The 72,089-nt window shown below is 41.9% G+C and overlaps 2 protein-coding genes across 5 annotated transcripts; both read left to right on the top strand.

Moving 5' to 3' along the window:
- The first annotated feature begins 30,155 nt into the window (after positions 1 to 30,155).
- LOC139389797 (beta-1 adrenergic receptor-like) lies at positions 30,156 to 47,984 on the top strand. Of its 4 annotated transcripts, none has more exons than XM_071136752.1 (3): positions 30,156 to 30,564; positions 30,689 to 32,034; positions 46,688 to 47,984. In XM_071136752.1, exons 1-3 carry the CDS (start codon positions 30,517 to 30,519, stop codon positions 46,713 to 46,715), a joined length of 1,422 nt encoding a protein of 473 aa, XP_070992853.1. In that variant the 5' UTR covers positions 30,156 to 30,516; the 3' UTR covers positions 46,716 to 47,984. The 4 variants fall into 4 exon arrangements, with proteins under 4 accessions (XP_070992853.1, XP_070992854.1, XP_070992851.1 ...); XM_071136753.1 differs by having other exon boundaries at positions 30,160 to 30,232; positions 46,701 to 47,984; XM_071136750.1 differs by having other exon boundaries at positions 30,176 to 30,564; positions 46,701 to 47,306.
- Positions 47,985 to 57,778: 9,794 nt separating this feature from the next.
- LOC139389963 (glutamic-oxaloacetic transaminase 1 like 1) lies at positions 57,779 to 70,866 on the top strand. The gene is given in 11 exon segments (XM_071137016.1): positions 57,779 to 57,959; positions 58,235 to 58,416; positions 58,776 to 58,899; positions 59,020 to 59,237; positions 59,601 to 59,751; positions 59,905 to 60,070; positions 60,218 to 60,357; positions 67,920 to 67,997; positions 68,000 to 68,022; positions 69,886 to 69,950; positions 70,271 to 70,866. Coding segments are annotated over 10 exon segments (1,326 nt in total). The 3' UTR covers positions 69,949 to 69,950; positions 70,271 to 70,866.
- The last annotated feature ends 1,223 nt before the right edge of the window (positions 70,867 to 72,089 follow it).

Consider the following 72,089-nt stretch of genomic DNA (forward strand, 5'->3'; position numbering starts at 1 on the left):
CTGTTTCTCTATATATGTATTTTGAAATAAATACTCTTCGCCAACGCGGGAACATTGCCGTTAAATTTCAGTTGGGCTTTAACGCTGAACTTCCGCGTTAAGGATTGAATAGAGCCCTAGCTGTTCTATTTCAGAATTCAGAGGAACAGGTCTGTGCTCGCCGCCAGCCTTCATATACCATTAGCAATGTGAGTAATGTTTCAAAGGAAAGGGAAGCGGGCTTCAGAAATGCTATCACAGGCCAGGATCTCATGTTTTCTCTCCCCTCTCTCTCACCCCCTCCTGTCTCAACCTACAGTAGGTTATAAACTTGGCTGTCTCTCCCTCCTCTGCCATGCCTGTCGACTCCCCACCCCCAGACAACCCAATCTTACGACACCCTCCTCTCTGTCTCCATTTTGCTCTCTCTGTCTCCTCAGATCAACTCAAGCATTAACTGGCCAGGCCAGATTCTTCAGTGCATGCAGGTGAAAAACAACAAGTTGTATCACAAAGGAGTGTTGAGGTATGTCTTTTGCTCCTTAGCAGTCTGACCCATGTTAAGGAGGTGAGTATGTTCAGGGACTTGCGTGCAGCGAAAGAATTCAACAACAAAAGAAGGCAGATGCCTCAAAGTCTTCCAGCCTCTCTCCTCTCGCGTTATCTCTAAGCCCCCTGGGATCATCAAGAGTACTGAGAAAGACCAAAACAATGCTTTCCCAGAGCCACAGGAGAGAAGGAAAACATATACTATCATAAAATGCATGTATAATGTAAGGTTGTAAAGGCTCACTACAGATTACAGGGTGTTGATTTAAAGTGAGAGATTTTTCACTGGTTCTTTTAATATAATTCAATCCCCTTTCCTATTTTCCTAGTGTAGCTTTATCTGCAATCAGCACAGCTAAGCCTTATTACAATATGTGCAGCCTGGCGCCAGGGGCAGAACCATCACATGCACTAACTCTTTAGACATGCTGCTCAGAGCCACAACTGCTGAAACCATCATTGTGGAATCCCTAAAGACATAGAAAGAGTAGATGCTCGGTAGACATACCTCTGTGATTAATGCCCAAAGAAGTTGGGGGCATTGATCTTTGATTAAAGAGCCACTGACCCCGCCGATTGGCGCTTGTTTTTCTGTTGCTAATTAGAAAAACTCGATTTCAGTCTTGGAGGTGTGTTTCCTGACTGATTCTGCAGTTGGTTAATGATGACACACTGTAGAAGCGGAAGCCGATTTCACATCCAAGTCCCCAGAATGAATCTAAAATAACCCAAGAAATATGTAATTATTTTTTATGTTTTTTGTTGAGGGTGTTTTAGTTCCCCAATTTTACATCTACAGTTGAAGTCGGAAGTTTACATACACTTAGGTTGGCGTCATTAAAACTTGTTTTTCAACCACTCCACAAATTTCTTGTTAACAAACTATAGTAAATAATTCACTGTATCACAATTCCAGTGGGTCAGAAGTTTACATACACTACGTTGACTGTGCCTTTTAACGGGCTTGGAAAATTCCAGAAAATTATGTCATGGCTTTAGAAGCTTCTGACAGGCTAATTGACCTCATTTGAGTCCTTTGGAGGTGTACCTGTGGATGTATTTCAAGGCCTATCTTCAAACTCTTTGCTTGACATCATGGGAAAATCAAAAGAAATCAGCCAAGAGCTCAGAAAAACATTTGTAGACCTCCACAAGTCTGGCTCATCCTTGGGAGCAATTTCACACCTGAAGGTACCACGTTCATCTGTACAAACAATAGTACACAAGTATAAACACCATGGGACCATGCAGCCGTCATACTGCTCAGGAAGGAGACGTGTTCTGTCTTCTAGACATGAACGTACTTTGGTGCAAAAAGTACAAATCAATCCCAGAACAACAGCAAAGGACCTTGTGAAGATGCTGGAGGAAACAGGTACAAAAGTATCTATATCCACAGTAAAACGAGTCCTATATCGACATAACCTGAAAGGCCGCTCAGCAAGGAAGATGCCACTGCTCAAAAACCACCATAAAAAAGGCAGACTGCGGTTTGCAACTGCACATGGGGACAAAGATCGTACTTTTTGGCGAAATGTCCTCAGGTCCGATGAAACAAAAATAGAACTGTTTGGCCATAATGACCATCGTTATGTTTGGAGGAAAACGGGGGAGGCTTGCAAGCTGAAGAACACAATCCCAACCGTGAAGCACTGGGTGGCAGCATCATGTTGTGGGGGTGCTTTGTTGCAGAAGGGACTGGTGCACTTCACAAAATAGATGGCATCATGAGGATGGAATATGATGTGGATATATTGAAGCAACATCTCAAGACATCGGTCAGGAAGTTAAAGCTTGGTAGCAAATGGGTCTTCCAAATGGACAATGACCCCAAGCATACTTCCAGTTGTCGCAAAATGGCTTAAGGACAACAAAGTCAAGGTATTGGAGTGGCCATCACAAAGCCCTGACCTCAATCCCAGAGAAAATTTGTTGGCAGAACTGAAAAAGCGTGTGCGAGCAAGGAGGCCTACAAACCTGATTCAGTTACACCAGCTCTGTAAGGAGGAATGGGCCAAAATTTACCCAACTTATTGTGGGAAGCTTGTGGAAGGATACCCGAAACGTTTGACCCAAGTGAAACAATTTAAAGGCAATGCTACCAAATACTAATTGAGTGTATGTAAACTTCTGACCCACTGGGAATATGATGAAAGAAATAAAAGCTGAAATAAATCATTCTCTCTACTATTATTCTGACATTTCACATATTTGGCTAAGGTGTATGTAAACTTCCGACTTCAACTGTAACTAAGTTGTTTAGTGCAGTATTTCTCAAGTAGAAAAATGCCAGAGCTGCCCACTTTCTATGCTTTGGATAGACAGCAAACACCGTAACTGTTCACCCCATGTCAGTGGGCAAATGGACATTTTCAAATCGAAACCCAACCTCCATTCACCCGTTGTGACGCACAGATGTTCCAAACTCTGTTTAAGACGAGACAGACTTTATAACCAAAATTATCCTGTAGTCAATTTTGACAATAGAATAAATGTTTCTGACTCGTATCAATGTCATAAAGGCCATTTTCTAAAAGGAATTTGTTGCTTTTTAAAGGCAGTCGCTCTTTAAAGCCCACAATGTTGCCATTGGAATACATGCTAGTCTCAACATCAGCTTTTGAGGAGCTTAGTTGACATAAATAGAGAGAGCAACATGACACAATCTGAAATTGCCCTCATTTCTTTTCAAATGTCTATCTCGGTGAAAATGCAATAGCATCACCCATTAATCATGCGTTTAAAAATTGTGAGAGAGCTAGTAAAGGAACTAAGAAGTTTAAGCAGTAGTTGCACCGGACTAGAAATCCTGTTTTTTCTGGATGTGCCCTCAGTGGATTTGGTAAATAGCCTGACATTTGAAAATGTAGTGAGAGCACCGGTAATAGACCTCAACCTCGGCGAATTAGGCAGTGCTGGTGATAATGGGGGCTTGCAATAGAATCAGAGTAGGGCTAATGTTTTTGATGGGGGATGATAGGGTATGGGTAGGGGCAATTAGAGCTGAATAAATGTAGGCTATAAAAGGGCATTCTCACGAGTAACAACAAATAAAGCAGAGAGAGGGTGAATGAAAAGGATTGCTAGAAAACAGTTTTTTCACTTCATCATGTTGGTGGTGTTGTATGCAGTAAATATGGAAACTATACATACAGTGCCTTCAGAAAGTATTCACACCCCTTGACTTTCTCCACATTTTGTTGTGTTACAAAGTGGTTTAATTGTCATTTTTTGTCAACGATCTACACGAAATACTCTGTAATGCCAAAGTGGAAGACTTTTTTAATTAATGGAAAATAAAACACTCATATTTTGATTAGATAAAAATTCAACCCCCTGAGTCAATACATGTTAGAATCACCTTTTGCAGTGATTACAGTTGGTAGTCTTTCTGAGTCTCTAAGAGCTTTGCAAATGTGGATTGTACAATATTTGCCCATTATTCTTTAAAAAAAAATCAAGCTCTGTTACGTTGGTTGTTGATCATTGCTAGAAAGCCGATTTAAGTCAAAACTGTAACTAGGCTGCTCAGGAACATTCAACGTCGTCTTGGTAAGTAACTCCAGTGTATATTTACATTTGCAACTCCCTAGTCCTTTCGATGACAAGCATACCCATAACATGATGCAGCCACCATCGTGCTTCAAAATATGAAGAGTGGTACTCAGTGATGTGTTGTGTTGGATTTGCCCCAAACATAACGCTTTCTATTCAGGACAAAAAGTTAATTTCTTTGCCACATGTTTTGCAGTTTTACTTTAGTGCTGTATTGCAAACAGGATGCATGTTTTGAAATATTTGTATTCTGTACAGGGTTCCTTCTTTTCACTCTGTCATTTAGGTTAGTATTGTAGAGTAATTAAAGTTGTTGAGCCATTCTAAGTTTTCTCCTATTACAGCCACTAAACTGTAACTGTTTTCAAGTCACCATTGGCCTCATGGTAAAATCCTTGAGCGGTTTCCTTCCTCTCCGGCAACAGAGTTAGGAAGGATGACTGAATCTTTGTAATAACTGAGTGTATTGATACATCATCCAAAGTGTAATTAATAACTTCACCATGCATAAAGGGATATTCAATGCCTGCTTTTTATTTTATTTTTATCCAACTATCAATAGGTGCACTTCTTTGCGAGGCATTGGAAAACCTCCCTGGTCTTTGTTGTTGAATCTGTGTTTGAAATTTATTGCTCGACTGAAGGACCTTAGAGATTAGATATTCAACACAGAGTCTTTGTATCTTTTTTATGTGACTTCTTAAGAACATTTTTACTCCGGAACTTATTTAGGTTTTCCATAACAAAGGGGTTGAATGCCATAACAAAGGGGTTGAACTGCTTTGGACAAATCTCCGTCCCAGTCTCAGGTCTTTTGCAGACTCCATCAGGTTTTCTTCCAGAATGGTCCTGTATTTGGCTCCATCCATCTTCCCATCAATTTTAACCATCTTCCCTGTCCCTGCTGAAGAAAAGCAGGCCCAAACCATGATGCTGCCACCACCATGTTTGACAGTGGGGATGGTGTGTTCAGGGTGATGAGCTGTGTTGCTTTTACGCCAAACATAACAAAAAGTTCAATTTTGGTTTCATCTGACCAGAGCACCTTCTTCCACATGTTTGGTGTGTCTCCCAGGTGGCTTGTGGCAAACTTTAAACAACACTTTTTTGTGGATATCTTTAAGAAATGGATTTGTTCTTGCCACTCTTCCATAAAGGCCAGATTTGTGCAATATACGACTGATTGTTGTCCTATGGACAGAGTCTCCCACCTCAGCTGTAGATCTCTGCAGTTCATCCAGAGTGATCATGGGCCTCTTGGCTGCATCTCTGATCAGTCTTCTCCTTGTATGAGCTGAAAGTTTAGAGGGACGGCCAGATTTGCAGTGGTCTGATACTCCTTCCATTTCAATATTATCGCTTGCACAGTGCTCCTTGGGATGTTTAAAGCTTGGGAAATCTTTTTGTATCCAAATCCGGCTTTAAACTTCTTCACAACAGTATCTCGGACCTGCCTGGTGTGTTCCTTGTTCTTCATGATGCTCTCTGCGCTTTTAACGGACCTCTGAGACTATCACAGTGCAGGTGCATTTATACGGAGACTTGATTACACACAGGTGGATTGCATTTATCATCATTAGTCATTTAGGTCAACATTGGATCATTCAGAGATCCTCACTGAACTTCTGGAGAGAGTTTGCTGCACTGAAAGTAAAGGGGCTGAATAATTTTGCACGCCCAATTTTTCAGTTTTTGATTTGTTAAAAAAGTTTGAAATATCCAATAAATGTCGTTCCACTTCATGATTGTGTCCCACTTGTTGTTGATTCTTCACAAAAAATACAGTTTTATATCTTTATGTTTGAAGCCTGAAATGTGGCAAAAGGTCGCAAAGTTCAAGGGGGCCGAATACTTTCGCATGGCACTGTAATTTGTAAAAATCCAAGTAACTTCACAGATCTTAATTTTACAGGGTTTAAACACTGTTTCCCATGCTTGTTCAATGAACCATAAACAATTAATGAACATGCACCTGTGGAACGGTCGTCAAGACACTAACAGCTTACAGACGATAGGCAATTAAGGTCACAATTGTGAAAACTTAGGACACTAAAGAGGCCTTTCTACTGACTCTGAAAAACACCAAAAGAAAGATGCCCAGGGTCCCTGCTCATCTGCGTGAACGTGCCTTAGGCATGCTGCAAGGAGGCATGAGGATTGAAGATGTGACCACGGCAATAAATTGCAATGTCCGTACTGAGACAGACCTACAGGGAGACAGGACGGACAGCTCATTGTCCTCGCAGTGGCAGACCACGTGTAACAACACCTGCACAGGATCGGTACATTCAAACATCACACCTGCGGGACAGGTACAGGATGGCAAAAACAACTGCCTGAGTTACACCAGGAACGCACAATCCCTCCATCAGTGCTCAGACTGTCCGCAATAGGCTCAGAAAGGCTGGACTGGGGGCTTGTAGGCCTGCTGTATGGCATGTCCTCACCAGACATCACTGGCAACAACGTTGCCTATGGGCACAAACCCACCGTCACTGGACCAGACAGGACTGGCAAAAAGTGCTCTTCACTGACGAGTCGTCGTTTTGTCTCACCAGGGGTGATGGTCGGATTCGTGTTTATTGTTGAAGGAATGAGCGTTACACAGATGCCTGTACTCTGGAGATGGATAAATTTGGAGGTGGAGGGTCCGTTATGGTCTGGGGTGGTGTGTCACAGCATCATCGGACTGAGCTTGTTGTCATTGCAGGCAATCTCAAAGCTGTGCATTACAGAGAAGACTTTCTCCTCCCTCATGTGGTACCCTTCCTGCAGGCTCATCCTGACATGACCCTGCAGCATGATCTGGGCTCTTCTCTGGCAATGACCCAGCCGTACTGCACGTTCTGTGATTTCCTGCAAGACAGGAATGTCAGTTATCTGCCATTGCCAGAGAAGAGCCCAGATCGCAATCCCATTGAGCACGTCTGGAATCTGTTGGATCTGAGGGCGAGGACTAGGGCCATTCCCCTCAGAAATGTCCGGGAACTTGCAGGTGCCTTGGTGGAAGAGTAGGGTAACATCTCACAGCAAGAACTGGCAAATATGGTGCAGTCCATGAGGAGGAGATGCACTGCAGTACTTAATGCAGCTGGTGGCCACACGAGATACTGACTGTTACTTTTGATTTTGACCCCCCCTTTGTTCCGGGACAAATTATTCCATTTCTGTTAGTCCCATGTCTGTGAAACTTGTTCAGTTTATGTCTCAGTTTTTGAATCTTGTTATGTTCATACCAATATTTACACATGTTAAGTTTGCTGAAAATAAACGCGGTTGACAGTGAGAGGATGTTTCTTTTTTTGCTGAGTTTACTTAGCATGCTAGCTAACCCTTCCCCCAACCCTAACCTTAACCTTTTTAGCTAACCCTTCCCCAACCTTAAATCTTTAACCTAACTCCTAACCTTAACCCAAGCCACCTAGCTAGCGTTAGCTACAACAAATTGGAATTTGTAACATATTTTACATTTGGCCAAATTCGTAACATATTGTACATTTTGCAAATTAAATACATATATGAATTGTAGTATGTAGCATATTACTCGAAATGGATGATGGACATCCAGAAATGAATACATACCATCAAAATGTAACATATCAAAGTTAACGGAGTGCCCTCGGATTTAAGTAAAGAATAATACGAAATGCTCTGAGACCTGGTTGGGTTAGCCCCTGTGACTCTCTCTCACACACACACACACACACACACACACACACACACACACACACACACACACACACACACACACACACACACACACACACACACACACACACACACACAGACCTTAACCTGCTGTAGCCTGTGCACTGTGCAGCAGACATATACACAAGATCCAGCCAAGTCAGTGGAAACATTCCTTTACAGCTATGGTGAGGATGATCAATCAGGACTCAGGCCAGTCAAAAAGGAGCTCTGTAAACCAGAATAAAGATACTTTTTATGTTGCTGTTGTACAAAATGTTTATATCTATGGGCTTCCCACATATTAACTGAGCTGAAAGTAAAGGGGGGTCATTGAAACAGTCAGAGAAAGGGGTGGTGATGGTTGTAAAGGTGGGGCCAGTCTCAGTAGGCAGCAGTGAATGATTGTGATGTCAGACTTTAAGGTAGGCTTCCACGATATTAAGGAATGACATTGGACTGGAAAATGTATTGTCTAAATCTCTCTCTCATTGCCTGTTATAGAGGAGAATGTCAAAGTGTTAGACTCAGTAACGTCTCGAGAGCAGTGCAGTGCTTAGGTCACTGAAACACTGAACTGGTCTAGAATGGCTGTTTTACAGAACAGCAAGATACAGTAAGATACACACTTGATAATGAACAAATGCAGTGGAACACAACATGAAAGCTATCTGGCAATCTGGAATACTGGATGAGTAAGAATAAAGTGTTTACAAGACAATTCCTAGACATTTTCACTTATCTGGATATCTTGGACATGTTTCATATTTTAGATTCTGTTGGAACCCGTCTAAGATTCATAAACTGTTATTTCACTGCTCGGGCGTATCTGATCACTTTGTGGCTAAATACAGTACCCAATGGCCTGATCATCTCAGTGCAATGGGTTTAGATGTGTTCTAAGAGGAAAAACATTTAAAATGGTACAGTATAGAGAAGTAGATATTTGTGAACTCAGTCTCTGTGTAGTGATGTTTTTGAGCAAACTGTCAGGCCTTTGAGAATGTGGACAAAATCCACTCCCCCCTTCTCATGCAAGAACCAAAGAAATCCTCTAGTCGGTCCACACCACCATGATTGTCACGCCCTGACCTTAGTTATCTTTGTTTTATTTATTATTCGGTTAGGTCAGGGTGTGACGAGGGTGGTTTGTTTAGTTTTTGTATTGTCTAGGGATTTTGTATGTCTAGGGGATTTTGTAAGTCTAGGTGTTTATATGTCTATGGTTCTCAATCAGAGGCAGCTGTTTATCGTTGTCTCTGATTGGGGACCATATTTAGGTAGCCATATGTCTTGGGTAGTTTTGGGGTTCTTATTCTATGTTTAGTTGCCTGTGCTGTGTGTCTCATATTAGCTTCGTAGTTTGTTCAGTATTCTTTCTTCATTAAAGTAAGTATGTACGCTTACCACACTGCGCCTTGGTTTCCTCCATATGACGACAATGATCCCCTGAGTGTCCTCTCAGTGACCACCGTGATAACTTTAAACCCAGTTGGATCTCATGTAGAAGAGAACACTGACCTTCCTCTGCTGAAATGCATTGAAGCAGGGAAGGGCAACTGGCGGCCCTCGAATCAATATCCACAAAAATGAAACAATACAAAATGTATTTATTATTATTTTGGGGGGGGGAACTCAGTCGGGGTCTCAACTTACTGTTGCAAGGTGGAATAGTAGAATGCACAAAGTTCAAATTTGGTTGTGCGTCAACAGTTTTTGATAGTCACTCAATTGGCCCATATCAGCTAATATATTTTAGTTTTTTAAGTTAGTCTAGCGGACAACTATCTGAACTTGTAGTAATCAAGGTCGAATTAGAGCCCAGGAGGTTTCCCATTGATTTTGTTAGTCAATCTCAGATATCATATTAGAAACCGCAAACATTTCTCTCCACCCTATGGCAAAATGTGTATAATTGCAAGGAATTATCTGTATAAAACTGGGTTGGGCAACTGCAACCCCTCATGAGTGCAGATGTGGCAACCCACCTCCATCAAAGTTGCCCATCCCTGCATTGGAGTCTCAATAACCTCCACTGAACTCAACAAACCTCTTCATTGTCTTGATCACAGCACCTGTCTATTACACCAGTGAGTTGTTAAATACTATTGAAAATAACATTGACATTGTAGAACACTGTCCTCCTACGTTAACTCCCACATACAACTATGCCAACATTACTTTACTGTCATTATTGTTGCCTCTATTCCCTTAAATATGTTTTTCTTCAGTTCATCCCCTCCTTGTTTCATGTTGACATTAGAATTATCATCATCTTGTGTCAATTAAACTTTATTTTTCTTGACCTTTTTACATGCTTTATGAAGTTGTCATGTTCCCCTGAAGCAAAGTTATTGCTCCTGGATCTCACCTTGACTCAGATTGCTTGCCATGATTCAGTTTATAAAGGCACAAGGCGAGACCCAAATGCAGACACAGGAGGCAGATGGTAGAGCTCCGAAATGTATTATAACAAAGGGAGTAGGCAAAGGCAGGTTGGGGACAGGCGAGAGTTCATAAACCAGGTCAGAGTTCAAACAGTACCAGACAATAGGCAGTCTCGAGGTCAGGCCATGCAGGGGTCAGAAACCAGATCTGAGTTCAAAACAGTACAAGGGGATAGGCAGGCTGGTAGTCAGAACAGGCAGAGTGGTCAGGCAGGTGGGTACAGAGTCATGACAAGCAAGGGTCGAAACCATGAGGACAAGAAACAAACAGAGACTGGGGAAAATACAAAACTGGCATAGAGAGACAGGAAACAGGGATATATACAGGCAGAGTGGTCAGGCAGGCGGGTATGGAGTTCCCGAGTGGCGCAGAGGTCTAAGGCATTGCATCTCATTGTAAGAGGTGTCACTGCAGTCCCTGGTTCAAATACAAACTGAATCACATCCGGCTGTGGTTGGGTCCCATAGGTCAGTGCACAATTGGCCCAGCGTTGTCCGGGTTAGGTCGGTGTAGGCAGTCATTGTAAATAAACATTTCTTCTTAACTGACTTGCCTAGTTAAATAAAGGTTACACACACACATACAGTTGAAGTTTACATACACTTAGGTTGGAGTCATTAAAACTTGTTTTTCAACCACTCCACAAATTGCTTGTTAACAAACTATAGTTTTGGCAATCGGTTAGGACATCTACTTTGTGCATGACACAAGTAATTTTTCCAACAATTGTTTACAGACATACTATTTCACTTATAATTCACTGTATCACAATTCCAGTGGGTCAGACGTTTACATACACTAAGTTGACTGTGCCTTTAAACAGCTTGGAGAATTCCAGAAAATTATGTCATACCAGAAGCTTCTGGTAGGCTAATTGACATAATTTGAGTCAATTGGAGGTGTATCTGTGGAAGTATTTCAAGGTCTACCCTCAAACTAAGTGCCTCTTTGCTTGACATCATGGGAAAATTTGTAAAAATCAGCCAAGACCTCAGAATTCTTTTTTAAGCCCTCCACAAGACCACGCACTCGTCATACCGCTCAGGAAGGAGACGCGTTCTGTCTCATAGAGATGAACGTACTTTGGTGTGAAAGTGCAAATCAATCTCAGAACAACAGCAAAGTACCTTGTGAAGATGCTGGAGGAAACTGGTGCACTTCACAAAATAGATGGCATCGTGAGGCTGGAAAATTATGTGGAGGTTAAAGCTTGGTCACAAATGGGTCTTCCAAATGGACAATGACCCCAAGCATACTTCCAAAGTTGTGGCAAACAACAACAAAGTCAAGGTATTGGAGTGGCCATCACAAAGCCCTGACTTCAATCCCAGAGAAAATTTGTGGGCAGAACTGAAAAAGCATGTGCAAGCAAGGAGGCCTACAAACCTGACTCAGTTACACCAGCTCTGTCAGGAGGAATGTGCCAAAATTCACCCAACTTATTGTGGGAAGCTTGTGGAAGGATACCCGAAACGTTGACCCAAGTTAAACAATTGAAAGGCAATGCTACCAAATACTAATTGAGTGTATGTAAACTTCTGACCCACTGGGAATGTGATGAAAGAAATAAAAGCTGAAATAAATCATTCTCTCCACTATTATTCTGACATTTCACATTCTTAAAATAAAGTGGTGATCCTATCTGACCTAAAACAGGGAATTTTTACTAGGATTAAATGTCAGGAATTGTGAAAAACTGAGTTTGAATATATTTGGCTAAGGTGTATTTAAACTTCCGACTTCAACTGTATACACCGGGGATAATAAGGGACACCTGAAGGGGGTGGAGGAAATCACAAGGACAGGTGAACCAGATCAGGGTGTGACACAGTTAGATCATGGATGTTAATAATACACAATGGCAAAGGTGCGACATGGTTCAACGCGCCTGTAAATCAGGACAATACACTTTTTCGTTTTTTTAAAATGGCCACAGTCTTGGAGCTAGAATTGGCTGTATACTATGCTAATGACGACACAAAAAAGAGTAAAGAAGAGCAATGTACAAAACAGCAAACTTAGCAAACAAGGCATTTGTTGAAAGTGCATTGGGGCCGCCATCTTTATGATTCTCTGCTATTACAATGAGGAATGTGTAATAAAGTACACTAAAACAGGCCAGCAGGGTACTGACACTCTCCCCACTGATCTATCCCAGAGGACACAATGATGAACTGAAGCGTCACTGCTGCAAACTGTCTCCTCTCCTCCTCCCCTCTCTGTCTCTGTCTGTGTCTTTCTCTCTCTCTCTCTCATCCCTTTTTGTCCTCTGTTGCCATTGTGCTGGCGCCAGACCAAGTGAACCATGGCCTCCTAGCCTTAACTCTGCTCTATGACCCATTCACTCATCCAGAGGAAGTGCAGAGGGACATGACTCTCTTAAAGAGATGGTGCCATATAGGGCTGTGGTGGTCATTCAATTTTATTGTCATGCAAAAGATGGCCGGTCTCACGGTAATTGACCAGATTATGAGTTGGCCTACTGTAGGCCTATGTTATCTGGCTATGCTCCATGCCATCGGCTGTAGGCTTGTTCATTTAGCTGACAAGATATGCTTATAAGTCCCGTGCCATTATTTTATTTTATCTGATTTTATAGTAAGAAGACTATAATTGAGCTTGGCTGAATAAAATAGAAAGGATATTTTGTCCATTACAGAGCGGGTTCTTCTGTATTTTGTCCATTACAGAGCGGGTTCTTCTGTATTTTGTCCATTACAGAGCGGGATCTTCTGTATTTTGTCCATTACAGGATCTTCGGTGCATAAAGTGGCAAAGTTGAGCGTAAAAGTGATAATTTGAAACAGATCCTATATATGCTGGATTTAGAGTTATTTGGCAACTTTAGTTGTGAATGATACAAACATTGGAATGTCTTAGAAATCAAACCATATATGGGCTGCATGGTGCGACTATAGGCTATTGATGATTTCAGAAAGTACAGTGTTCCTTGCCTCAGGCTGCACAGCTGTTCTCTCCTCAAGGGACCATATTTTCACCCATCAGACTCAATTCTCAATTTAATCTTGTCTTTACTAATATGTCAAATTAGTTTTGATTTAGAATGGCCCGTTATCAAATGGGAAGGAACAGGGGCAGGGGAAAAAATAGATCATCATCTGTATGCACTCAAATAGCAAATGGAGGCTGCACGCTTTCCCGCAGGTCCATTTTGTAGGCTACTTAGGTTTTATAGCAGAGCATGTGCTTAATATGAGCAGCTGAGAAATAAATATAAGAACACTTATATCACTCCAGTATCAACCACTGTTTGAGGAGCATGCTCTTGCTGCACGACAGGTGATATTCTGCCCAATCTCTATAATCTTAGATAAAAAGGTGCCATCTAGAACCTAAAAGGTTCCATGTAGAACCCTTTCCACAAAATAGTTCTACCTGAAAACGAAAAGCGTTCTCATATGGGGACAGTCAAATACCTTTTTTCTAAGAGTGTTAGCCATGGGCTCTCAAACCTTGTTCCTGCAGCTACCCATTGGGCTGGCGCCAGACCAAGTGAACCAGGACTTGAAAACGGGTGGAATATGCTCCAAAATTAGAAGTGGTTTGATGTGAACACTGACAGTGATAGGCTACTGGACAAAACCAAGATGCGCAGGACAGCAAGACGGATCAATCAATTCAAGCTACCACATGGAGAATTCAGTAAATCTTATTTTTAATACGAATATATTTGCTAAATTCAGCATTTTGACATGTCCCTCCGCACACCCTCTGTGACTTCTAGGAAGATTTGAACCACTTAACACCAACATTTATCTAAGTTTTCACCATCATTGTAAAGCCCTAGTTATTTTGTTGCTTTGACAGTCATTTTCTGAAGACTATTATTAATTTAATGTGATTAATCTGTCCCTCATGTTAAGGTCAACCCTGTTACGCGAACTGAACTATCTGTGAAACTATTCCTTTTTAAATATTGTTTTTCAAAATAAATATTGAACATCAATAGTCAAATCATAGTGTAAAAGCAGGTGAGCTTGTTCTACTCTTTTTGGCAATTTTCTGGTGTTTATATGGTGGTAAACTGAGTGGGTCGAGCATAACACGTTAACCCTGTTACCATGGAATGACAGGCTACAACTGTTTTACCGTTTTTGTGTGAAGCTTGCATTCAATTGCCACTCACTGTTGTACACAACAAGCTTCCATTCCCCCGTCACAAGGGGATTGATGGTTGATTCAAGATGAAATCGTCAACCCTGTTACGGTCAACCCTGTTACGGTCAACCCTACTTATTTGGCACTGGGCACTTACTATAGTATTTTTTTATAACCTTTTGAGATGGAAAAACTTGTTGAACATTTGCTCTTTATGACAGAATGTAAACATTTGGTGAAATTTCTTTTGACCAAGTAACACTTCTCGAAAGGCACCGAATTTGTGGAGCGACCCACATCAAGAAATGAACAAAGTATCACAATGTATTACAGGTCAATGTTGCATTGTTTGCCAAGTAATGCTACCCACATTGGGTGTTTTAAATGACATGTTGTGACAATGAGTTTTAATTTGAAACTAGTGTAGCAGCATTATCTTATTTTCTCCTGACGATGACTGTGTTTACTGACTTTATGTCTAATATGCGCTACCCATGGGCCTCTTTTGGACTTGGAAGCTGTGGAAGCCTGTCATACCTTGTTACTCCAAAACAAAAATACAAGCCCAGCTCCACACGTATTATAGCTCTAATGAGAAGGTAAGGGAGTCAAGCTGCGGAGAAGGGTTTTCCTGAGTTGATTACAACCTGATTGACAGCAACTTCCCAGCTCATTGGCAGGTCGTTAGCCCTTCTCCAAATACGAACTGTACACACACATAGTTCACACATGCACATAAATACATGCAAGTCCAACACAAGCATACGCTGTGGTCAACTTTTGTTTGTCTTATTCGATTCATCTTTAAGATAACAGGAAAACCCTACTTCGACATGTGCAAGGTGTTCAAAGGAAACCCCCACTGTAAATACACTATACCATACTCTATGATGCAGAGAGAAACCATATGTATGCATTTAGGTGGTTATCAGAACTCCATGGTCCGATGACCCCAATAATAACCATGCTGTTTGACCTGGAACTGCCTTTAGGGAGGACTGTGGAAGGATAGAGGGCATTGGTGAGCACACAATGTTCGCTGGAACACAGTCTTCTCTATGGAGGGCTCCAGAAACAGCAGCATGTGGTTACACTCACAGGGTAATGTGCGTGATTTCCCCACGACCTGATAGCTGTGGAAGGCTAAACAACGTTCTGTCAGAACTCCCCCTAAACCCCCTGATCTCATTCAGCATCTGCTCTCACTAGAGGGACCACTCTGCTCGTGGGCTTTAACCCCCTCAGGGTTCACACCCCGGGCCAAGGCAGAAGAAACCTGCCAGTTCTCTCTCACTTACATTGTCCAGAACCATTCACAAGCAGGGCCGAAACCAAGAGCTTAGCTAGTACAGCGACCAACCTAATGGAGGTCGACGTCTGTTGTTGTAACAGTAAATATGATGTGTGTCAGCCCTTTTAGACTTGACATCAGAGAAGATGGGTCCTCCGCTTCTTACAGAGGGCTTGGTATGCAAGATACAATAACAGTAAAGAACAGGTCATAGAAGGTAATACAGATTAAATAAATGAAATGCTAGTGTGACAATTCCCAAAGAGTACATGGATATTTTGTAAAACTACCTATTAAAAAAAAACAGTCAATGAGTCAATGGAGTGTTATGCGACATTTCTTGAGAAATTAGGAATGCACTGCAAAACACACTATGTTACATTCACTTTCTGGTCTGACATCTTATGCATCACAAATCACGGAGCTCATTGCATTGAGCAATTATTGGATTGGCTTGCTGGAGAGAACAATCATACTACATGCCATTGCTCCCAAGGGCCCAGAACTGACTTTGATGAGGAATCTTAAGTCAGCACTGATTAATATATGGAACCATAACAGAAATATGTCACTGAGAATAATTGTGCTTTCTCAGTTGGTGGTGCAAAGACCCTGGTATTATGCTCTGATCAATGGCAGATAAGTGGAGAGGCCTCTTGTGTGGTTGTCATATCAGGGTGGGAGGGTCAGACTGTTTTGCACTTGCAGTTTCCTCTTTTCCCCCTGTAGTCTTGATTAGCTTCTCATGCTAATGGAGAATTTCCTGTGTAAAAAAAATACCTCTAACAAACTTAGACTGGGCACTTGTAAACTTCAGATAAACAGCAGTCACAGCATTCGAGAACTGCGGAAGGAGTTAAGTGTAAAACATTTTTTTTTTTTAAATCTCTGTCCTGATAAGTCAAGCCTGTCTTTGAACCCATGGGAACCTGATCTTAATGAATCCCTATAGTTGGATTACTGATCAATTTTGGGTGAACTGCTGGAAATTGTTAAAATAAATTGGACAGAATAACAAACTTTCCCCCAATGGCCGATTTGTTTATACTGAATCCGTAATATGATGTGATTTCAATTACATTTTTGTTTGACTGACCTAAAGCCTCCCAGGAAATCTTTGGGGTGGTGGCTCCTTGAGAAATAAGCACTGCTGGAAATGTCAGTATAAAGCTACAAAAGTTTGGACACACCTACTTATTCAAGGGTTTTTATTTATTTGTACTATCTTTTACATTGTAGAATAACAGTGAATACATTAAAACTATGAAATAACACATATGGTATCATGTAGCAACAAAAAAGTGTTAAACATATCAAAATATATTTTAGATTTTAGATTCTTCAAAGTAGCCACCCTTTGCCTTGATGACAGCTTTGCACACTCTTGGCAATCTCTCCACCAGCTTCACCTGGAATGCTTTTCCAAAAGTTTTGAAGGAGTTCCCACATATGCTGAGCACTTGTTGGCTGATTTTCCTTCACTCTGCAGTCCAACTCAACCCAAACCATCTCAATTGGGTTCTTAAAGGCCAGGTCATCTAATGCAGCACTCCATCACTCCATCACTCTCCTTCTTGGTCAATTAGCCCTTACACCGCCTGGAGGTGTGTTGGGTCATTGTCCTGTTGAAAAACAAATGATAGTCTCACTAAGCACAGACCAGATGGGATGGCGTATCACTGCAGAATGCTGTGGTAGCCATGCTGGTTAAGTGGGCCTCGAATTCTAAATAAGTCACAGACAGTGTCACCAGCAAAGCACCCCAACACCATCTCACCTCCTCCATGCTACTCGATGGGACCGGAGATCATCCGTTCACCTTCTCTCAAATTTGGACTCATCAGACCAAAGACTCATCCAGCAGTTCACCCAGACTGTTAAACAGCCACCACTAACATTGAGTGGCTGCTGCCAACACACTGACTCAACTCCAACCACTTTAATAATGGGAATTGATGGGAATTGATGTAAAATATATCACTAGCCACTTTAAACAATGCTACTTAATATAATGTTTACATACCCTACATTACTCATCTCATATGTACATGTATATGTATATACTGTACCCTATATCATCTACTGCATCTTTATGTAATACATGTATCACTAGGCACTTTAAACTATGCCACTTTGTTTACATACCCTACATTACTCATCTCATATGTATATACTGTACTCGATACTATCTACTGCATCGTGCCTATGCCGTTCTGTACCATCACTCATTCATATATCTTTATGTACATATTATTTATCCCTTTACACTTGTGTGTATACGGTAGTAGTTTTGGAATTGTTAGGTTAGATTACTCGTTGGTTATTACTGCATTGTCGGAACTAGAAGCACAAGCATTTCGCTACACTCGCATTAACATCTGCTAACCATGTATATGTGACAAATAAATTTGATTTGGACAGATTTCAACCGGTCTAATGTCCATTGCTAGTGTTTCTTGGCCCAAGCAAGTCTTCTTCTTATTGGTGTCCTTTAGTAGTGGTTTCTTTGCAGCAATTCGACCATGTAGGTTTGATTCCTCTGAACAGTTGATGTTTAGATGTTTAGATGTGTCTGTTACTTGAACTCTGAAGCATTTATTTGGGCTGCAATTTCTGAGGCTGGTAACTCTAATGAACTTATCTTCGGCAGCAGAGGTACCTCTGGTTCTTCCTTTCCTGTGGTGGTCCTCATGAGAGCCAGTTTCATTATAGCGCTCGATGGTTTTTGCGACTGCACTTGAAGAAACTTTCAAAGTCAATGTTTCCCATTGACTGACATTGATGTTTTAAAGTAATGATGGACGGTCATTTCTCTTTGCTTATTTGAGCTGTTCTTGCCATAATATGGACTTGGTATTTTACCAAATAGGGCTATCTTCTGTATTCCACAACACAACTAATTGGGTCAAACGCATTACAAAGAAATTCCACAAATTCACTTTTAACAAGGCACACCTGTTAATAGAGGGGTGGCTACTTTGAACAATCTAAAATATACAATGTAGAAAATAGTAAAAAATTAATAAAAACCCTTGAATGAGTAGGTGCCCAAACTTTTGACTGGTACTGTACATCCCAGCATACCATAACAACATTTCCATCAAATTATTAAGGTATGAAAACAGCAGTTTTTGTTTGTTTGGATTCACCAACAGCATGCTGACATGCGAATGCTTCAAGTCCAATTGCAACACAGACTCACTCGAACTTGTGTCAAGCACATCACTCAAAATGGAAGACTAAAACAATTTCATATTCATAAATTCATGAAAATACACATCTCACTGGGCGCAGATGTCAGTTCAACGTCCAGTTTTGATTTGTCAACTCATGTGAATTAACTTTGAAATCAACAAAAAAATGTCACCATGTCGTTGGATTTAGGTTAAAATTTGAGTGAAAAAAGAACTAAATTATATTATGTTGCTGACTTTTTGCAAATCCAATAAGTTTTCAACATTGACTCAATGTCATCACATAGATTTTTTTGATAGAAATGAATCTAAAAAATGTTGATTCAACCTGTTTTTGCCCAGTGGGATAGCTCTTTTCTTCCCAGATTTCTAATCTGATTCACAAGGTTGTTGATCCATTGCCACTTTAGTAGGTCATCTAAGAACAGAGACAGCAACAGTTGTGTGAGAGCAGTACCTAATTGGATCACATCATCATAAAGGTTTCCATAGTAATGAAGGAAACTTTCACATGCCATGGGCAGGGTGTTTAATAAACAGGCTCTCTAACCCTGTTTAATGGATTGTTTTGATTTTTTTAACCAAATCTCAATTTTGTATCTAAATAGCATGTTATACACTGAGTGTACAAAACATTAAGGACACCTGCTCTTTCCATAATATAGACAACCAGGTGAATCCAAGTGAAAGTTATGATCCCTTATTAATGACACTTCAATCAGTGTCGATGAAGGTTAAAGAAGGATTTTTAAGCCTTGAGACAATTGAGACTTCGAATGGCAAGACAAAATATTTAAGTGCCTTTAAACGGGGTATGGTGGTAGGTGCTAGGCGCACCGGTTTGTGTTAGTCAAGAACTGCAATGCTGCTGGGTTTTTCAAGCTGTGGGGAAGCATTGGAGTCACCATGGGCCAGCATCCCCATTGAATGCTTTCGAGGGGTTGCACCTCAATATTGGGAAGATGTTCTTAATGTTTTGATCACTCAGTGTAGAAGGGTCCAGGCACTTTTTTTTTGTGATTTCAAGGTTTAGAGAAATTTACCTCAAATTTACCCGCAAATCTCTTTGAGTCGCACAACATGGAATATAACATTGTGGATAAAGTTTTGAATGACACAACTTCATGTGTACAACATCTAAAGACCTGCATCACAATACTGAGAGCTTGGCTTTTTTCTAAAAGGTCGCTTTGGAGTTAAAAAAATGTTTTGTTCATGTTTCTTTCAGGGCCAACTACACAGCTAGGAAGTAATTTTCTGTTTTGGGTAAGTTTCTCAAAAACAACTGAAATCACCCCAAAAAATGTCTTGACCCTTCTATAACATTCCATTTACATCACAAATAGAGATTTGGTTGTAAAACATAAAACTTCTCCTTTAATGGCGTGTGATAAACAAGGCACTACTTTCTCAGGTAGCAAAAGAAATTTGGCATGCCCCCCCCCCCCATGCCCCCCCACCAAATTGTGACGCAGCACCATCGAGAGCATCATGACCGGCTGGATCACGGCCTGTTACGGAAACTTCTTTGTTCACGACTGCAAGACCCTTCAGTGGGTAGTGAAGACGGCCCAGTACTTCACTGGAGCCGTGCTCCCAACCATACAGGACACTGACTCCAAGCGGTGCTTGAGGAAGGCCCGCAACATCATCAGAGACTCCAGCCATGGACTATTCACTCCGTTACCGTCTGGCAAACGGTACCGCAGCATCGGGTCCTGGACCTCCAGACTCAGAGATATTTTTTATCCAAAAGCCATGAGTTTACTGAACTCTTGAACTCTTGACTCCCTGCACCCTACCAGGCATGCATGCATTCACTCACTCATAGGCTCCAACACACATAGAAACACATACACAAACTACAAACACACTCCATGACTGCTGCTACTGGACTCCTATTCATATTACTGCACAATGTCTATTATTAGTGCCCAATCTATTGCATAATTCCCCAGAACATGTGTAAATATATTGTATTGAGTGCCTTGTATTATATTTTAGCAACATTTTTATCCCATTTTGTATTCATGTTTTTATTTTGTATACTCTTTAATCACTTAAAGAGGTCCACGAGCAATTTTTTTTAAACTTTTCCTGTTGAAAAGCGATATCCCAAGTATAAATACAGTAAAGTACACACACTGAAGGATATGTTTTGAGCAAAACAAGTTGTGTTTATAGACACAACTGCAAACTTCAAAGAGTAGGGCAACCCTGCGGCATTCCATGTTTTTCATTTAACCAATCTGGAAGACCAGGTGTGTTGAATTTAGGCAATCATTGAACTGATCAATTAACTCAGCTGGTCAGGTGTGGTGCCTAGTTGGACCAAAATCCTGCAGTACCTGCGACACTCCAGGAACAGGGTTGCCTACCCCTGGAGTAGGGCATTCAATAAGTTGGTCCGATGGTCAAATGTGATGTCATCTTCCTTCCCCTTGCTTGAGGAACAATAGAGGAGCACTTGTTGCAATGTTGAGATGTGCCTTTTGTTAAGTAAATCAGGTGTTAAATGATGTGAAAAGGAGAATGGATGACTTTAATTACTTTCCTATGGTTGTTGCATTGTCGAGAGGTAAACCTGCGAATAAGCATTTCATGGCACTGTGTACTCCACGTATATCATGTGTATGTGAAAAAAACTAACTTGAACTAACTATCTCTGACAGCTCTCATGATTTACTGGCTGACACTGCATTGAGCAGCTACTGTAGCACCTTTGCATTTTGCAAACTGGGTTTCCCTCCTATGAAGAATTGAGTTGCTGCTCTTTAACATCTCCAAGGACGCAGAGTTTGTTTGTCATGGGCAAAAATATAGTAGACGTTAAGAAAGACCTTGAACAGATACACACCTGTGTAACCTTTATTTAACTAGGCAAGTCAGTTAAGAACAAATTTGTATTTACAATGACAGCCTACACCAGCCAACGCTGGGCCAATTGTGCACCACCCTATGGGACTCCCAATCACTGCTGGTTGTGATACAGCCTGGATTTGAACCAGGGAGTCTGAAGTGACACTTCTAGCATTGAGATGCCATGCCTTGACCACTGCACCACTTGAACAGTATGTTGCTAGTTAGTTGGTTCAGAATAATGTCTCTAGAATTAACAAATTTTTAAAAAGTTCACTGCAAAGAGGTGGAAGGTCAACACAAAAAAAATGGATCCAAATTTAGGAGACCATGTGCAGTTACCCATCAATGGCTTTTTATTTTTGGCTTAGGCTACATGCCACAAGTTTCCCAATTGGCATTTGTGTGAAATAAATCACAGCCATGATAGGGGAATGCAGTCTCCAGAAATGATGTCAACAGTCTGTCCAGTGTGGAAGGGTAAAAAAAAGCTGTACTCCTATCGGGCCCATTCCTCCATCAACAGCTCAAACTGTGCCAGTCACCATGCCCAGCCGCTGGACTAGCACTAGCTCCGGATTCATCCATGGCATCTTCTCACGCAAAGACAAATGAGCAGCTGTCAAGCTGTCATCTCGTTCACACAGTCTCTCCCCTGATGCATTCAAAACCGGCCATCCGGGCCTCTCTGCCACCACCCCAGTTAAGCACAGTGTTACCTTACCTTACCTTTCCCCTCTGCCCTCCCCACTACCCTGCTTCCTCTCTGAGCCGTACAGCACCACAGAGCCTTGAACAAAGAATGACATACAGTAAGAGGATACAGGGGAAGAGGGAGGGACTCACTCTGGAGAGGACACAGGCAGTTAGTGGTAATGCATCTTGATGACAGAGAGAAGTACATGCTTTAAATACAATTCAATTAAGCATCTAAAAAGGTACCTATTAGTTTCTGTCTAATGGAACATTTACCTTAGAGAGAACATTTATTGCCCAGGTAACAAATGAGTACGGATGCAGACAGTCAGACTTCCACTATGACACAAGAACACTGAGTACATATTTAATTAACTTTTTAACTTTTTAAACTATGGTTAATAAAGACAACTTAATAAACATACTGTAATCAGTGGTGTGTCCTGAACATTTTAAATGGGGTGGCCAAGGTGGGGTACAGACCCAGTTTGGGGGAGGCAATAACATTTTGAACCATAATTGATGCAAGGTGGATTTTTGCAATATAATTATGATGGTTCAAAACATTAAATGCTTCAGCTTAGTTTTGATACATTTCCCTGTTCAAATACATCCATCTTGATACAATGTTTGCCTTCAAGGTCAGGATTTTATATAAGGGTATTAGCATATAGCAGTAAATTCCCTTGAAAGTGCCATCCAAAGTGCGAATTATACTGCAACATTCATAGTCAAAACATGTTTATAGTCAAGACATGTAATTCAACTGTAAACATGTATTACCTTTTAATGTGTCATGAACAGCGGTGGGAAAAGTACCCAATTGTCATACTTGAGTAAAAGTAAAGAGTAATAGAGTAAAAGTAAAAGTAATAGAAAATTACTCAAGTAAAATTCACCCAGTACAATACTACTTGAGTAAAAGTCTAAACCTATTTGGTTTTAAATATACTTAAGTATCAAAAGTAAGAGTAAACATATTAATAATTTCAAATTCCTTATATTAAGCCAACCATTCGGTACCATTTCCTTGTTTTTTATAGCCAGGGGCCAGGGTAGCCAGGGGCACGCTCCAACACTCAGACATAATTTTCAAACAAAGCTTGTGTTTAGTGAGTCTGCCAGATCAGAGGCAGTAGGGATGACCATGGATGTTCTCTTGATAAGTGTGTGAATTCGACCATTTTCCTGTCCTGCTAAGCATTCTAAGTACTTTTGGGTGTCAGGGAAAATGTATGGAGTAAAAGTACATACTTATCTTTAGGAATGTAGTGGAGTAAAAGTAAAAGTTGTCAAAAATAAAAATAAACTCAGCAAAAAATGAAACGTCCCTTTTTCAGGACCCTGTCTTTCAAAGATAATTCGTAATAATGCAAATAACTTCACAGATCTTCATTGTAAAGGGTTTAAACACTGTTTCCCATGCTTGTTCAATGAACCATACACAATTAATGAACATGCACCTGTGGAACGATCGTTAAGACACTTACAGCTTACAGACGGTAGGCAATTAAGGTCATAGTTATGAAAACTCTACTGACTCTGAAAAATACCAAAAGAAAGATGCCCAGTGTCCCTACTCATCTGCGTGAGCGTGCCTTAGGCATGCTGCAAGGAGGCATGAGGACTGCAGATGTGGCCAGGGAAATAAATTGCAATGTCCGTACTGTGACACGCCTAAGTGACAGCCCTACAGGGAGATAGGATGGACAGCTGATCGTCCTCGCAGTGGCAGACGACGTGTAACAACACCTGCACAGGATTGGTACATCCGAACATCACACCTGCGGGACAGGTACACGATGGCAACAACAACTGTCTGAGTTACACCAGGAATGCACAATCTCTCCATCAGTGCTCAGACTGTCCGCAATAGACTGAGAGAGGCTGGACTGAGGGCTTGTAGGCCTATGGGCACAAACCCACTGTCGCTGGACCAGACAGGACTGGCAAAAAGTGCTCTTCACTGACTAGTCGTCATTTTGTCTCACCAGGGGTGATGGTCGGATTCGCATTTATCATCGAAGGAATGAGCGTTACACCGAGGCCTGTACTCTGGAGCGGGATCGATTTGGATGTGGAGGGTCCATCATGGTCTGGGGCGGTGTGTCACAGCATCATCGGACTGAGCTTGTTGTCATTGCAGACAACTCAATGATGTATGTTACAGGGAACGCCTTCCTCCTCCCTCATGTGGTACCCTTCCTGCAGGCTCATCTTGACAAGACCCTCCAGCATGACAATGCCACCAGCCATACCGCTCATTCTGTGCGTGATTTCCTGCAAGATAGGAATGTCAGTGTTCTGCCATGGCCAGCGAAGAGCCCGGATCTCAATCCCATTGAGCACGTCTGGGACCTGTTGGATCGAAGGGTGAAGGCTAGGGCCATTCCCTTCAGAAATGTCTGGGAACTTGCAGGTGCCTTGGTGGAAGAGTGGGGTAACATCTCACAGCAAGAACTGGCAAATCTGGTGCAGTCCATGAGGAGGAGATGCACTGCAGTACTTAATACAGCTGGTGGCCACACCAGATACTGACTGTTACTTTTGATTTTGACCCCCCCCCCCATTGTTCAGGGGCACATTATTCCATTTAGGTTAGTCACATGTCTGTTGAACTTGTTCAGTTTATGTCTAAGTTGTTGAATCTTGTTATGTTCATACAAATATTTACACATGTTTGCTGAAAATTAATGCGGTTGACAGTGAGAGGATGTTTCTTTTTTTGCTGAGTTTAGTTAAGTAAAGTACAGATACACCAAAACATGACTTAAGTAGCACTTTCAAGTATTTTTGCTTAAGTACTTTTACCACTGGTCATGAACACAACCAGTCATGTTTTCATTTGAAGGTAGGTTAACCAGGTTACCTGCTCACGTTCGTCTATTCTAAAATAAGTCCAGCATCCGAACAGTACACTGCACACCCGCCATTTGAATAGAAAGGGACATTAGAAAGGGACCATTAGTGTAATGGCATTCAGCCTACAAAGTGATGTGTATTTATGGATGCCAAGGGAAGCCATGCTTCTCCAAAAATGTTAACACTAAAATAAATAAAACGTTTTTAATTTGTGTCTACGATTCGCAAGAGGCTGAATCTATTTCACCAGAGAAAGCATCCGAGCAAGGCAAACAGTGCCCCTTTGTCTTAGTGTCTGAAGCCTATGTATCAGCTCCAGAGCGCTCAGGACCACAGACGGGGGTGAAGGTTCACCTTTCACCAGGACAACGACCCTAAGCACACAGCCTACACAACGCAGGAGTGGCTTTGGGACAAGTCTCTGAATGTCCTTGAGTGGCCCAGCCAAAGCCCGGACTTGAACCCAATCAAACATCTCTGGAGAGACCTGAAAATAGCTGTGCAGCGACGCTCCCCATCCAACTTGACAGATCTTGAGAGGATCTGCAGAGAAGGATGGGAGAAACTCCCCAAATGCAGGTGTGGCAAGCTTGTAGAGTCAAACCCAAGAAGAGTTGAGGGTGTAATCACTGCCAATGGTGCTTCAATAAAGTACTGAATAAAGGTTCTGAATACTTATGTAAATTAATATTTCCGTTTTTGTTTTTAATACATTTCCTAAGATTTCTAAAAACATGTTTTTGCTTTGTCATTATGGGGTATTGTGTGTAAATTGATGAGGGGAAAAAAATAATTTCATTGATTTTAGAATAAGGCTGTAACATAACAAAAATCAGGAAAAAGTCAAGGGGTCTGAATGCTTTCCGAATGCACTGTAAATTCCATTACATCCACCAATTCTCCCTGCAGCCAGTAAAGCAGTTACTGCACCAGCAATAGATTGATCCTACAGGCATGTCCTTGACCAAGGCACCTAAACTAAACTGCTGCATATATGAAGATCGTGATATTTATTTTTTATTTCACCTTTATTTTTATTTAATCAGGTAGGCTAGTTGAGAACAAGTTCTCATTTACAACTGCGACCTGGCAAAGATAAAGCAAAGCAGTGCGACACAAACAACAACACAGAGTTACACATGGAATAAACAAACATACAGTCAATAACACAATAGAAAAAAAGTCTATATACAGTGTGTGCAAATGAGGTAAGATAAGGGAGGCAATAAATAGGCCATAGTGGCGAAATAATTACAATTTAGCAATTAAACACTGGAGTGATAGATGTGCAGAAGATGAATGTGCAAGTAGAGATGCTGGGGTGCAAAGGAGCAAAAAAATATATAACAGTATGGGGATGAGGTAGTTGGATGGGCTATTTACAGATGGACTATGTACAGGTACAGGGATATGTGAGCTGTTCTGACAGCTGGTGCTTAAAGTTAGTGAGGGAGATATCAGTGATTTTTGAAATTCGTTCCAGTCATTGGCTCAGAGACCTGGAAGGAAAGGCAGGCAAAGGAGGAATTGACTTTGGGGGTGACCAGTGAAATACAACTGCTGGAGTGCCTGCTATGGCTGGGTGCTGCTATGGTGACCAGTGAGCTGAGATAAGGCGGGGCTTTACCTAGCAAAGACTCCTAGATGACCTGGAGACAGTGGGTTTAGCAAGTAGAGTAGAGTGTTGGAGGCCATTTTGTAAATGACATCGCCAAAGTCAAGGATCGGTAGGATAGTCAGTTTTACGAGGGATGATCCATGGAAGCCATAAGTAAATATGGCTGATGTTCCTTATCGTCATTAATTACCATTATGGCAGAGGGGTTCCTCATGTTCTGTTTGTATTCCTCTGACCATTTGAAATACGATCTTAATTCAAACATACATCTAAATGTTTATCCAAGATAAATCCTAATCAGATGCCGGTTGTCATATCCTAGGAACAAAAAGGCAAGTGGCTGTACTGTCCTCACCACAATGAATCAGAGAAACAGAAATGACATTGTCATTGTGAAAGATACACACTGAGTCAGTAAAAGGCATTCGGAAACTGCTATTACAGAACTGGCCATAGAAGGAACTACGATGACAAATGGCAAATGGCGGATGGCATTCCAGACATTTTCTTGATTGTTCTCCCTCAATGTACTAGCTGGCGTGAGTTGTGTCAAGATAACAATCTATTATTTTTAATGTTGGTGTACTAGAGGGAGGAAACTGGTTTCCTTTTCAGCTGGGGGTGTCTTGACTTGCAGTCTACACTTGTTAGAGAGACTTTTACCACAGATTGTGTTAGAGTTTGTAAACAAACAATTTAATGCACTTGTCCAGGTAAGAAACCTGTCAACTTTCCTCAGAAATGGGAAGTGATGGTATATGTGACAAAGTGTGAAACAATTATGTGTGACAAAGAGTGACAAACAATACAAATGTGTTTGTATGTTTTATATGCAATTCCAATACCATCTGTAACAGTATGGAACAACTCGAAAAAGTTCTGTACAGAATGCAAGTATCAGTGATTCAGAGAATCATGGGTTAAATCATTTAAAGGCCACAGAATGAAAAGGTAGATGTCCAGCAGTAAACAAGTCTGTCAAGTCATGGGCATTATCAGTTGATGGCAACAAAGTCATGGGTTAACCTACAGTAAAGTCATGTAACTTTGTCAATGTACAGACTCAGTGAGCATAGCCTTGCTATTGAGAAAGGTCCGTAGGCAGATCTCAAATCAAATCAAAGTTTATTTGTCAACAGCGCCAAATACAACAGGTGTAGGCCGAGCAATTGCCGTACCAGGCAGTGATGCAACCGGTCAGGATGCTCTCGATGTAGCAGCTGTAGAACCTTTTGAGGAGCTCAGGACCCATACCAAATCTTTTTAGTTTCCTGAGGGGAATAGGCTTGTCGTGCCCTCTTCACGACTGTCTTGGTGTGTTTGGACCGATCTAGTTTGTTGTTGATGTGGACACCAAGGAATTTGAAGCTCTCAACCTGCTCCACTACAGCCCCATCGATGAGAATGGGGACATGCTCGGTGCTCCTTTTCCTGTAGTCCACAATCATCTCCTTAGTCTTGGTTACGTTGAGGGATAGGTTGTTATTCTGGCACCACCCGGCCAGGTCTCTGACCTCCTCCCTATAGGCTTTCTCGTCGTTGTCGGTGATCAGGCCTACCACTGTTGTGTCGTCAGCAAACTTAATGATGGTATTGGAGTCATGCCTGGCCATGCAGTCGTGGATGAACAGGGAGTACAGGAGGGGACTGAGCAAGCACCCCTGGGGAGCAGATGTGTTGCTACCTAACCTCACCACCTGGGGGCGACCTGTCAGGAAGTCCAGGATCCAGTTGCAGAGGTAGGTGTTTAGTCCCAGGATCCTTAGCTTGGTGATGAGCTTTGAGGGTACTATGGTGTTGAAGGCTGAGCTGTAGTCAATGAACAGCATTCTCACATAGGTGTTCCTTTTGTGCAGGTGGGAAAGGGCAGTGTGGAGTGCAATAGAGATTGCATCATCTGTGGATCTGTTTGGGTGGTATGCAAATTGGAGTGGGTCTAGGGTTTCTGGGATAATGGTGTTGATGTGAGCCATTAGCAGCCTTTCAAAGCACTTCATGGCAACGGACGTGAGTGCTACGGGTCTGTAGTCATTTAGGCAGGTTGCCTTTGTGTTCTTGGGCACAGGGACTATGGTGGTATCCCTGAAGCATGTTGGTATTACAGACTCAATCAGGGACATGTTGAAAATGTCAGTGAAGACACCTGCCAGTTGGTCAGCACATGCCCGGAGCACACGCCCTGGTAATCCATCTGGCCACGCAGCCTTGTGTTGACCTGTTTAAAGGTCTTACTCAAGTCGGCTACAGAGAGCGTGATCACACAGTCATCCGGAACAGCTGATGCTCTCATGCATGCCTCAGTGTTGCTTGCCTCGAAGCGAGCATAGAAGTGATTTAGCTCGTCTGGTAGGCTCGTGTCACTGGGCAGCTCGCGGCTGTGCTTCCCTTTGTAGTCTGTAATAGTTTGCAAGCCCTGCCCCATCCGAAGAGCGTCGGAGCCGGTGTAGTATGATTCAATCTTAGCCCTGTATTGACACTTTGCCTGTTTGATGGTTCGTCGCAGGGCATAGCGGGATTTCTTGTAAGCTTCTGGGTTAGAGTCCCGCACCTTGAAAGCGGCAGCTCTACTCTTTAGCTCAGTACGAATGTTGGTGCTGGCTTGGACCTGGCTCTCAATAGAAGACAGGCTATGTTCACACTGGCCACAAGATGAGGTAGAAACTGAGCTGCACTTCCTGACCTCCTGCCAAATGTATGAACATATTAGAGACACATATTTCCCTCAGATTACACAGATCCACAAAGAATTTGAAAAAAAAAACAATTTTGATAAACTCCCATATCTACTGGGTGAAACACCAGCATGCCATCACAGCAGCAAGATGTGTGACCTGTTGCCACAAGAAAAGGGAAACCAGTGAAGAACAAACACTATTTATGTTTATTTATTTTCATTATTTGCACATCGTTACAACACTGTATATAGACATAATATGACATTTTACATGTCTTTATTCTTTTGGAACTTCTGTGAGTGTAATGTTTACTGTTCATTTTTATTGTGTATTTCACTTTTGTTTATATCTACTTAACTTGCTTTGGCAATGTTAACATGTGTTTTCCATGCCAATAAAACCCTTGAATTGAATTGTGAATTGAGAGAGAGAGAGAGAAAGAGAAAGCAGGAGCGAGAGAGAGAGAGAGAGAGAGAGAGAGAGAAGGGTACAGAGAGAGAGCAGGGGAGTGAGTGAGAGAGAGAAAGAGAGCGAGAGCAGGGTAGAGAGAGGTAGGGAGTGATATACAGCCAAAGAGGGAGGGCAGCCACTTGGTGCACTCTTGTGGTTCTAGCAGGAGCGTCACAGCTGCTTGCTCTCTGACAGTGTGGCATCGCTCTCATATAGCACACAGCGAAAAGTGCTCCAGACAAACATTACAGTATGTATGATTGGACTTCTTTCAGAGGAATATGGGTTTGCCTCCTTTTAAAAAGTTTTTCTAACTTCTTGAATTTGTCATTTTTTCACTATCCTCTCCAGGGATGTATAAAACCAAGACAAAATTAGCAAAAAAGGATTGTTTTCGGGGTTTTAATTTGGACATTTTGGATGCATTGCATTGACAAGACAACATGTTGTCACCGGTGTTTGGAGACATAGGAGACAGACATACATGTTTGGATTATCTGGACACTTACCAGTGATACATGAAAGCTGTGAAACATGTCAGCGGGAGATTTACATTTGCTTGGAATGAACAAAAACGCAAGGGTGTGACATAGAGAGACCAAATTGTTGTGTGTTTGACTTTAAAAATGCTATTACAAAATGTTGTTTTTTACTCTTAATGCATGAAAAATCAATTTTACCTTTGTGTATGTCTTTTCTTATGAAGATGGATTTTAACTTGAGTAGCATAGTGCTCTACGCGGTCAACACCACTGTGACCCCCTTTCACAACAATACAGGACCCTACCATCCTGCAGCGGGACCCTGGAGTTTACTATTGCTGGTGATCATCATCATGACCATCGTGGTGGGCAACCTGCTGGTCATCATTGCTATAGCACGCACATCCCAGTTACAGACTATGACTAACATCTTCATCATGTCCCTGGCCTGTGCTGACCTCATCATGGGGGTCCTGGTGGTCCCTCTGGGGGCCACCATCGTGGTGACGGGGAACTGGCAGCTGAGTGGCATGTCCTGCGAGCTCTGGACCTCTGTAGATGTGCTCTGTGTCACGGCCAGCATCGAGACTCTTTGCGTGATTGCAGTGGACCGCTATATTGCCATTACAAGGCCCCTCAGGCACAAGGTTCTGCTCAATAAGTGGCGCGCCCGACTAATAGTGTGTGTGGTGTGGATTGTGTCTGCTCTGATCTCTTTTGTGCCCATCATGAACCAGCTTTGGCGGGCAGAAGAGGACCCGGAGGCCATGGTGTGCTATCAGGACCCTGCCTGCTGTGACTTTATGACCAACAGCACTTTTGCCATTATATCCTCTGTAGTGTCATTCTACATCCCTTTGCTCATAATGATATTTGTCTATGTCAAAGTCTTCCTCATAGCCACACGACAGGTACAGCTCATAGACAAGACCCGGCTGCGCTTCCAGAGTGAATGGCCAGCGCCGACGACAACACAGCTGAGCAACCACAGTTGCAACATTTTGCCCTTGGGCTATGGTGGCAGTAGCAGCTGCACCAGCTCACCTCGCAAGAGAAGCTCCAGGCGAAGACCCTCACGGCTAACCGTTGTCAAGGAGCACAAGGCCCTCAAGACCTTGGGCATTATCATGGGCACCTTCACCCTCTGCTGGCTGCCTTTCTTTGTGGCTAACATCATCAATGTGTTTGACAGGAACGTGCCCCCGGGAGAGATCTTCCGCCTGCTCAACTGGCTGGGCTACATCAACTCTGGCCTCAACCCCATAATCTACTGCAGGAGCCCTGAGTTCCGCACTGCTTTCAAGAACTTACTGGGCTGCCCCTGGTTTTCCACCCCACGATTAAACACCTTAGGTGTCTACAAGGAGAAGCGGACACACTGCCCCTGCTTCCTGGGTTTGCCTGAGGCAGCCAGCTCTTTCCAGAAGCCCCCTGCTGCTGCCAGGCCTGAGGGGGACGAGAGCCTGGCTAGCAGTCAGAGCAGCGACAAGAGTGAGGAGCCTTCCCCAGGACCCCCACACTTTAACAGCAACACACAGTTCAGTGAATTCTCCAAACCAGAAAATGAATTGTAAGTTTCCTATTGTTATCATCTAAAATTTTGCACACTACATTTTCTCGTTCCATGATAAGTACTTTAAACAATGCATAGAAAAATGGGGAAGGGGGGGGGGCAATTGTTGGATAATTATGTTTAAATTTCAAGGATATCTCAAATTTGCACTTATTAGCATTTACACTATTCAATTTGATAGTGATAGATTATCTTGAGAAGATGCCATGGTCCATGTCTATACAAGCTTTTTGTTGTCATGCAAGAATTAACATTCCGTAGATGCTATAAATGTTTTACTTCAGCTTACAAAAATGTTACTCCTAATTGTATTTACAAGTCTAGGCCAATTGATATCTGCTGACACACACACACACATAAATTGCGTAATCAACCTATGGTAGTGTATTTCCACATTATGAAGGGAAAAGTCTCTTCATAACGTTGAAATACACTACCATAGGTTGATTACGCAATTTATGTGTGTGTGTCATTTGTCAACCATTCAATACATCTCTGAATGGAAAATAATAATGAAACAATGCTAAGACATCAGGAGGGGAGTGTACTGCTGCAATCCAGAGGGCATGTTTAGGATCATGTCTGTAGTTTCGCGGTATTCCTTTGGGAGAGGGGATACGTTTGGTAAATCAAACCATCTCTTTGAATCCTTCACTCACAGGTTTCGTAGAGCTCACTGGGCATGCATGTTCAATATATTTGGATATGTTCTGAATACACTAAGGTGCTGGAACAATGTAGGCCTAACAATGAATGTACTCAATGCTTACATACTGAAAGATTAATATTACAACATTATAACGCAATGTGAAATGTAATAGGCAAATGTTCATTGTGTAGATCCATATCAAAGTAATTAATTTCAAGACTGTAGATTAATTTATAATTGCTGCTACCGTATTATGTTACCTGTACATCTTTGAATGCGGCACGTCAACATTATACAAATTAATAACATATTACCAAGGGTTCTCTAAAAAGCAAATAATTTCAAATCCCCATGTGTAATTTAGTGCTTCTGTAGCTGTTTACTCTACTATACCCTTAACCACCTCTTCTTGCTGTGTCTTGGAACCTTCAATACCAATTAATTATCCATGGTAAGAATGGTATGAAAACATACAAATTAATATAGCTTTTTTTATGACAAAAAATATGCATTATAGTAAAGTATTGTACATCAAAACTAAACCCAATTAAAAGTGTCCAAAAGTGTGAATGTCTGATGCAGACATTATAGAGGGGCTTCCCAATAGAGTGAGTTGATGGTGTTTATGCCTCTGCTAGGGCCCCTCTGCAGCCTGTCCAACACCCGCCCACAGCTGATAACCCTTTATCACTGAGCCACAAGACTTCCGCTCACCGGGAGAGGCTGTTTACAAGACAAATAGCCATTGGGAGCACACATAAGAGCATGGTTTGTTTATGGTTGGACTGCTAAACATGTGTCTTACCAAACCAATCCAATTTGCAGAGAGTCACTTATACTATACAGATGCTGGGATCAGGTTACCTTTTTAATGACTACCAATTTAATCCATAACAAGTGCCTTCACTCACTTCTGACTTCTCACTGCATCAATTTACAGTTGAAGGGTAGTAGGCTGTGTTATCTATACTGATCTTGTTCCGTGGGTTTCAGGGGCAGTTAGGAATCATTATGAGTGCACATTCTTCTCACACATGCAAATACTGGATCTAAAGATGACTTTAAAAGCTCTATAGCTGACAACAGTCCAGTAATATGAATAGGCCAGTGACATGCAATATATATATTTTTTATCTAAACAGTTCATTTGCAGTGTCACAATTGTTTCCGAAATGTTGCAATCTCTGAGCTCTTTAACAGATGCAATTAATTGGGCAGTAACGTAGGAACCATTTAAGAGTGTCCAGTAATTCAGCCTGAGTAAGAAGGCTATAGCTCACTGTACTAGAGTGAGATCATTAGGTGTATCAGAAAAACCGGGCCGTGGCTTTGACAGTCTATTGAATGTGATTGATAATGTGTGAACTCCCTATTAGCCCCGGCAGGCAGGGGGGATAGGCTAGGACACAGCATGAATCAGGGACCTATGTCTTCTGCAGGTGGTGATAAGCCAGCGCTTAGTGCTTGGTGAGAGCAGTGTTGTCCTATGGTAATTTAGCCTAAATCCTTCCTACAATGTTCTGGGAATTGTGCAGGATACCTAGCTAGCACATAACATTCTGAGAACCATATGTTTCTTAGGTGGGAATTTCAGTACTTTAGCATAACATTTTCTATAGGTTTCCTCATGGTTCTATTTAAAGTCATGTTCTCAGAACATTAAGAAAACTTTCCATAAAAACCACTAGAAAACATTAGTAACATTCAAAGAACTTTCTAAGAATTAGATTTTAAAACAGATACATTCTGTTCTCACCATCAACAAAACTCTCTCTATCCTCTATCTGGTTAAGTGTGTTCAGGTGTGTTGGCCACACCCACTAATTGGCCACACGTAATCTTAATGAGTGCTTGTTTCCTTTGAAATGGGGTCTGTTTGAATCAAAGTGAAAAATAGAGGACTCATCATAGATATCTGTTTTAGCATGGACAATGCCATTTCTATTAGACATTGCCATCATCCACCATTTTAAAGCAGTTAAGTGGTTAACTTGTTGAGGATTCCTATGGTTTTTAGCCTCAATGGCACTACCGATGCCATCAAAGACGCTATAATGGCACTGATATAAAGATGAGTCCTCTATATATCTCTGTGGTTTGACTAGACTAGAGGACGACTGATTAATCAGAATGGCCAATTAATTAGGGCCGATTTCAAGTTTTCATAACAATCGGTAATCTGTATTTTTGGACACTGATTGGCCAATTATTTATTTTTTTACACCTTTATTTAACTAGGCAAGTCAGTTAAGAACACATTCTTATTTTCAATGACGGCCTAGGAACGGTGGGTTAACTGCCTTGTTCAGGGGCAGAACGACAGATTTTTACCTTGTCAGCTCGGGGATTCGTTTTTGCAACCTTCCGGTTACTAGTCCAACGCTCTAACCACCTGCCTTACATTGCACTCCACGAGGAGCCTGCGTGGCAGGCTGACTACCTAGTACGCGAGGGCAGCAAGAAGCCAAGGTAAGTTGCTAGCTAGCATTAAACGTATATTGTAAAAAACAATCAATCTTAACATAATTACTAGTTAACTACACATGGTGGATGATATTACTAGTTTATCTAGCGTGTCCTGCGTTGCATATAATCAATGCGGTTAATTTCTCATCGAATCACAGCCTACTTCGCCAAACGTGTGATGAAGTGTGAATGTGTGATGAACGTGTGAACGTGTGATGATGCAAGCAGTCAGGGTATATGCAGGAGTTTGGGCCATCTGGCTCATTGCGAACTGTGTGAATTACATTTATTCCTAACAAAGACTGTAATTAATTTGCCAGAATTGTACATAATTATGACATAACATTGAAGGTTGTACAATGTAACAGCAACATTTAGACTTAGGGATGCCACCCGTTAGATAAAATACGGAACGGTTCCGTATTTCACTGAAAGAATAAACGTTTTGCTTTCGAAATTATAGTTTCCGGATTCTACCATATTAATCACCAAAGGCTTATATTTCTGCGTGTTATTATTTTCATAATTAAGTCTGTGATTTGATAGAGCAGTCTGACTGAGCGATGGTAGGCAGCAGCAGGCTCTTAAGCATTCATTCAAACAGCACTTTCAAACAGTGAGTTTGCCAGCAGCTCTTCGCAATGCTTCAAGCATTGCTCTGTTTATGACTATCAACTCCCGAGATTAGGGTGGTGTAACCGATGTGAAATGGCTAGCTAGTTAGCGGGGTGCGCACTAATAGTGTTTCAAACGTCACTCGCTCTGAGTAGTTGTTCCCCTTGCTCTGCAAGGGCCTCTGCTTTTGTGGAGCGATGGGTAACGATGCTTCGAGGGTGGCTGTTGTTGATGTGTTCCTGGTTCGAGCCCAGGTAGGGGCGAGGAGAGGGACGGAAGCTATACTCTTACACTAAAGTGCCTATAAGAACATCCAATAGTCAAAGGTATATGAAATACAAATCGTATAGAGAGAAATAGTCCTATAATAACTACAACCTAAAACGTCTTACCTGGGAATATTGAAGACTCATGTTAAAAGGAACCACCAGCTTTCATATGTTCTCATGTTCTAAGCAAGGAACATATTGCACTTTTACTTTCTTCTCCAACACTTTGTTTTTCCATTATTTAAACCAAATTGAACATGTTTCATTATTTATTTGAGGCTAAATTGATTTTATTGATGTATTATATTAAGTTAAAATAAGTGTTCATTCAGTATTGTTTTAATTGTCATTATTACAAATTAATGAATTAATCGGACGATTAATTGGTATCGGCTTTTTTTGGTCCTCCAATAATCGGTATCGGCGTTGAAAAATCCTAATCGGTTGACCTCTAGACTAGACTAAAATAAACAGCTTTGTCTGAGTTTAAAACATATGGCATGCTAGCTCCATCCTGGTGGCGCAGTGGACTAATAACATGATTTTTGAATGACTACCTCATCTCTGTAGCCCACATATACAATTATCTCTAAGGTCCATCAGTCGAGCAGTACATTTCAAACACAGATTCAACCACAAAGACCAGGGAGGTTTCCAATGCCTCACAAAGAAGGGCACCTATTGGTAGATGGGTAAACGTTTAAAAAGCAGACATGCTTTCCCTTTGAGCATGGTGAAGTTATTAATTACACTTTGGAAGGTATATAAATACACACAGTCACTACAAAGATACAGGTATCCTTCGGAACTCAGTTGCCAGAAAGGAAGGAAACCGCTCAGGGATTTCATCGTGAAGCCAATGGTGATTTAAAACAGTTACAGAGTTTAAAGGCTGTGATTAGCTGTGATAGGAGAAAACTGAGGATGGATTAACAACATTGTAGTTACTCCACAATACTAACCTAAATTACAAAGTGAAATGAAGGAAGTCTGTACAAAATAAAAATATTCCAAAACATGCATCCGGTTTGCAAGAAGGCACTAAAGCAATACTGCAAAACATTTGGCAAAGCAATTCACTTTTTGTCCTGAATACAAAGTGTTGTGTTGGATTTGCCCCAAACATAATACATTACTAAGTACCACTCTCCATATTTTCAAGCATGGTGGTGGCTGCATCATGTTATGGGTAGGCTTGTAATCGTTAAGGACTGTGGATTTTTTCAGGATAAAACATTTACGGAACGGAGCTAAGCACAGGCAACATCTTAGATGAAACCCCGGTTCAGTCTGCTTTCCACCAGACACTGGGAGATGAATTCACCTTTCAGCAGGACAATAACTTAAAACACAAGGCCAAATCTACACTGGAGTTGCTTACCAAGAAGACAGTGAATGAGTGGCTGAGTTACAGTTTTGACTTAAATCTACTTGAAAATCTATGGTAAGAGCCCAAAATGGTTGTCTAGCAATGATTACAACTCATTTGACAGAGCTTGAAGAATTTAGAAAATAATAAATAGGCACAATTTGCACAATCATGGTGTGGAAAGCTTTTAGAGACTTACCAAGAAAGACTTACAGCTGTAATAGCTAACAAAAGTGTTTCTACAAAGTATTGACTCAGGGGTGTGAATACTTTTGTAAATGAGATATTGTTGTATTTCATTTCCAATATATTTTAAAAATGTTCTAAAAACCAGTTTTCACTATTATGGGGAATTGAGTGTAGTAGAGTGAATTTGTTTTTTGCTCCCATTTTGAATTCAGGTGGTAAAACAACAAAATGTAGAATAAGTCAAGGGGTATGAATACTTTCTGATGGCACCAAAATGAATGTGTTTGCATGATTAATGCCTATGAAAAATAATTTCAGTCTTATCTGTGCTTGGAGATCCAAACAGTTAACCCAAACTTAGCTAGTAGTGTTATTAAAGTTATTATTGAAACATGTTCTCAGAACGTTATTTAATTACCTTAAAAATAACTTATAATTTCTGTTCTCAGAACATCAATAAAGCCTCCCAGGAAAATTTTCAGGGAACCATAGTAAAACATTCTCAGAACCTCCCTGCAACCTAAAAATGTATGTTCCAGAACAGGCGGAATGTTCACTTCCGTTCTCAGAAGGTTTAAAAAACACTCAATTTTAACGGTCAATAAACGTATGGCTTCATTCCCAGAACCAATGGGAAACTTAAAACTTATGTTCCCACAACTTCCAAGGAACTAAATGTGCTAGCAGGGTAATGACTATTGTTATATCTAGTCTTATGACTATTTGTTCATGACAAAATGCCCTAAATAGGGAATGGAGCTTTGTACAAATTATTGCTAATTCATTGTTCCAAACAAAGTCGATGCCACATGGGAAATTCATGATGGTAGTTAGATGTCCACATACTCTTGACCATGCAGTGTATTTTATAAATTATACATATCACATACATATCATAAATATCAAAGCTATCCTTCATTAAGAAATACATGGAATGTGACATCTTTAACTAAACCCTGTGTCATTTGTTCATTCTGTACAGTACAGTCTTTTTTACTAGCATGCATAGCAGCAAAATAATCAAATTACTGTAGCTAATGTCCTCAGAGTTTCTCATATCAAACTGTTTTTAGATCTAAAGAGGAACAGCTGCTACTGTTTTAGTCCTCATGATGCGGCAGCACTACAGCATCTTGTAATAGTTATCACATACTCATTCTCTTTTATAAGCAGTGGTATGCTCTGCAGTGGCCTGCTCAGTATGGGTCAGGGGAAATGTGATAAGACTGTAATGCAAGGGAAAACAGTAAATGATTGAAGAACACAACTTGTTCTGTGCCAATCTTTAAAAATGGCAGTGGGGTCTTTTTTTCAGAGAGAACTCACAATTTATTTTTTTGTCAACACTTCACCTAACATACAGATTATTAAAAATGTTCCACTCTTCGAAGCAAAATGCCAGGAGTTGCTTTGACGTAGATTTGAGAAAAGGCTTAGTCTTGAAATTAATAGAAATTCAACTAAAGATCATTCTAATTTAAAATGTGCCCTAATACTGTTTGGTTATACAAGGCCAATACAATCAAGATTGCAGGTTCAACCTCTAGAGCACTATTTCATTATCTTCAATTGAGCCATTCAGCAAAGAGTGAATGCCTGTTTTGTTAACAATTCAGCCAGACTCAGATATAACATGTGATCATCATATTAATTAAGCATCAATAATGGCAGAGCCTCTATGAAAGCATGATAGAAGATAGGTTTGTTTTACAATGGCTTTGCAATCATTAGCTCAGTGGTACTAACTTTAACTTTGTGTTTGCCCTGGCACTAAAAGGTTGTGTCCTAAATGACCAACTGACAGAGTCATGCAGCTTTCAGTGGAATAGCTTTGTGGGACATGCCTGGAACAGTAATTCCCATCTGATGGCTGATGGACTAAACTCTCTTTCTGTATGCTACCAAGCAACTGAGACTGAGGCATGATCTCACCCCTTGGGGTGATCCAGGGCCAAATGCCTCAAGATATATTTATCCAAACACCATGTCCCTCAACAGAAACATGTAGTGTGTCAGATATTGTTATCAAATTCACCTCCTAAAATACAGCAAATTAAAGATTCCTAGAATTCTCATCAAATTCTCACAGAAGTCCTGGGTTAAGAAGTTGCTGTACGGCACCTATATTCAGTTCAGTAATGGATTAAGTGCAATAACACTCATGAGGTGTCACAACAAGCAATGAAGGCCAACATGTTGTGGCAGTTTGAACTCAGACACAACTCTCTAATGGATATGTCCAGAGCAAATTGAATTGCACAGATTAGAGAGACACATTACACTGTATTTTCACCCTCTGAACTTGTGTTGTTGTTTCAGCTTCCACTTGTTTGGCATGGCAAATATATCAGGCAAGAAATAGCTTTTGGAGAGAATCCACCAAGAGGAGAGGCAGTGGAAATATGTCGATCTGCGGCCCAGCCTAATGTACTGAGTGATTCAGAGTGCATGCCACAATTGGCTTATTACTCCAAATGACTGAGTAAACATTTATACACACATTAGGTGACACCAGCACTATTTTCAACAGACATTGGTGATGTCCTGGCTTGAGTCCTAGATATAGAGCTACATGCTGAGTTTGTAATGCTACCCAGCAATGTGTAAAATCTAAATCCTTTCTCCCGGAGAGTGGAATGCAACGCTGTCTTATTATGAATAAACAGAAACATTGTACTCTGTTGTACATCATTTGTCAGTTAAACAGCATTTGTCATCATCACTGGTATCAACGGTAAAATGTCCAGTCAATATTTAGAAAGGCTAGTCATTACAGTTCGTCCATGCATCTATTTCTCATAATGGTATCAATGAAATACACTGTACATACTTTTCAGTTATAGGCATACAGGATGGCCACAGAAAATATGGGCATCAATTAAGTTATATTTGTAAAACGAATAAAACAGTTGACAGATGACAGATGAAAGCAAGCCTTTTCATTCTGGCTCAAATAAATCACATTGTACAATCTTTAACACAATGGTCACTTTTTCAAATTACAGCAGGTGACAAGAATTGTACATAAAAAAAATTGTCACGATTCTATAAAATTAGAAACTGCAGCAGTAGCGACTTACCCAGGAAATTACCTGAACTAGAGCTCTTTTCATGTGCAGTCGTCCATGACAGACCAAAAATGTTCCTTTTAAATATGTGAGCACTGCCATCAACTGAGCACCACATGCTATATAATTATTTTGTTGGATTAGAAAGAGATATTACCTCAGAGAGCATGAAATTAGGAACAGGATCAGCTAAAGCAGGGGTGTCAAAGTCAAATGGACGGAGGGCCAAATAAAAAAATCAGCTACAAGACGAGGGCCGGACTGTTCGAATGTTCATTGAAAATTTTTTAAATGACGCATATAGTCTAGTGAACCTAATTGAACCTACTGAAAACCTAACAAATATATTACAATATGATCAGATAAATAAAGCAATATTTTCTTATGGCTCTGTCAGTAATCTTTAATTTTCAACAGACACAAAAGACAAATTTCCTTTATATAAATATCCCCATAACATGAACATTACATGAAAGAAACCGGTATTCAAGGCACCATCAGTAGACTATATTTTCTATTTTAGCAAAAGTGGGCTAAATTTACTTCAAAGAAAAAACAATAATAGCAATTTTCTATCATCCACTCAACTGAAATATTTTTAAAATATAATTGGATTGAAATACAAAAAAATAAAGTGCAAAAATCTATTAATCAAAAACAACACTTTGTTTAAGGAGAAGTAACATGCAGTGAAAACAAATATTAAATTTTAACTTTTAAACTTGAACTGAGTAAAAACTCTAAATATGTGATTGCACAGTAATGTTCACTTGTTTGAGGTTGAGGGTGATACTTGGTGGTGTCCCATCTTTTCCACAAGTTCATCAATGTTCGGGGTAAGGCTCTGAGCTGAAGAAATCCTCAGAATTGAGTGGAGGTGTTCAGCAGTAAGTCGACTTCTGTGTGATGTTTTGTTCAGGTTCATCAAAGAAAACAGTTGTTCACACAGGTATGTGCTGCCAAACATAGACAACGTTTGAGCAGCCTGGATGCGCAGCTGGGGCATTGTGCCGGGGAGGAAACGGGCGAACTCCGCAGCACCCACTGCCGCATATTTTGCCCTCAGTGCATCATTGCATTGGAGGTCAATCAACTCCATTTGGAGGTTTGGTGGTGAGCTTTCCACGTCAACAGCAAATGGGTTACCGAGCAGTTCCAACCTGCTTTTTTGTGCTTCAAAGTCAGCAAATCGGCGTCGAAAGTCAGCGGCAAGCATACCTATTTTATCAGCCAACTGTGTGCTCGGGAACGCACTGGTAGAGAGCTTCTCTTTCATGGTCTGGCAGCTGGGAAAGTGGCTCAAATTTTCTTTCCGCATCTGCGTCTCCCACAGAGTCAGTTTGGTTTTAAATGCCTTCACTGTACTGTACATATCAGAGATGACACGATCCCGACCCTGCAGCTGCAAGTTTATTGCATTCAGATGACTCGTAATGTCACACAGAAAAGCCATTTCACACAGAAACATTTCGTCTCGGAGTTGTGTTGTGTCTTTCCCTTTGCTGTCCAAGAACAGACAAATCTCCTCACGAAGCTCGAAACATCTTTGAAGCACCTTTCCCTGGCTTAGCCATCGCACCTCTGTGTGATAAGGCAAATCACCATGCTCCGTTTCTAACTCCGTCAGAAATGCCTTGAACTGGCGGTGATTCAAACCTTTGGCTCTGATAAAGTTAACTGTGCGCGTGATGATGCTCATTACATGCTCCATTTTCAAGGCTTTACCGCACAACGCTTCCTGGTGTATGATACAATGATAAGCTGTCAGCTCACCTGTCGCGTTTTCCTCTTGCATCTTTTCCCGTATCTTCGCCACCAGTCCGCTCCTGTGTCCACACATCGCAGGTGCTCCGTCGGTTGTCAAACCCACGAGTTTTTCCCAAGGCAGCTCCATCTCATTTACACATCTTGACACCTCTTCATACAAATCATGCCCCGTAGTTGTGCCATGCATAGGACGTAAAGCCAAAAACTCCTCTGTCACGCTTAGGTTGGAGTCCACTCCGCGGATGAAAATTGACAACTGGGCAATGTCAGAAATGTCGGTGCTCTCATCCACAGCCAAGGAATATGCAATAAAATCTTTTCCCTTTTTCACAAGCTGCTCTTTTAGATTGATGGACAACTGGTCTACTCTCTCGGCAATGGTGTTTCTGCTCAGACTCACATTTAAAAAGAGTTGCCTTTTTTCTGGGCAAACTTCGTCACAAACTTTAATCATGCAGTTTTTGATGAAATCCCCCTCTGTAAATGGCCGGGCTGATTTAGCGACCTCTTCTGCCAAAATAAAACTGGCCTTGACAGTTGCGTCCGCGTGTGTGTCCGCGTGTTTCGTTTCATAATGTCGTCTCAGATTATACTCTTTCAGTACCGCCACACTTTCTCCACACAGAAGACACACAGGTTTTCCAGCTACCTTCGTGAACATATACTCCGACTCCCACCTTGTTTGAAACCCCCGGTTCTCAGTATCCACCTTCCGTTTTGCCATTTTTGATGGGTATCTGAAAGTTAATTTTACTGTGATGCTGACGACTGCTGTGCCAATAAATATTGAAATGAAGCAGCCTACTGCTCGGTGCGTCACCTTTGCATTGTGGGAAATGTAGTATTGGTGCGTGTAAAAGATCTGCGGGCTGCCGGCTTGCTGCGGGCCGGTTCTAATAATAAATCAAGATCATCCCAGGGGCCGTAAAAAACCTTCTTGCGGGCCGGATGTGGCCCGCGGGCCTTGACTCTGACATATGTGAGCTAAAGCATGGTAATGACGCTCTTCGACACTCATTGTCAATGAGAGCTGAGTATCTGATCAAATCCTACAGCATCATAGAGCAGGCCTAAATGGTGTGGTTTTGGAGTTGAGTAAGTAGTTCAGTATGGGACACATCTTAAAATGGTGAGAGGAGGTTGAAGTCAATGTTTTACTGCACTGTCTGCAGTTGAATAAAGCAACAAAAGAAATTGGCAAGTAATTTAAATCAACTTAATCTCATTGATTGTTTCTTTCCAATTTACTGTAGTGTTGATAGTAATGCCCTGAGGCCTGGAAATAAACATCTACAGTGCCTTGCGAAAGTATTCGGCCCCCTTGAACTTTGCGACCTTTTGCCACATTTCAGGCTTCAAACATAAAGATATAAAACTGTATTTTTTTGTGAAGAATCAACAACAAGTGGGACACAATCATGAAGTGGAACGACATTTATTGGATATTTCAAACTTTTTTAACAAATCAAAAACTGAAAAATTGGGCGTGCAAAATTATTCAGCCCCTTTACTTTCAGTGCAGCAAACTCTCTCCAGAAGTTCAGTGAGGATCTCTGAATGATCCAATGTTGACCTAAATGACTAATGATGATAAATACAATCCACCTGTGTGTAATCAAGTCTCCGTATAAATGCACCTGCACTGTGATAGTCTCAGAGGTCCGTCAAAAGCGCAGAGAGCATCATGAAGAACAAGGAACACACCAGGCAGGTCCGAGATACTGTTGTGAAGAAGTTTAAAGCCGGATTTGGATACAAAAAGATTTCCCAAGCTTTAAACATCCCAAGGAGCACTGTGCAAGCGATAATATTGAAATGGAAGGAGTATCAGACCACTGCAAATCTACCAAGACCTGGCCGTCCCTCTAAACTTTCAGCTCATACAAGGAGAAGACTGATCAGAGATGCAGCCAAGAGGCCCATGATCACTCTGGATGAACTGCAGAGATCTACAGCTGAGGTGGGAGACTCTGTCCATAGGACAACAATCAGTCGTATATTGCACAAATCTGGCCTTTATGGAAGAGTGGCAAGAAGAAAGCCATTTCTTAAAGATATCCATAAAAAGTGTTGTTTAAAGTTTGCCACAAGCCACCTGGGAGACACACCAAACATGTGGAAGAAGGTGCTCTGGTCAGATGAAACCAAAATTGAACTTTTTGGCAACAATGCAAAACGTTATGTTTGGCGTAAAAGCAACACAGCTGAACACACCATCCCCACTGTCAAACATGGTGGTGGCAGCATCATGGTTTGGGCCTGCTTTTCTTCAGCAGGGACAGGGAAGATGGTTAAAATTGTTGGGAAGATGGATGGAGCCAAATACAGGACCATTCTGGAAGAAAACCTGATGGAGTCTGCAAAAGACCTGAGACTGGGACGGAGATTTGTCTTCCAACAAGACAATGATCCAAAACATAAAGCAAAATCTACAATGGAATGGTTCAAAAATAAACATATCCAGGTGTTAGAATGGCCAAGTCAAAGTCCAGACCTGAATCCAATTAAGAATCTGTGGAAAGAACTGAAAACTGCTGTTCACAAATGCTCTCCATCCAACCTCACTGAGCTCGAGCTGTTAGGCAAGGAGGAATGGGAAAAAAATTCAGTCTCACGATGTGCAAAACTGATAGAGACATACCCCAAGCAACTTACAGCTGTAATCGCAGCAAAAGGTGGCGCTACAAAGTTTTAACTTAAGGGGGCTGAATAATTTTGCACGCCCAATTTTTCAGTTTTTGATTTGTTAAAAAAGTTTGAAATATCCAATAAATGTCGTTCCACTTCATGATTGTGTCCCACTTGTTGTTGATTCTTCACAAAAAAATACAGTTTTATATCTTTATGTTTGAAGCCTGAAATGTGGCAAAAGGTCGCAAAGTTCAATGGGGCCGAATACTTTCGCAAGGCACTGTATGTGTAGGAAGGTTCTTAATGGTGAGGAACCATGTGCTCCAGGTGGTTCTTAAGAAACTGCAAACAACTTGATTGAAATATTTTAGCGCCATCAATCATAGAAATCAACATATTTGGCACTTCCACTGTAGTAGACAGGATTACAAAATAAACCCTTTGGCCCCATACCTGCCAGAGGCAAGACCTCAATTTCTGACCACAAAGTCCACCTTTGCCTGTTGACGTGTACTGTAAAAGAAAATACACTTAACTCAAATGATGGATGTCTCTGCCTGAGAATTTGGGATGAAGCGAAAGCCAAATTTGAACTAGGATTTAAACTACACAGGCAATTATTTCCCTCAGAAGACCAAGTGAAAGTACAGTACTTGCTTCATAAGGGCTAAGGGTACTTGAGTCGTATTTCATAAAATGTTTTCATTTTTCTGTAGATTTCTCTAGCAAAACAATGGTGGGCATTGTTTATATTTTCCTGCGTAGACATGTACTGTAAAACTGATAGGATCAGAATCTCTGGCATTTTGAAAAAAGGATTGGTTGGGTATGTTTGGGGGAAAGAGAACCCTAGAGTACACACTACCATGAAGTGATTGATGGGGATAGGATGGAAATTAATCAATCAGGAGAGATATGTTTAAAAGCTCAAACTCAAATAAGCAGTAAAACTGTTTCCCAGTTAAAAAATGAACCCAAATCCCACAATGTTCAATACATTTATGTAAGCTACACATTTCAACCTCCTCCCACCATGTCAGAGTAACCTCTCACAAAGGGCATTTGCCAAGTCAAACAAACACATAATCTCCTGATGAGACCATTAGTTGGCCTTCATATCTGGATTCTTTAACAGTAAAGGAGCATGTGTTTGGGATTTAATGGGAGGATGGGGTGAACAACAAGTCTGATATTGCAAATTAAATGTAAATGACATGATCAAATAAGATGTTTGGATCAATTTCAGGGTTGGATCCCAATGCTTTGAATTCCATTCCATCATTTTGTAAAAATACATATTTTCCAAAAAGGTGATGTCTTGAATTTACAGTATCAATGCAAAACTCTGGGCTGGGAAAACAAAACACCTTTTATTATAGAGTCGATATTTCACCATTGATACAATAGCCACTTTCTGCTGGCTCTGAATTTGTTACAGTAAAATGTGCTTGGTATATTTTGGTTAATATGGCATCAACATTCCTCAAAAGTAATTATCTTGCAAACCGAAATGACATTCTTAGTACTCAGTGAATCATAGGCTTTAACAATGTCTGGAATATGAAGTATGACAGGAATATGACTCAATACAGTAAGCACAAAAACTAATTTCTCCTTATTAACTCAGTTTCACATTACAGGAATTGGACGGGTGAAAAACTGACTTTCACAACTGACTGAGCAGAGATTGGAATGGCTGAGATGAGACTGCACAAAGGAAAACCAAAGGAGATGGCAGACGAGCTGGTCCTGGTGAATATGGGCAAGGAAGATTGACTGATGTCAAAACCCTGAGAAGGAGAACTGGACGGGGCAGTTTGGGTTGGCTGGTCTGGACTTTGGGAGTAGCACCAGTTTAAAGGTGCTAATCACAAGACCTGAATACCAACTGTGTTAACACACCACCCTGCCACATGTTGGTAGGCCTGAGGATAGCTCACTGTTCACTGCAATACAACATTAAATAAATCATCATCATTAACTGACTTATCCTGGCATTGGCTACCACCAACACACTCACAGCATACTGTGTACAATAGGACAGACTCTTCCCTGACAACTAGAAAGGATTTCAGTAGCTCTTAGGACGTGACGCAGTAATACACAGTGTGTGATGTATGGTCAAAAGTGGGGAATCAGAATACATTTTGTACATTATCTAATGCTAAATTATTTATTTATTTATTATATCTCAACTTTATCTGTAAATGCAAAACTTGTCAACTTAATACAGGAATATTATGCCATATGTCTTTACTGTCCAGCAATGTCCATAGAGTAGCAACAGGTTTTCTTTTCAGATTTCATATCATCAACCTCTTCACTGCCAAATCAACCTAATTAAAAACTGCAACTGAAATATAAGTGTTCTGATCAAGGACATTAACACATTATTTTATAAATAGTGATATGTAACTAAAATACATAAATTGCACAAAACAGTCAATTATGAATGTAAGGCAATGACTGCCAACTAATCCATGAAAACTTAAGATGATTTGAAGCATCAGCCACACTAAATTTACCAGCACACCTATCAGGTGTACTGACCCACAGCTAAATTACATCCTTATGGTGCTTCGTACACACAGCAGGACCATCTGCATCACTGATTGCAGACATTGCGTTGACCCATAAGATCTACTAACACTTCCTTGCATCTCGTGCAGCATATTTGCTCATAACTTATTTATTGTGTATCATTGTTGATGCTATAGGATGTCATATGAGTACAAAAATGTGTTCATTTTTTTATTTTTACACAGCAATGAAGCAGTGAATGAGTGTGATGTAATTTCCAAAAATAACATTAATTCAAGCTTGGTATGCACAAAGTCATTATGAATTCTGACAATTGGTACCTCTACAAACCTTTCACTAAACATATGACTGTACAACTGAAGTAAATGACAAGGTTTCCATGATCCTTCTCACTTGTATCAATGTGTGAAAGAGAGGGAGCTGAGAGAGACAGAAACAGAGAGTGAGTCAGTGAGTGAGTGAGACAGAGGTAGAGACAGAAACAGAGAAAGAGAGTGAGTCAGTGAGTGAGTGAGACATAGTTAGAGACAGAAAAAAGGGAGACAGACAGACAGAGAGAGATAGTGGAGGGTGAGTGAGAGGGAGAATTTTGGCTGTAGAGAAATATATGTAGTCTGTCTCTCACTCTAGGGGAATAAGCCCTGGAACGCATAACGCTCACAGTAACTGTGTGGGGTTGAAAACACTCATGCTACAAAAACATCCATATCTCCTCAACTCCTTGGGATGGAAACAATTATCCGGACCGGAGTTCAACTCGATTCCTATCAGGTAATTCCTGTTACAGTTTTTTTTTTTTTTAAGTGGCAGGCTGGTAAAGCCTTCATTAATCACACACAACCTACTGTACTGGTCATCTACAAGGATAAACAACCCCTCACTGCTTTATAACCAGTGGCATGTATTCATGGATGCCAAGGGAGGCCAGGCTTCCGCAAAAAATGTACCAATACATTTTTTTAAAATCTCTACAGTAATTTATCTTTCGTCTCTGTTTCATAATTTTCTCAAGAGGCTGAATGTATCTCACTGGAGAGTGAGCGAGTGTCTCTACAGGCCATCTTTCTGATGCGGTTTGGTCCAAACGAATTTGAGATTGTTGCCGCCCATAGCATTGAAGGCCAGTGTGTCGTCTTATTGGTTATAGAGCAAACAACGCAATTATCACAACACATAGGTTGTGGGGGGGGGGGGTCTCAATGAACAAGCACAAGCAAATTACAGTTTGGTGAGACAATGATGATGCAAAGGTCACATACCCATAAGTGAAATCAATCATCCTACACAGACCAGATAGTCATTGGCCGTGTCTGAATAGCCATAGCCCACTTGCATTATAAATAGTAGGCATTTTGGGTATGGGAAAAAATGTGTTTCATAATATGTGAAATGTAAAAAAATGTAGTGTGCTTTAAATGTCAGGATGTCATACTCTTCGGTTTTTCATCTAATACAGTGGTTCCCAAACTTTTTATAGTCCTGTACCCCATCAAACATTCAACCTCCAGCTGCGTACCCCCTCTAGCACCAGGGTCAGTGCACACTCAAATGTTGTTTTTTGCCATCATTGTAAGCCTGCCACACACACACTATACGATAAATGTATTAAACATAAGACTGAGTGTGAGTTTTTGTCACAACCTGGCTCGTGGGAAGTAACAAAGAGCTCTTATAGGACCAGGGCACAAATACTAATATAATAATAATCAATAATTTTGCTCTTTATTTAGCCATCTTACATATAAAAATGTATTTGTTCATCGAAAATTGTGAATAACTCACCACACAGGTTAATGAGAAGGGTGTGCTCGAAAGGACGCACATAACTCTGCAATGTTGGGTTGTATTGGAGAGAGTCTCAGTCTTAAATAATTTTCCACACACAGTCTGTGCCTGTATTTAGTATTCATGTGAGAATCCACTCGAGAATCCACTCTCACATAGGTACGTGGTTGCAAAGGGCATCAGTGTCTTAACAATGCGATTTGCCAAGGCAGGATACTCTGAGCGCAGCCCAATCCAGAAATCTGGCAGTGGCTTCTGATTAATCTCACGTATACTCCCTCTCCGGCCTCTAGGTCATCAGGCTGCTGATTATCCCGCACACCTGTCACCATCGTCAAGCGCACCAGCGCCTCATGACACTCACCTGGACTCCATCACCTCCTTGATTACCTTCCCTATATCTGTCACTCCGCTTGGTTCTTTCCTCAGGTGTTATTGACTCTGTTTCATGTCGGTGCATTGTTTGTGTTTCGTGTTTATTGTTTTGTTTATTTATTAAAACACTCACTCCCTGTCCTTGCTTCCATCAGGGAGTGTTATTTTATTATATTTTTTGGGTCAGTGTAAATGACGTTGGCAACCGCTACAGGCTCTCATGCCTCAACCAGATCGCCAGGCTCCCCTGCCTCAGCCGGCTCGTCAGGCTCTCATGCCTCAACCAGATCGCCAGGCTCCCCTGCCTCAGCCGGCTCGTCAGGCTCTCATGCCTCAACCAGATCGCCAGGCTCCCCTGCCTCAGCCGGCTCGTCAGGCTCTCATACCTCAGCCAGATTGCCAGGCTCCCCTGCCTCAGCCGGGCTCGTCGGGCTTTCATGCTTTCACCGGATCGCCAGGCTCTCATGCCTCAGCCCGATCGCCAGGCTCCCCTGCCTCAGTCGGTCAGTCAGGTTCCCGCGCCCCAGCCGGCTCGACAGGTTCCCGCGCCCCAGCCGGCTCGACAGGATCCCGTGCCCGGGCCGGCTCGACAGGTTCCCATGCCTCGTGATCGGTCTGCTCCTGATCCCTGGGTTCGTCCCCTTTGTCGGTGTCCTGCGGCTGGATCTGCGCATCGGGGAGGGGTACTGTCGCGTATAATCCCTCTCCGGCCTCTAGGTCATCAGGCAACTGATTATCCCGCACACCTGTCACCATCGTCAAGCGCACCAGCGCCTCATGACACTCACCTGGACTCCATCACCTCCTTGTGATTAACTTCCCTATATCTGTCACTCCCCTTGGTTCTTTCCTCAGGTGTTATTGACTCTGTTTCATGTCGGTGCATTGTTTCTGTTTCGTGCTTATTGTTTCGTTTATTTATTAAAACAATCCCTCCCTGTACTTTCTTCCCAACTCTCAGCGCACTCGTTACAATTAAATACAATTTTCACAGAACCGCTTGTTGCAATTTTGATGAGGCTCTCTTGTTCAGATATCGTGAAGTAGACTAGAGGCAGGGCATGAAAGGGATAACGAATCCAGTTTTTTGTGTAATCTGTTTTGGGAAAGTACCTGCATAATTGGGCACCCAACTCACTCAGGTGCTACGCTATATCACATTTGATATTGTCCGTAAGCTTGAGTTCATTAGCACACACAAATCATAAAAGTATGTGTTGTCCTTGCTAATGCAGATAGAAAAGAGCTCCAACTTCTTATTCATAGCCTCAAATTTGACTTTTTTGCAACAATTCTATTGCACTGACTCTATGCACACACACGGTCTGAACTAGATTCCCTCAATCTCACACAAATTATCAAGGAACCTACTAGGTACAACCCTACTCAGACGACACCATTCTGTATACTTCTGGCCATCCCACCCTGTGTTAACAAACCTCCAGACGAGCTTCAATGCCATACAACACTCCTTCCGTGGCCTTAAATGCTGGTAAAACTAAATGCATGCTCTTCAACCGACTAGCATCACTACTCTGGACGGAACTTAGAATATGTGCACATCTACAAATACCTAGGTGTCTGGTTAGACTGTAAACTCTCCTGCCAGACTCACGTTAAGCATCTCCAATCCAAAATTAAATCTGGAATCGTCTTTCTATTTTGCGACAATGCCTCCTTCACTCATGCTGCTAAACATACCCTCATAAAACTGACTATCCTACCGATCCTTGACTTCGGCGATGTCATTTACAAAATAGCCTCCAACACTCTACTCAGCAAATTATATGTAGTCTATCACAGTGCCACCCGTTTTGTCACCAAAGCGCCATATACTACCCACCACTGCGACCTGTATGCTCTCGTTTCATATTCGTCGTCAATCCCACTGGCTCCAGGCAGTGTTGCCAACTCATCAGTAAGGAAAGTAGCTATTGGCAGTCCTAAATGTCGCTAGAAGTCGCTAAATGACGCCATCGCCTAATTTGCATAATTGGCCATGTGCATGTAATTGTGGTGGACGCTGTAGGAGAGAAGAATACTGTCATGGGAGAGACAAAAAGGGAGTAAAAAACACCCTAAATATGTTTAGAACTACAAATGAACTTTCTGTCGAAACTTGTTTTTTTTTATGTCAGAATTCCAACCTTCCTCCTTTATCCGGGCTTGGAACCGGCAAAAGTGAACCATTTTCATTTGGTTTCGTTTTTAACCTTATGGTCCACTTAGGAGCCTACAACAAGTCACAGTAAAACATGAACATTTTTAACTATATCATTTTTACATTTTTTTGTTAATGTAGATTGTATACAATCTAAATGGACCAAAAAGAGACCATACAAAAAACTGTCAATGGCAATGTGAGAAAATGATGGTAACTAGTCTGGCCCTAATTCAGGTTCATTGTTGTTGTTTTTTCAGACCCCCCTCCACACACATACAGGCTATGCTGGCTCACAGAAAGAGTGGGTCATCGTCATTTTGGTCAAGGCTCTCTATGGCAGGTTCAGCAACTGAGGGAGCTGACGTAAATGAGTAAGCAGCTGATGAGGCAAAAATCTGCAAAACATTATCAGGCAGCTGGTGCTCATAGCAAGCCTCACCAGACAGCTTCAGTCCATATTGAATGTACAGGATGGAGTTAAGGGTCTGCAAGGACATCCGATTTCTAAGTTTCCTTTTTACCACACTCATCTGTCTGAATACTCTCCCAACTTCAGCATTCGAGTGTGGCAAGGACAACACAGACACAGCAGCCATGGCAAGTTCTTGAAAAGGGTTGATATCAGCTGCATCCCTGAACTTCCAAATCTCACTCCAGAAGCCCAGTGTGTTTTTTGTCTCATTCCATTTACTAAGATGGATGGCACGCCATTGCTGGGCAATCTTGTCTATCTCTGCAGAGGAGTAGCCAAGGAGCTTGGCTATTTTTTCTATTTCTCCATGGCTCTTATTGTGCTTTAGAGTTTCCTCCACATTGAAAACTGGCATGTACTGCAATGCTTCGATGTTGTCCGGCAGTCTCACCCTCAACTCATTAGTGAGGGAGATGGTGACAGCTACACACCGCTTTCAGACATTGTTTTCATCCTCAGGCGCAAGGTGGAGCTCAGCTGCCTTTGACTCAAAAAGGTAACCAAGGTACGGTTTGGGACTGATGTATCCATATTTTGGCCCTTTGAGTACATCAACATTTGCCAGTGGATTCAGCACCCTGCTACTCACAAACTTGATCAGGCTAACCAAGCTGTCAAGTAGCTTAATAGGATCTACTTGCTCTCCCTCAAAAGCCTTGATGGCCAACTGTACCTCACCCAGCACTACTGTACCTCACCCAGCACTACTGTACCTCACCCAGCACTACTGTACCTCACCCAGCACTACTGTACCTCACCCAGCACTGACTTCAAAAAAGTCAGATACAATATGTTTTGAGGATCACTGTACACGGAGTATAAAACCTCTGCCATGTAGCAGTGTTCACTGGACTTGGTGACTGTGAAATGCAGCCTAAGCTCCTCCCACTGGTCCAAAATGCGTGAAACCGTGGGTTCAATGGAGAGCCAACGTGTGGCACACACCTTGGTTACCTGTAAAGGTTTCTGCCTACAGTTGATGGTCTCATATATGGCCTTGTAGGCCTCCCTGCGCTTTGGAGACACTGAAAACCAGTTATAAGTCTCTCGTACCAAGTACTCCACACTACGGGGGATGGTGTCATTGGAAGCATGACTTACAGCAAGTGGCACATACAGTGAATAAGAACCAGATATTTGAGGCCAAACTCCTCCTTCAGCACTTTATGGACCCCATTGTTAATCCCCGTCATAACAGAGGCATTGTCAGTCCCTATCCCCAGGAGTTTCTCTTTTTTAAGACAACACTTCTCGTGGAACGCCACAACAGCATGGGCTATAGATTTGGCATCTCCTCCAACTCAACAAGCCCCAGAAATGTTGATACAATTGTCAGCTTGGTGTCACTAAAGTACCTTATCACAACCCCCAGGTACTTAGAAACACTTACATCCGTGGAGTTATTGAGGAGGAGGCTGAAACGCTGGTCACCCACACCTGCGACCAACTTTTTCAGAAAGTATGGTGATAGAACACCATTAATAATTTCGGTGCACTTTGTCCTGTGCATGTTGAAGTGGGTAGCAGCAGTGGAGTCTGAGAAAGCAGCTCTACATGCTTCTCTAATGTGATCACATGCCAGCATGGAACAGTGTTCAGCAATAGCTAATGCCATGGTGGCCTCAGCCTTTTTTGCAGAGTCAAGTTTTTTAACCATAAATGGCAGCTTGTTTTGGGTGGAATTGTTATAAGGCTTTGCATTTTGAGTATGTTTTTGAGTTGTCATGTGTTTTTTACATCACTAAGTTTGGCATAGAAATCAGCCTTACAATAAACGGCTTCAACCAGCCTTTGAATTCAGTGTTTGATTCCCACTGCTTTCTGTATTTTTGAGTGTACAGTTTAGACTGTGACATGATGAGCTAGCTATGTTTAGCTTATGTCACAGAGAGACACACACACAGTGGACAAGGTGAGTAAGTGACTGAGGCTGTGTGAGTCAAATGCAGTGATTTATTTTGTGCTGTGATTTATTTTAGACAAAGAACATTTTACATTTACATCCCACCCTGAATGTAAGCCAGGGCGGAATCAGCCAGCGGCGGCTTCCCGCATGCGCGATTCATTTGCAATCTGGACGCGGAGGGGTGAACATCTCCTGCTCTGACTGCAGCTAGGAGGGACTGCTGAGTGAGGACTGGGCTGCCTGTGAGTGCTTTGGGACAGGGGTGGGGCCTCCAATAACACCAGAAAAAGTTGCTAGATTTGTCGCAAGTAGATTTTTTGAAAATGTGTCGCTAGAGGGGTCTGAATACTCGCTAAATAGAGTGATGAAGTCGCTAAGTTGGCAACACTGGCTCCAGGTCATCTATAAGTCTTTGCTAGGTAAAGCGCCGCCTTATCTCAGCTCACTGGTCACCATAGCAACACCCACCCGTAGCACGCGCTCCAGCAGGTGTATTTCACTGGTCATCCCCAAAGCCAACTCCTCCTTTGGCCGCCTTTCCTTCCAGTTCTCTGCTGCCAATGACTGGAACGAATTTCAAAAATCACTGAAGTTGGAGACTCAAATCTCCCTCACTAACTTTAAGCACCAGCTGTCAGAGCAGCTCATAGATCACTGCACCTGTACATAGCCCATCTGTAAATAGCCCACCCAACTACCTCATCCCCATATTGTTATTTATTTTTGCTCTTGTGCACCCCAGTATCTCTACTTGCACATCATCATCTGCACCTCTATCACTCCAGTGTTAATGCTAAATTGTAATTATTTTGCCACTATGGCCTATTTACTGCCTTACCTCCATAATCTTACTGCATTTGCAAACGCTGTATATAGATTTTTCTATTGTGTTATTGACTGTACGTTTGTTTAACCCATGTGTAACTCTGCTGAGGTTGTTTTTGTTGCACTGCTTGCTTTATCTTGGCCAGGTCGCAGCTGTAAATGAGAACTTGTTCTCAAATGGCCTACCTGGTTAAATAAAGGTGAAATACATTAAAAAAATGACATTAAAAACTGGACTACCCACACACACACATGCGCACACATGCATACTAATGTAACAGTTTTGCTTCCGTCCCTCTCCTCGCCCCTACCTGAGCTCGAACCAGGGACCCTCTGCACACATTAACAACTGCCTCCCACGAAGCATCGTTACCCATCGCTCCACAAAAGCCGCGGCCCTTGCAGAGCAAGGGAAACAACTACTTCAAGGTCTCAGAGCGAGTGACGTCACAGATTGAAACGCTATTAGCGCGCACCCCGCTAACTAGATAGCCATTTCTCACCAGTTACACTGACGCCACACACACATTCACACACACACACACAAAAACACACACACACCACTTAATGTATGCCGCAGCTACTGTCTATTATCTATCCTGTTGCCTAGTCACTTTAGCCCTACCTCTATGTACATTTTTTATTTTACCTTTATTTAACTAGGCAAGTCAGTTAAGAACAAATTCTTATTTTCAATGGCGGCCTAGGAACAGTGAGTTAACTGCCTGTTCAGGGGCAGAACGACAGATTTGTACCTTGTCAGTGTCACTATTTAAAAAAAAAATATATATATATGCATCTTTAACTCTGTAATTTATGGTTGACGCAGGTGGGTGGCCATTAGCCAAAGTTCAAAGCACATGAATGCATCTAACTGGTATTTACGACTTCACAACTGGTAATTGCCTTCCCACTTGGTTATGAATGAAGCTTTACTGGATTTGTTTTTTAATAAACAGTATGTTCTAAATAGTATGTTGTACAATTAGTACTCAGTATGCAGTTTAAGTAAGTAATAGCCCAGCCAGATGTCGGACACGGCCATACTGTACAGAGAGAGATGCCTATCTGATACATCTGAAGGTCAGGCAGCTTCTCTGCAGTGATCAGCTTGCATAATACACAAGAATGTATTCACACAGTGAAGTGCAGTCATACAGTAGGTCAGGGGGAGTATTCATCTCATAACTACAGCAGTGATATGCATGCATACTAGATGATCGATGAGGTTCTTGTGAATCTATTGGATCTTGTGAATCTATTGGCATCAAAAGGAGATTAAATTAGGTCAAATGTTAAGAGAGAACAAACATGAGTTTCATCATTCACACTGCCCAAGATCAAAAGACTACCAACATGTTGTATTCTGTGAAGAAGGGTTCCAACAAGAATCAGGGGCTCAAGTATACTTACTGCAAATGGAGCAAGAACGATTTACTTAAACATGCAGTGCCACCTAGTGTACAGCTGAGTCTGAACAATCTGCCTCAAATGTTGTAAGTGACCACAAATGTGAGGTTTTATTTGCTCTGTAATGATGTGCACCAAGTTCACACTTGTTGGATGCAAAATACAATGCATTGAATGTAAACGTGAGATGAGACAGTAGCTCTATATGTTACATTTCTAGCTGCAAATTTCTTGTAAAATCTCGACCCTCTAACATGCAAATTATCTTAAAAAGGTGCTTCAGTCAGCAACCATGTGTCTACACTTGCTACTATACTGGGATTTAATAGGAAAACTGCTGTGTCGGCATCATCAATGGGGGCTTTGAGTAAAGGGCCTTGAGTATAATGCTTAATTGTGCCTTACTTCACAAAGGGACAATTTGGTTTGAATGGTTAAAATGTTCAATCAGGAACATGGAGTACTTAGAACATGGAGTAAAAATGTTAATTTTAAAAGCAGCATTTACATTTAAAACCACACAAAAGAGTTTGTAGCTTGTTGACAGGGATAATCTAATTCATATTTTTCAATTCTCTCTTCTGTGGGTTTCTACAGTTGGGTTTTGAGGAACAGGAGCAGGGCGCGATGTTTAAAAAAGCGACTTTTTGTTTCCATAGGCCTACATTTGTACTGTATTAACGTTATATTGCCAAAAAGTGAAAAGGACATACTTCCATTAAAGGAAAGCAAACGCCACAATTTTACCTGTTCTTGAACACTTCCTGGGAAATCGCTAGGTTGAAGATTACATCATTTTTTTAACCTAGGAATATTGCAGCTCAGTGTCGATGCGAAAGCTACTCAGCATAGAGGTCAATGAGAACGAAATCTCAAACGTGTCAATTTATAAGGGTCGTCCCTAGTTACCACAATCACTAAATCCTAAACCCGGCCTATTTCTGTAATTGATCTTCTTAAAATTAGATGTTAAACTTAAGCCTAACCCCAAACTTAAGTTAAGAACAACAAGCAACATTTGTTTTATTATTAATTTTTACGATTTCCAATGCTGACTTTATGACTGTGGTAACTAGTGAAAACCGTTTATATTATTTATACGAGAACGGTAGAAGCCATCCATCACAGACGTTGCCAAGATACGGTATTTAAATTGATGTTGTGTAGCTAAGCAACAACCATAAACAAAGGCTTGGTGGCTTGCTTAGTGCAGACAGAACAGGGTGATGAAACTAAAAAGATGAGGCAAACATGTAATAGTGATGGTGGAGTGGGTTCCACTGAAAATGTTCAAGCCCGGGGAATAACTCTTCTCTCTATATTCGTCGACACTCCAACTGCCGAACCGAATCCTGAAACCAAGTTATTGGCTGACTTCAAGACAGACACTCATCTCAGAAAAGTGTACTTGGCGGGAAGAGGTGAGTTAGCTCATAAATTCAGCTGGCTGACTTCTATGCATCTCATTAGCGTTTGTTGTCACTGATCCTAGTGTCTGGTCCTTGTGCTTTGAGTAAGAACCACTGACTGAGTTCAACTAAACTAAATGGCAGAATATCATTACTGATCAAATAATATATATTTTATAATTATTTAGTTAAGCTTGTGAAGTTACTATTTTAGGGTAATATATTACAGCTTATTCTAGCCTAAGCATTAAAATATTTATTGTCATAACTATTTTTTGGGACCTCAGAGTATCTCAACAAGGAAGGTCAGACCTCTGTGAGCCCGCTCATTGGGAAAATAATGCAACAGATTTGCACAGACCCCACTCTCTGTCCAGAGTATCCATCATCCTTTGGCCTTCCAGAATTCACCAGGAGAGCAACAGAATTGGTTTTGGGCAGGGACTGCCATGCCATCGTGGAGAACAGGGTAATCTTTGCTGTCTACTGTGTATGTTCCATGGATCAACTTGACCTCATGTGTGATCCTCACAGTTTTCTCATACAGTAGGTGGCTTGCTGATTTAGAGCTCAAGGTTATGAAACTGTCTTTAAACAAGCACTGCACCAAGCCATCAGTCAAGAACAGCCATCTGGACACAAAGATAGGCCTTTCACAAGCTCAACGGCAGCGTAACCTATGTAATTACACTTTGGCCACCCCTTCCCTATCCACACACTACTTTTTATGTAATCAATCAACATCAGCTTGTAAGTGGCATTGGATAATACATTATGGCTGTGAGTATTTTGATTTTACTCCCCTCCCCTGTGCTCATTATTCTATAGGTGTTGGGTGTGCAGACTGTGGGCTGTACTGGGGCTGTCCGTCTGGGGGCTGAGCTCTTGAAGCACTGGTACAATGTGAGCGGTGTCTGGTGTGGGCCAGTCTATCTCTCCTCCCCCTGTGATGGTAAGTAGCAGGGGGAGGAGAGCATGCACATAGTTAAAAGCACAATCACAGAGCAATATAGTATTGGTATTGCTGATGATATTGGTGCTGAAGCTCTAGTCATCATGTTCCTTTCTGCAGACTCCTTGGCTGGTATCTTTGAGGCAGCAGGGATCCAGGATGTCCGTCGGTATCGGTATTGGGATACAGAGCAGAGGGGTGTGGGTGTGCAAAAAATGATGGAGGATCTGGAGATGGCTCCAGAGCAGAGTGTCATTGTTCTGTCTGCTTCTGCTCACTGTCCTACTGGTTCAGACCTCTCCCAGAAGCACTGGAGACTCCTCACACAGCTTATGGTGGTACTGCTCCATAACCCAACTGTTTTTGCAGTCGTTAGTAATGTAACAGATGTTATACATTTGACATTTTAGTAATTTCGCAGACACTCTTATCCAGAGTGACTTACAGTTCATGTATTCATTTTAAGATAGCTAGGTGAGACAACCACATATTACAGTTGTAGTAAGTAAATGTTTTCCTCAGAAAAGAAGTTATCAGCAAAGTCATTTATCAATGTTTTTTTTTCTTCTTTGGAGGTCCTGGCATCAGTCTATCCCAGGGAGTAGCATTTCTACAGTAGAAACACTTGTTATAGTAGTCCTCTTCAGTCTCCTCATGCTCTCTCTATTCTTCTCTCTGCATCTTTTTTTCTACACTCTCAGAGGTGTAGGTTTTTCCCTTTCTTCCTGCTGCCTGCACAGGGCCTATGCCATGGGGATTTTCAACAAGACGCCTGGCCAGTGCGTCTGTGTGCCTCTCTGGGGATGGAGCTTCTGTGTGCCCAGTCCTTCTCCCACAGCTTTGGGCTTTACGGTGAGCCATTTTAAGGGTTCACTTGTCTCTTAGTGTATTATCAATTGACGTCTCTTACTTTCATCGACTGTGACGAATGTAAGATCCCCAGGACATAGATTGACAGTAAATCTCTGTATGGAAATGCATTTTCTTATATTGTCCTTACTACAGGTGAGCGCGTTGGACACCTCTTATGTGTCCTAAAGCAGAGCTCCACACTGCTAGCTGTTCAGTCCCAGGCCGAGAAGCAGGTCAGGGCTTTGTGGTCCCGGCCATCTGTCAGAGGAGCTCGTGTGGTTGCCACGGTGCTCAGTAACCCTGCCCACCATGTGGAGTGGTAAGTCATTATGGCTAGTCTATGCTTGAATAGCATTGTCTGCAAGGCTTCTCTAGTATAAAATGTGATCATACAAAGTCTGGTTACAGTACGTGGAACTAGTGCTTCATGATAAGTTAAATAGACCTCTGTAAATCCTTGTCCCAGGCAGGAAGGAGTGAAGAGTATGGTGGAGAGGGGCATACTGGTCAGAGAGAGGTTGAGAGAGAAGCTAAGGCTTCTTGGATGTCCTGGCAGCTGGGATCACCTGATCCAGCAAGGTGGACTGTACTGTTGCACTGGGCTGAATGGTGAGCAAACCATATTAAGCCCCGTTTCCATGATGTTTCGGGTGAAAATTTATTGGTCACGGGTTGCGGGTTTTTGAGCTATTCCTAAATTGCACTGTGGCCGCCATGTATTTTCTCTTAAAATATATATATATTTCACTGTGACCAGCTGCTGACTGTCAGGCATTGATGCAGGCTGTTGCTGAGTGAGTGAGTGAGTGAGTGGTGTGTGTGTGTTGAGTGAGCAAGAGGAGAGGGAGCAGCACCCGCATGTTGTGACAACTTTTTAGTTGAAGGTAGGCTATTTAGATTGTCATTATGGAGACACCTACTTCCAACCATTTTTCTGTAAAACATGAGCTAAAGCTGATGCACATCAAGAAATAATGGGGACAAAGCACTGGAAAATGACTTTGGGTGCATTAGAGCGCATTACATAAATTCGCTCAGAGGTGGTTTAAACTGCATTCTAACGTTGACTTTGCATTATCAAGCAAAGTGTTTTATGCATCCTCAGTTCTTGGTTCTTGGAGGCTGCTCGAGTGGAAATTGAAAATGGAAGTTATGGAACTCCTTCACTTGGTTCTTTTTATGGGAAAACGAAAACATTTGCCTCTGTTGGTCATAAAGTAGCCAATTAATGTACAATACCAGTCAAAAGGGTTTTCCAGGGTTTTTCGTTATTTTTTATAATTTTCTACATTGTAGAATTATAGTGAAGACATCAAAACTATGAAATAACACATATGGAATCGTGTAGTAAGCAAAAAAGTTTTTATATTTGCGATTCTTCAAAGTAGCCACCCTTTGCCTTAATGACAGCTTTGTACACTCTCTAGCAACATTAGCGAAGCCAGCTGCAGTCACATAATGGCTACCTAACAACATTACATAATTTCTCATTTCTGGAGGCAGTGGAAACGCAATTTGAGCTAGCCCACTTAAGGCCAGCCCAACCTGGGTTGACTTTAAAGTGCCAATGGAAACGGGGCTTAAGTTAAGTTTAGGATTTGTCATCTTTCAACCAATTCAAACAGTGGTAGAGCACTGTACCTGTCTATGGGATTGATTAAATCAGTATCACCGAAGTTCAGCGCTATAGCACCCTTAAAATGTAACGGTAATGTAAAATGTAGTCTCCGCGAACGCGGAGCTATAGCGCTGTACTTCAGGGATACGGATTGAATCAAGTCCTACAGTACATTCGGAAAGTATTCAGACCCCTTGACTTTTTCCATATTTTGTTACTTTACAGCCTTATTCTAAAATTGATTAAATAGTCCCCCCCCCCCCTCATCGATCTACACTTAATACCCAATCATGACAAAGCTAAAACAGGTTTTTATAAAATATCAGGTTTATGAAATATTACATTTACATAAGTATATAGACCCTTTACTCAGTACTTTGTTGAAGCACCTTTTGCATCAATTACAGCATCGAGTCTTCTTGGGTATGACGCTACAAGCTTGGCACACCTGTATTTGGGGAGTTTCTCCCTTTCTCGGCGTATCCCCTCAAGCTCTGTCAGGCTGGATGGGGAGCATTGCTGCACAGCTATTTTCAGGTCTCTCCAGAAATGTTCACTCAAGGACATTCAGAAACTTGTCGCGAAGCCACTCTTGCGTTGTTTTGGCTGTGTGATTAGGGTCGTTGTCCAGTTGGAAGGTGAACCTTCGCCCCAGTCTGAGGTCCTGAGTGTTCTGGAGCAGGTTTTCATCAAAGATCTCTCAAATCAAATCAACTTTTATTAGTCACATACAATCAGCCTATACGACTGATTGTTGTCCTATGGACAGAGTCTCCCACCTCAGCTGTAGATCTCTGCAGTTCATCCAGAGTGATCATGGGCCTCTTGGCTGCATCTCTGATCAGTCTTCTCCTTGTATGAGCTGAAAGTTTAGAGGGACAGCCAGGTCTTGGTAGATTTGCAGTGGTCTGATACTCCTTCCATTTCAATATTATCGCTTGCACAGTGCTCCTTGGGATGTTTAAAGCTTGGGAAATCTTTTTGTATCCAAATCCGGCTGTAAACTTCTTGTTCTTGTTCTTCTTCTCCTTGTTCTTCATGATGCTCTCTGCGCTTTTGACGGACCTCTGAGACTATCACAGTGCAGGTGCATTTATAAGGAGACTTGATTACACACAGGTGGATTGTATTTATCATCATTAGTCATTTAGGTCAACATTGGATCATTCAGAGATCCTCACTGAACTTCTGGAGAGAGTTTGCTGCACTGAAAGTAAAGGGGCTGAATAATTTTGCACGCCCAATTTTTCCGTTTTTGATTTGTTAAAAAAGTTTGAAATATCCAATAAATGTCGTTCCACTTCATGATTGTGTCCCACTTGTTGTTGATTCTTCACAAAAAAATACAGTTTTATATCTTTATGTTTGAAGCCTGAAATGTGGCAAAAGGTCGCAAAGTTCAAGGGGGCCGAATACTTTCGCAAGGCACTGTACGCCGAATACAACAGGTGCAACAGACCTTACAGTGAAATGCTTACAAGCCCCTAACCAACAATGCCGTTTAAAACATACAAATAAGAATAAGAAATAAAAGGAACAAGTAATTTAAGAGCAGCAGTAAAATAACAATAGCGAGACTATATACAGGGGGTATCGGTACAGAGTCAATGTGCGGGGCCACCGGTTAGTCGAGGTAATTTAGGTAATATGTACATGTAGGTTGAGTTATTAAAGTGATAATGCATAGATAATGACAAGAGAGTAGCAGCGGCATAAAAGAGGGGATGGGGGGGCTGAGCAATGCAAATAGTCTAGGTAGCCATTTGATTAGATGTTCAAGAGTCTTATGACTTGGGGGTAGAAGCTGTTTAGAAGCCTCTTGGACCTAGACTTGGCGCTCCGGTACCGCTTGCCGTGCGGTAGCAGAGAGAACAGTCTTTGACTAGGGTGGCTGGAGTCTTTGACAATTTTTCGCACCTTCCTCTGACACAGCCTGGTATAGAGGTCCTGGATGGCAGGAGGCTTGGCCCCAGTGATGTACTGGGCCGTACGCACTACCCTCTTTAGTGCCTTGCGGTCGGAGGCCGAGCAGTTGCCATACCAGGCAGTGATGCAACCAGTCAGGATGCTCTCGATGGTGCAGCTGTAGAACCTTTTGAGGATCTGAGGACCCATTCCAAATCTTTTCAGGTTTTTCAGGAATAGGTTTTGACGTGCTCTCTTTACAACAGTCTTGGTGTGCTTGGACCATGTTAGTTTGTTAGTGATGTGGACACCAAGGAACTTGAAGATCTCAACCTGCTCCACTACAGCCCCATTGATGAGAATGGAGGCGTGCTTGGTTATCCTTTTCCTGTAGTCCACAATCATCTCCTTTGTCTTGATCACATTGAGGGAGAGGTTGTTGTCCTGGAACCACACGGCCAGGTCTCCTCCCTATAGGCTGTCTTGTTGTTGTCAGTGATTAGGCCATCGGCAAACTTGTCATCGGCAAACTTAATGAGGGTGTTGGAGTCGTGCCTGGCCGTGCAGTCATGAGTGAACAGGAAGTATAGGAGGGGACTGAGCAAGCACTCTTGAGGGGCCTCTGTGCTGAGGATCAGTGTGGCGGATGTGTTGTTACCTACCCTTACCACCTGGGAGTGGCCCGTCAGGAAGTCCAGGATTCAGTTGCAGAGGGAGGTGTTTAGTCCCAGGGTCCTTAGCTTATTGATGAGCTTCGAGGGCACTATGGTGTTGAACGCTGAGCTGTATTTAATGAATAGCACAATAGTGATTGCATCATCTGTGGATCTGTTAGGGCGGTTTGCAAATTGGAATAGGTCTAGGGTTTCTGGGATAATGGTGTTGATGTGAGCCATGACCAGCCTTTCAAAGCACTTCATGGCTACAGACGTGAGTGCTACGGATCGGTAGTCATTCAGGCAGGTTACCTTAGTGTTCTTGGGCACTGGGACTATGGTGGTCTGCTTAAAACATGTTGGTATAACAAACTCAGACATGGAGAGGTTGAAAATGTCAGTGAAGACACTTGCCAGTTGGTCAGCGCATGCTCACAGCTCACAGTCAGCGCATGCTCAAAGTCCTGGTAATCCGTCTGGCCCTGCGGCCTTGTGAATGTTGACCTGATTGAAGGTCTTACTCACATTATCTGCGTAGAGCCTGATCACACAGTCGTCCGGAACAGCTGGTGCTCTCATGCATGTTTCAGTGTTACTTGCCTCAAAGCGAGCATAGAAGTAGTTTAGCTCATCTGAAAGGCTTGTGTCACTGGGCAGCTCTCAACTGTGTTTCCCTTTGTAGTCTGTAATGGTTTGCAAGCCATGTCACATCCGACGAGTGCCGGAGTATGATAGTATGTAGTAGTATGATTCAATCTTAGTCCTGTATTGATGCTTTGCCAGTTTGATGGTTCATCGGAGGGCATTGGGGGATTTCTTATAAGCTTCCGGGTTAGAGTCCCGCTCCTTGAAAGCGGCAGCTCTAGCTTTTAGCTCAGTGCGGATGTTGCTTGTCCATGGCTTCTGGTTGGGGTATGTACAGTGGGGAGAACAAGTATTTGATAACCTGCAAAATCGGCAGTGTTTCCTACTTACAAAGCATGTAGAGGTCTGTCATTTTTATCATAGGTACACTTCAACTGTGAGAGATGGAATCTAAAACAAAAATCCAGAAAATCACATTGTATGATTTTTAAGTAATTAATTTGCATTTTATTGCATGACAAGTATTTGATCACCTACCAACCAGTAAGAATTCCGGCTCTCACATACCTGTTAGTTTTTCTTTAAGAAGCCCTCCTGTTCTCCAGTCATTACCTGTATTAACTGCACCTGTTTGAACTCGTTACCTGTATAAAAGACACCTGTCCACACACTCAAACAGACTCCAACCTCTCCACAATGGCCAAGACCAGAGAGCTGTGTAAGGACATCAGGGATAAAATTGTAGACCTGCACAAGGCTGGGATGGGCTACAGGACAATAGGCAAGCAGCTTGGTGAGAAGGCAACAACTGTTGGTGCAATTATTAGAAAATGGAAGAAGTTCAAGATGACGGTCAATCACCCTCGGTCTGGGGCTCCATGCAAGATCTCACCCCGTGGGGCATCAATGATCATGAGGAAGGTGAGGGATCAGCCCAGAACTACACGGCAGGACCTGGTCAATGACCTGAAGAGAGCTGGGACCACAGTCTCAAAGAAAACCATTAGTAACACACTACGCAGGATTAAAATCCTGCAGCGCATGCAAGGTCCCCCTGTTCAAGCCAGCGCATGTCCAGGCCCGTCTGAAGTTTGCCAATGACCATCTGGATGATCCAGAGGAGGAATGGGAGAAGGTCATGTGGTCTGATGAGACAAAAATAGAGCTTCTTGGTTTAAACTCCACTCGCCGTGTTTGGAGGAATAAGAAGGATGAGTACAACCTCAAGAACACCATCCCAACCATGAAGCATGGAGGTGGAAACATCATTATTTGGGGATGCTTTTCTGCAAAGGGGACAGGACGACTGCACCGTATTGAGGGGTTGGATGGATGGGGCCACGTATCGCGAGATCTTGGCCAACAACCTCCTTCCCTCAGTAAGAGAATTGAAGGTGGGTCGTGGCTGGGTCTTCCAGCATGACAACGACCCGAAACACACAGCCAGGGCAACTAAGAAGTAAGAAGCATCTCAAGGTCCTGGAGTGGCCTAGCCAGTCTCCAGACCTGAACCCAATAGAACATCTTTGGAGGGAGCTGAAAGTCCGTATTCCCCAGCGACAGCCCCGAAACCTGAAGGATCTGGAGAAGGTCTCTATGGAGGAGTGGTGTTACGCACGCCTCTATGAAGAGGGAACGCAACACCCTGCTACAACTAAACTCTCCGTGACGTGAAAAAGGTATGGACTGTAGGTGCGAGTAAGGATGACAACAGGCAGAATGTGGTACCGTTTACAAGGACTTTATTCCTTTACACTGTAATATGGGGAAAAGGGGCTGGACGGAACCAAAGCAAAGAAAGTAAATCTCAAAGCCCCCCCCCCCTCTCCTATCTTACCTGCCTACCCACTACTTACCTAATTTAGCACCACCTGGTGCCCTAACCAAAATACAGGGAGTGGTCCACCCAGGTCTTACCTAGTGTGCCTAGACAGTGAATATACTACGGGTATATGTATGCCCGCGGGCCTCTTGCCTAAGCACTCCCAAGGTGCCTTCCCCTTCTCCCCTGGGAACAAATGAAACAGAATATTAAACAATTTCAGAAACAAACTAAGAAACAAAGTACATCAAATAAGCTCTATCTGAGCAACAAACTCACAGAACATACCCACTCTCAGCAATGAACTCCCAGCAAAACTCTCTATCACAAACAATCGCTCAGCAATGACCTCAGCAAAATCTCTCTCGCTAAATCTCTCTCAGCAATCCCTACCTCCAAAATCTCTCTCTCCTGAACAGAACACTGGCTTTTATATAGCTTCAGAATGAATGTATAATTGGAGACAGCTGTGTCTTGACGAGGGGGCGGGGTCAGCTCTCCAATTAGCCCTGGAGTCGACCAATCAGCTGCTTGAGGGATTTCAGGAAGCCATTTCCTGAAATAAAACACATGCAAATACACAAACTACAACACAAACTGGGGAACGTAACAAGTGGGCCAAAATCCCTGCTGCAGTGTGTGCAAACCTGGTCAAGAACTACAGGAAACGTTTGATCTCTGTAATTGCAAACAAAGGTTTCTGTACCAAATATTAAGTTCTGCTTTTCTGATGTATCAAATACTTATGTCATGCAATAAAATGCAAATTAATTACTTAAAACAGTCTTGTAGCTTAGCATCTGCTTTATCTGACCACTTTTTTATTGACCGAGTCACTGGTGCTTCCTGCTTTAATTTTTGCTTGTAAGCAGGAATTGGGAGGATATAATTATGGACAGATTTGCCAAATGGAGGTTGAGGGAGGGCTTTGTACGCGTTTCTGTGTGTGGCGTAAAGGTGGTCTAGAGTATTTCCCCTCTGGTTGCACATTTAACATGCTGATGGAAATTTGGTGAAACGGATTTAAGTTTTCCTGCATTAAAGTCCCCCGCCCCTAGGAGCGCCACCTCTGGATGAGCGTTTTTCTGTTTGCTTATGGCGGAATACAGCTCATTGCGTGCGGTCTTAGTGCCAGCATCGGTCTGTGGTGGTATGTAGACAGCTATGAAAAATACAGTTGAAAACTCTCTAAGTGAATAGTGTGATCTACAGCTTATCATGAGATACTCTACTTCAGGTGATCAAAACCTTGAGACTTCCTTAGATATCATGCACCAGCTGTTGTTTACAAATATACATTGTCCGTCACCCCTTGTCAAATCAGGCGCTGTTCTATCCTGCCGATACAGCGTATAACTAGCCAGCTGTATGTTGATAATGTTGTCGTTCAGCCACGACTCCATGAAGCATAAGATATTACAGTTTTAATGTCCCGTTGGTAGTTTAATCTTCCTCGTAGGTCGTCGATTTTATTTTCCAATGTTTGCATGTTAGTTAGTGGAACGGAAGGCAGTGGGTGTTTATTCGATCGCCTACAAATTCTCAGAAGGCAGCCCGACCTCATTTTCTCTGTCTTCTCTTCACGCAAATGACAAGGATTTGGGCCTGTTCCCGGGAAAGCAGTATGTCCTTCAAGTCGGGCTCGTCGGACTCATTAAAGGAAAAAAAACTTCTGCCAGTTCGTGGTGAGTAATCGCTGTTCTGATGTCCAGAAGTTATTTTCGGTCAGAAGAGACGGTAGCAGCAACATTATGTACAGAATAAGTAAAAAAACAAGTTACAAAACAACACAAATAAACAAACAAAAAACACAGTTGGTTAGGAGCACGTAAAAAATGTCAGCTATCTTCTCCGGCGCCATGGTACTCTCTGTACTTTGCTCCGTTCATCTTTGTGTCACACCCTGATCTGTTTCACCTGTCCTCATTATTGTCTCCACCCCCTCCAGGTGTCGCTTGTTTTCTCCAGTGTATTTATCCCTGTGTTTCCTGTCTCTCTGTGCCAGTTCGTCTTGTATGTCCAAGCCTACCAGCGTTTTTTCCAGGTTTCCTGCTTTGCCTTTTCTCCTTTTTCTAGTTCTCCGGATTTTGACCCTTGCCTGTTTCTGGACTCTGTACCCACCTGCCTAACCATTCTGCCTGCCCCGACCTCGAGCCTGCCTGCCACTCTGTACCTCCTGGACTCTGATCTGGTTATAACCTTTTGCCTGTCCACGACCATTCTCTTGCCTATTCCCTTTGGATTTATTAAACATCTTAAACTCCAACCATCTGCCTCCTGTGTCTGCATTTGGGGCTCGCCTTGTGCCTTTATACTTTGCCTCGAACCTGACTAGTCTCCCAGTCCCTGCCGCTGAAAAACATCCCCCACAGCATGATGCTGCCACCACCATGCTTCACCGTAGGGATGGTGCCAGGTTTCCTCCAGACATGGCGCTTGGTATTCAGGCCAAAGAGTTCAGTCTTGGTTTCATCAGACCAGAGAATCTTGTTTCTCATGGTCGGAGAGTCCTTTAGGTGCCTTTTTGCAAACTCAAAGCTGGCTGTCGTGCCTTTTACTGAGGAGTGGCTTCTGTCTGGCCAATTTACCATCAGTGACCATCACTGGTGTGACCATCAGGTTTTTAGTCACCTCCCTGACCAAGGCCCTTCTCCCCCAATTGCTCAGTTTGGCCGGGCGGCCAGCTCTAGGAGAGTCTTTGTGGTTCCAAACTTCTTCCATTTTAGTATGATGGAAGCCACTGTGTTCTTGGGGATCTTTACTGCTGCAGACATTTTTCCGTACCCTCCCCCAGGTGTGCGCCTCGACACAATCCTGTCTCTGAGCTCTACGGACATTTCCTTCGACTTCATGGCTTGGTTTTTGCTCTGACGTCCACTGTCAACTGTGGGACCTTATATAGACAGGTGTGTGCCTTTCCAAATCATGTCCAATCAATTGAATTTAGCACAGGTGGACTCCAATCAAGTTGTAGAAACATCTCAAGGATATACCTGAACTCAATTTCAGGTCTCATAGCAAAGGGTCTGAATACTTGTAAATCCTTTTAATACATTTGCTAAAATGTAAAATAAAAATGTTTTCGCTTTGTCATTATGGGGCATTGTGTGTAGATTGCTGAGGATTTTTATTTATTTAACCCATTTTAGAATAAGGCTATAATGTAACAAAATGTGGAAAAAGTCAAGGGGTCTGAATACTTTCCGAAGGCACTGTATATCAGCATTTTTTTGTATTGTTTCCACAAACAATGTAGACAATTTATGCACTGCATCAAGACAGTTGATTTTGTTTCTTTGCATTATCTAGCTAGCCTTTAGTGTCAGCAATTTTATCTCACAATTTTCATCTCTAGTTGGCTTTCATCCACTTAATTCTGAAATATATTCTTTATATCTTTAGCAATGATGTTGTACAGTTTACAGTATATGTCCATGTCCACTATACTGTTTATTGTACACGTAGGTACCAGTCATTTACGTAAGTGCTATGTTCCATGTTGAATGTCCTTAATCTTTGATTATGATCTCTTCACCTGTCTCCTTTAGTCCAACAAGTGGAATTCCTGGAAAAGAGGAGACATATCTACCTGCATCCCAATGGCTGTCTGAATGTGAGTGCTATCAACAGCTGTAACCTAGACTATATAGCTGAGTCCATCCACCTGGCTTTGACCTCTGTCTTCTGATGTCAATTACAATACCTGGGGCCTCATTTATAAAACGGACTTATGATCAATTTTGATCTTAAGGATGACTTGCGCAGAAAACCACGTACAAGTAGTTATTTATAAAACCTTACTTTGGCGTGGAAATTATATTATCCCTACGCAAAGTCTAGACTCTATGTAGGTGATTTTCCTGCTGGTTATGTAGGGCTATTATTTTTTTCCCCTTGCAGTTTAAGGTCAGACACTTTCTTTTTCCACATCAGCCACAGTTCTGTCTTGCTGCCCCACCTGGTTCACTGCAGCGGCGACACACTCCCAAGCTAGCTGTTTGGCTTTGTTTGTCAACCCACCGAATAATATGTGTTTCCTGTCTTCGATCTCCTCTACCATCGTTGTGATCTCGTCTTTCAAAAGGTTTGCTTTTCTATTTTGGTCCATGGCTATTCCTGACTAAACCCTCATTTGTGCTAGCATTCTATAAGGGGAAATCGTTGATTGTAAGGTGCCGTTCATTTTAGATTTATAGATCACAGGTGCGTACGTTACAAAATGGGATTCTTAGAACCTGTGTAAGCAAGGTTTTTTATGCTCAGTATCTTTTATGAATCGAATGTAAGCACACCATCGGAAATGATCTTACGACTAAGTTCAAGTATAAATGAGGCCCCTGGTGACAGCCTCCATAAAATCCTTATTCAGCTTGACTAAATCATGTAAAGGAAGCATATTTATGTCACATACAATACCAAACGAATTAGGGCTGAATTCATAAGGAAAATGGCTGTTAGTTATCATTTATTGAAACAAATTAACAATTGACTTTAGTATGTAGAGTGTAACATCCAAGCGTTAAATTAGAGGTAGGGATTAGGGAATATGAACTATGGCATATGGTATTTTGAACCTACATAGCTGGAAAATATTGTAGGCATATAGTTGTGCTGTGGTAGTCCAGTAAGGAGCACTCTTTCCTCTGGTACAAGTAGATCCTAATGCCCTAGTTGGGTAAAAGGGTTCTTATGTAGTCAAGACAAGGGTCCATCTTTTGGATGAGATGTTAAACAGATCCTGACCTTATAGAGACAACTATTGTGACACTTACAATATGGGAGTAGTAGAGGGATTGTCCTAGCCACATCCCAGTCGGATTCTAGTAGGCCTATCAGTCTGCCATTTAATAATCTTTGAATTCTTCATCCTCTTCACTGCAATGACTGTTGTTTGTGCTCACAGAACACTCACAGAACACTGCCCAATTGGATAGTTTCACCCTTTTGTAATTTTTAACATGTTATTTTAACTCTAGTGATAGCGTAACCATGAAATTATTAAGGTCAACCTTTTTAGTTTTTTATTGACCAATTTATTTTATACTGTAACCTATTGTTTGTGGCACATTGAAATATATTATTTTGAATGCATACAGGTAGTTCCATAGTAGAAGGTCAAATAAATGTGCAGTGACAAATAATTAAAAACCTTCTTAAAACTTTTAAAATGAAGTGTACTATACCAATTTCCATAATAAGATGGTGTTCTTGTCATTAGGAAATACATCCATGTTATTTACCTGAATATTGATTGTTTGACTACAACCTCTGTTTGTTGTAACGGATATTGCAGTTGCACAAGCAGGATGCAGTCCCTACACATTGCATAGCAGCAAAAACAATCTACGTTTTGTGTGATGATGTAAGCTAGTCTTTGTAGTTGCTGTCATATCGTAGCCACTAGCCAGAGTTGTTGAAAAAGAACACTACTACTCTGACTGCTTGTCTACCTCCTGCTTAGCCATTGTTTGCAATGATGATTAAAAAAAATAACATTACATCGCTAATTAGACTGTGTCTTTGTTTTGCTTGTGTTTGATGTACTGTCTAGAAAGCTGCATGTAACTCCCCACTTGAGTTTTGCATTGGGGCAAAAAACAATCTGCGAGTTTGTATGAGCATGTTGATCATGTATTTTGTGTACAACATGTAAATAGCTACATGTAGCCTAGCTCCCCAACTGAAAAAAATAACATGAAATCGAACTTAATCTGATTAGTTTACACCAAAGACGTTCATCGCCGATCGAGGA

The sequence above is a fragment of the Oncorhynchus clarkii genome, chromosome 30 (assembly GCF_045791955.1).
Source record: "Oncorhynchus clarkii lewisi isolate Uvic-CL-2024 chromosome 30, UVic_Ocla_1.0, whole genome shotgun sequence".
Classification (NCBI taxonomy): domain Eukaryota; kingdom Metazoa; phylum Chordata; class Actinopteri; order Salmoniformes; family Salmonidae; genus Oncorhynchus; species Oncorhynchus clarkii.

Coding starts and splice junctions, on each gene's coding strand:
- LOC139389797 (XM_071136750.1), top strand. CDS start 30,517: ATGTCAGCGGGAGATTTACATTTGCTTGGAATGAACAAAAACGCAAGG. Junction 30,565..30,688: donor GAATGAACAAAAACGCAAGG/GTGTGACATAGA, acceptor TTTCTTATGAAG/ATGGATTTTAACTTGAGTAG. Junction 32,035..46,700: donor TCCAAACCAGAAAATGAATT/GTAAGTTTCCTA, acceptor TTCACATTACAG/GAATTGGACGGGTGAAAAAC.